General features: G+C 41.8%; 7 protein-coding genes across 7 annotated transcripts; 1 reads left to right on the top strand and 6 right to left on the bottom strand.

Moving 5' to 3' along the window:
- Positions 1-3876: 3876 nt before the first annotated feature.
- On the bottom strand, positions 3877-6316 carry LOC116264171 (trihelix transcription factor ASR3-like). Its single transcript, XM_031644241.2, has 2 exons — positions 4544-6316; positions 3877-4406 (listed from the first exon to the last, which is right to left on the bottom strand). Exons 1-2 carry the CDS (start codon positions 5187-5189, stop codon positions 4105-4107), a joined length of 948 nt encoding a protein of 315 aa, XP_031500101.1. The 5' UTR covers positions 5190-6316; the 3' UTR covers positions 3877-4104.
- A 252-nt stretch (positions 6317-6568) lies between these two features.
- Positions 6569-9296, bottom strand: LOC116264172 (iron-sulfur cluster co-chaperone protein HscB homolog). Its single transcript, XM_031644243.2, has 6 exons — positions 8853-9296; positions 8500-8596; positions 8229-8318; positions 7444-7509; positions 7261-7329; positions 6569-7163 (listed from the first exon to the last, which is right to left on the bottom strand). Exons 1-6 carry the CDS (start codon positions 9227-9229, stop codon positions 7026-7028), a joined length of 837 nt encoding a protein of 278 aa, XP_031500103.1. The 5' UTR covers positions 9230-9296; the 3' UTR covers positions 6569-7025.
- A 13118-nt stretch (positions 9297-22414) lies between these two features.
- On the top strand, positions 22415-24561 carry LOC116264584 (stem-specific protein TSJT1-like). Its single transcript, XM_031644890.2, has 5 exons — positions 22415-22700; positions 22830-23070; positions 23375-23495; positions 24033-24142; positions 24295-24561. The coding sequence occupies exons 1-5, from the start codon at positions 22498-22500 to the stop codon at positions 24328-24330; spliced, it is 711 nt and encodes a 236-aa protein (XP_031500750.1). The 5' UTR covers positions 22415-22497; the 3' UTR covers positions 24331-24561.
- A 263-nt stretch (positions 24562-24824) lies between these two features.
- On the bottom strand, positions 24825-29376 carry LOC116264552 (probable pectate lyase 4). Its single transcript, XM_031644849.2, has 3 exons — positions 27361-29376; positions 26126-26970; positions 24825-25613 (listed from the first exon to the last, which is right to left on the bottom strand). Exons 1-3 carry the CDS (start codon positions 27676-27678, stop codon positions 25244-25246), a joined length of 1533 nt encoding a protein of 510 aa, XP_031500709.1. The 5' UTR covers positions 27679-29376; the 3' UTR covers positions 24825-25243.
- Positions 29377-29746: 370 nt separating this feature from the next.
- Positions 29747-35015, bottom strand: LOC116264553 (uncharacterized). The gene is given in 10 exon segments (XM_050080357.1): positions 29747-30308; positions 31540-31601; positions 31976-32088; positions 32391-32446; positions 32581-32620; positions 32623-32659; positions 33786-33877; positions 34509-34590; positions 34796-34844; positions 34940-35015. Coding segments are annotated over 9 exon segments (795 nt in total). The 5' UTR covers positions 34832-34844; positions 34940-35015; the 3' UTR covers positions 29747-30031.
- Positions 35016-36789: 1774 nt separating this feature from the next.
- On the bottom strand, positions 36790-44639 carry LOC116264697 (NEDD8-activating enzyme E1 catalytic subunit). The gene is made up of 9 exons (XM_031645043.2): positions 44410-44639; positions 43819-43982; positions 42560-42762; positions 40939-41171; positions 40793-40855; positions 40662-40718; positions 39657-39778; positions 39057-39174; positions 36790-37467 (listed from the first exon to the last, which is right to left on the bottom strand). The coding sequence occupies exons 1-9, from the start codon at positions 44518-44520 to the stop codon at positions 37177-37179; spliced, it is 1362 nt and encodes a 453-aa protein (XP_031500903.1). The 5' UTR covers positions 44521-44639; the 3' UTR covers positions 36790-37176.
- Positions 44640-47532: 2893 nt separating this feature from the next.
- On the bottom strand, positions 47533-49885 carry LOC116263851 (GATA transcription factor 15-like). Its single transcript, XM_031643646.2, has 2 exons — positions 49204-49885; positions 47533-48072 (listed from the first exon to the last, which is right to left on the bottom strand). Exons 1-2 carry the CDS (start codon positions 49642-49644, stop codon positions 47866-47868), a joined length of 648 nt encoding a protein of 215 aa, XP_031499506.1. The 5' UTR covers positions 49645-49885; the 3' UTR covers positions 47533-47865.
- Positions 49886-70184: the final 20299 nt, after the last annotated feature.

Here is a 70184-nt window from a genome sequence, read left to right as displayed (position 1 = left end):
GAAATTAGCAGTGAACAGCTACCCACTAATACAATTCATTTGTTAAAGAAGCTTGATCGTCGCTTCTGCAAACTCCAGAGAACAGAGAAAGCTCCGGTGAATGATTGTAAACGCAATTCTAATCTTGACAGGGAAAAGTCCTGTCAACGGCAGAACAGTTGCATCACTCCTCACAGGAAAGTGCAAATCTTGTTTTACTACAAAAAAAAAAAAAAAAAAAGGTTGACGTATTCCTGATTCCCTGAGGACCATGTGAATTAATAACACGCAGAGCAGCATTAAAGGACTGACAGACCTCATAGGTTGCAGGGAAGAGACTGTCCCTTTTTGCGACGAACACCAATATTATAATTATATCAATACCCAATTCCCCGAAGCTACAGGGTGGTTTCATCATCAATTCACAGCCCATTCCACGGCCAGCTAATCTAAACCAGTCCAACTGGATAATCTAAACCAGTAAAACTTAGGCCAGTGGTGGTGGACGACCGCTGCCTTACTGCAACGACTGCTCGCCGAAGGAGATGCCTTTTCACCCTTTTGTGGAGAAACGCATCTGCCCAATATCTATTAAATTTAGTTTACATTTTGAAGTCTCCACTGAAAGACTCTCTCTCTCCAAGAAAAAACTGTTGAATGCGAAGGAAATGGTTACTGGAAACATTTTTACGTTTACATCTTCCCTGCAAGTCTCGTCCAAAGGTTGATCGGGACACCAGGTCAGTGAGTAGACTTGTCGACTCGGTCAAGTTAGGAATCAGTCCAATTCAAGGCCCTTTGTTGGGTATAAACCTCAAGAAAGGGTCTACTTCGTCTCTGATAACACGAATTGACTGAAAATAGTCCTGTAAGTTTGTGGTTGGAAAGAGGTGACTGATGAGACTTGTAAAAGCAAACGCATATTGCACTAAGCACGTAACTGATGATGGCAGGCAGAAGTTTTACACTATTGCTGTGAAGTTTGCTGTAGCAATACGAATTTCTTCCATGGTTTTAGTGCTCTTTTTCCCTTTTTCGGTCGATGAAACACAACTTAGAGATGCACCTCTGTTCACATCATAGTCATCTTCATCATCAAAAGGGCATCCATCTTAAATAGTATTACTAGGGTTGTTCAACATGGGTGATCCCCCCATTCTAGTGGCCTACAACTGTCGAAGATAAGGTAGGTTAGTGCCATTGAGAATATATTATGGTGAGCTCATGGTTGCTCACTTTTTCTGAGATTTAAAATGATGAGACAGCAGCAGCATATACAGCCTTCCCCTTTGTTAACATCTGTCGAAGCTAAGCTAGGGTAGTGACCCATTGAGAATATATTATGGTGAGCTCATGGTGGTTCACTTTTTGAGATTTCAAGATGACGAGACAATAGTTGCATATAAGCTTCCCTTGCATTAACATCCATAACGGAGGTCACCTTTTCTTCCCTTGCAGGTCAAGGAAAAAGGAAAAGTAAACCTCCAATTGCAGTGAGAAGTTTTACTGGCAGCTTGGTTTTATTTTTTCTTGACCTTTGACACTCTATTCTCTCCATCTGCAAAAGGTTACTCTAGATTCGCTCGCACATAAAAGAACCATAAATAGGTATACATTTAATTGCTCCGTTCGGTAGGAGCAAATAACTAGTTGCTGCAATGCTCTTCAATGGAGTTCTCACAACTGCCAACTAGAAGAACATGAGATCTGATCTTGCCCGCTGACTGTCGGCAGCATTTTAAATAGAAAGAGCAGGAAGATTTTCTTTTCTAAAGTTATTGCTCCTCAGCATCACCTCCCTGTTTTCCTCTAGACTTTTCTTTCCTCTAAAGCAAATATAACCATGCATCATGCAAAAAACTATTAGGGCCGTCACTTTCATTTCAAGCGAGAGTATAAGACAGGTAGCAATATGTCGTTAGCATGATAACCACAAACACTTGATATTATAAATCTACACAAGATCTGAAATTCCTTTCTGAAGTATAGTGAGATGAAGAAAAGCTGGAGCTCCGTCAGAGGCTGAACGTAGCAATCAAGGAGACGAGGCCCATAAATTTCCAAGCAAGGCACTTTGAGAATACAATAAGCATTTATGACAATTTCATACTACAATATGAAAGCAGCCAAGATGCAGTGGATTATAAAAGAGAAAGCCAGTAAGAAAAGTGAAGAACCAAGAGAAAGCTGAAGTGAGGAAACGCAAAAGGTAAAGAGGAAAAGATGAATCTATAAAGACCTAAAGAAAGTTCTGCGATCATTATACATCTGAGGACAATCCTCATAATTTTTATGTGTGATCCCGTAATTAATCACCTCAAAACTTTCTTAGGCTACTGTTTCCAGAAATAACCATCCCTGTCAATCTGAAAACTAAGATCAAATCTTTATGAAGATCATGCAGCAAGAAAAAGATGACAAGTACTATACAACGTAGAAAAACATGGTATTTCATCTAGGAAGCATAATGTAAACATAGAAACAAGCAGCCAATTATGTCCTGCATATTTTATTGATAAATTGCCCCAAAACATGCTTGCACTGTTTGTGGGCACATTACACAAAAGGGAGTTGCTTCAGGCAACTCTACTCATGTTGTACTTAGAATCTGATGGGAAGAAAATACTGCAGAAAATCCATTATTAGATAATCTACCATGGACACCCCCAAGCTGTTCAGTAGAAATTTCAACAAAACAACACAAAACATAATATATCCAATGACAGTGTAAGAAGAGAAAGTTGGTACTTGAAATAATTTACTTCGACGGACGTTCTCACTCTTAAATTCCAACTTGACCTCTCACAATGTTTTTGCTCAGAAACTTAACAAGCGACCAATTACCAATTAAAAGAATAAAAGTGAATTCTTAATTCAGCAAATCAAAGCATGAAATGCAGAATTATGTAGTAAATTGGGAAGAATATAAAAGAGTCAGCTAAATACAATAATTTCAGTGTAATTACCAGAAAAGCCATATTCTAATATAAAAGTAAAGACCTGTTGATGTACAGGATGCATTTGAAGCTAAGTTTCACCTGAACGGAGCAGCTCCTGCTTTACAATGACAGGAACCCAAAGGCTTCAATTAGATGGTGCAAAAAGGTGTTTTACTGCCTCAGAGACGTTGCGAAGTTATTCCTGGAATCAAACAATGTAAAATAGATTCAAATCAAGATTTTGACTTAACCACACATGTAGTCATCTGCCTGAGCCATGTGATCAGTTACCACCCATGCCACAACCATCGTGTGATTGTGTCAGCATGTTGAGAATAAAGATTGAGGATCTGAAACACTGAATAAGTTTGCAACAACGGGCAGTTAAGGAACACAGAAGTCACACATCAATTACAATTGAAATAGAGAAATGAGTTCAAAGTTCAAACCCTGCCATGCTGCAGCCTCAGCTATCCCATGGTGTTTTGTCGTTGTAAGGCTTGTTGCTCAGGGCTCACCTAGGTTTTTCCTTCTTAAAGGGTTTCTTGCCATCTAAGAAGTTACAATTGAAATGGCCAAACCCTCACTTCAACTAATCAGAAAATAAAAATGATAACCCAGCTCAGAAATTTCAACTACAAAAAGAAAAGCATTCAACAAACTCATGCTTTTTCATCTTCAAGAAGAATTCCACTAGGAAAAAAAAAGCACAAGGCAAGGAAATTTCCAACAGCAGTATGCTGGGAGTTAGGCTCCCTTCCATTTATTAGAATGAATGATATTTACAGGCAAACATTAGATGACCTGCATCACAACTTTGTCTCTACTAGTCAAGCCCCAAAAAACCAGACTGTGGAAGGCCACCCAAGGCAAGGAAATTTATGCATCCGTTGTCACAAAGCATCCTCGAATTCAAAAGATTAACTCGGAAGCAAGGATAAGAAACTAGCATCTAATATGTTAAAAGTGATCGCACTGTAATTCCAGAATACTTGTCATTTGATAGCAGATGCAATAGAGGCAACAGAACTAAAGATGCAGCTCACAGACTCTATATAATGCTCTGTATATCATACAACGAAAGAAAATTCCATACAACAGTATACATCATTTTTTCCTATCCAGTGTAAGCCTGCAAAAGCAAGTTGACCAGCTCCTATCATAATTTTGGAAAAGAAGACAAAGCTCAGGCTAATTTGTCCGCAATTCTACCCAACGTGTCGGCCAATTTGGCCAAGACGCCAATCAAATTCTTCCCCTGTTCAGCTCTCTGGTTTCTATCCAGTTCGCAATTCAAATTATGTGCTGCAATATGAGCACTCAAAGCCATCCCGTTTCTTTCAAGAACCGAAAGAATTTGCTGCTGCCTCGCGTTCCTACCACCATTCTCTTCTGGACTCGAGAGCCTTCTCTTCTTACCTTGAATGTGGGAAGGGGAACCCCTCTCTGCAGTTGAGCATGGCGTTGCCGTCTTATCCGGTTGGATGCCTGAATTTTTAATAACATAGCAACAAAAGCAAATAAAAATTTCACGAATAACCAAATCGATCGAAACATGAAATTCATCTGTAACATATTTTTTGCAGCACTAAGTACACCATAAAACAAAATTGAAGAAGGCTTACCTGGAGTAACAGAGGGGCTATCCACAATTTGTTTCTCCGGGCTTTCAGGGACGGCATCTTCATGGACAGAGTGTTCAGCATCTGAGAACAACCCTTCATCAGGTTTTGCCTGGCTATCATCCAAAACCGCTTCCGGCTCAACCTTCACAGAAAAATGATCGTTTCTTTTGCCACCAAAGCATCTCTCCAGCACTTCATACAGCTCTGGATCAAAAAACCCGGGGAGCTTGTTCTCTCTCCTCAAGTCGGTCCTCAATACCCAAAAAGACGCGTTTCTGTTCGTCGCCTCCCACTCTTTGATTCTCTTGTAATCTCTCGAAAGGGTGCTCCACCTCTTCCTGCACTGGACTGCTTCTCTGTAGACGCCGTGTTTCTTGCAATAGGAAGAGATTGAGGACCACTTAGACTCGACGTTGGCAGTGCTCTCACCATCAATTACCCTATATTTCCTGCCCTTGGATTCCTCTAACCGCTTCCCTTCAATCAAAACTATGATCTCCTGCCTTGTCCAACGAGGGAAGCGAGGTGGGTGTCTTTCCATATCAGCGTCGAAGCCAATTTCGAGGCCTTTCTCAGCGGGAGAGCTTCGTCCTCCAACATGGGGTTCTGTGCACGAATCAGAGTCAGCATCTTTCGAACCTTCCATATCACTCTGACAACACCAGAGATGTAGATTTTCTGAGAGCAAAAAGGCTGCGAACTTGCAGTACACCCTCAAAAGGCGGAGAACAGAAAGTAGGGTAGGAGATAGAGATACAGGAGCGGTTGAGTACGGTTCAGGTTAAAAGGAAATTAGGGGTCAGTCATTAAGATGCCGCAATAGCAAGGGTCATGTCTACTGATCAATAAATAAACTCAAGATTAGGAAATGGTTGGTCGCTGCAACTTGATTGGAGGGTGGTGCATTATTGTTGCCCTGACTTCTTTCTCTATTCAAGACTTTCCTTCTTCCACTCAAAGAAAAAGCAAGTCTTTGCTGGTGACACGATGCTTCGAACCCACAACCTCCTCAGTGATCGTATGACTAACTGCCATGCAATGAGAATAGAATTTGGTAGAAGTTTCAGTCGGAACTTAAGACCTGCTGATTAAGCCATGGTTTTCATGATTGATCAGGCTTCCCTAAATTAACCATCTTAGGTTCACAGAATCGATTGGCCTCATTCATCTTAGGTTTTTGGATTAAGAAGTCTACTCCCAGGTCATGCCAACCAAAAAGCGTTCACCTCGTGAGAGTCTGGATCAAGTGACAGCAGTCACGAGGGATCCTGCTATCTATGGCTGTAGCATATATGGTCAAGGTTTGCGCACGGCCTCGCTTTGGCTCAAAATCGACATAACCCACAAACTGTGACATGCATGACACTTTTCAGAATCGAATACTGAATTCGAAGGGAAAACTCAGATCTGACCCTCTGGAGAGAAATGTCAAAACTTTTCGATGCACCTGTTGTTCCTCTCACCTCTCTGATCCACCCAGAGGTATATGCAGAAAGTATCTCTTGTTGTTTAAATTGCTGACCCTGCAACTGTCCTCCAGGACTGAAGGTACTTTGCTTGATATAGGTGGCGACCTTTTGGGTTTGAGGTAGCTCAGTAAGATTCTTGGTCTGTGTCCTTGGAGTTTAGGGTGTTGCCTGTTGCTTGGCTGATCTGCTTTGTAGTTACAGTTAAGGCACACATTTGAGATGTGCCATCTTGAATCTCTATAAAATTTTAAATGAGGAAAAGAGCCTTTGTTTGCTTGCATGACTGGCAGTATAACTAGCCAAGGTGATCAACGGTCTGATTTCGAAAGGCCAAAGGATATACTTTTGTGGCAAAAGCCCCTCAAAAATCCACAATGTGGCTGATATCAGACAGAAAACAGCGAGCTCAACAACATTCGATACTATCCATGGCACACAAGAACCACCAACCTGAAACAAATTCAGGACGAACATTTTATAATCAATACCTTCAAGCAGAATTCAAACCAAGAGGCAGGAAACCCACTATATGCAGATTCAACTTGAGGGATCAACATGTACACATATTCTCCTTCTTGGATCGCAATGCAGAAATACAATTAGTCAACCAAAAGAGATACAGGAAATCCTTCCCTAATAGTGGTCTAGGTAGGACTCACGTCAGTATGACCCAATGGATAGTGCATAACATGCGCCCAGGAAATTATTAACTGAAGATATTTAATATCAATTACTTTTTCAATACAATTATGTCGTGTTTATCATGCTGGAAGAGGGAATCTTTTCCCCAGTGAAGAGTGAGAATATTAAGTTCCCTGGGTATGATCAAAGCAGATGGCATTTTGTTCGTTTCTCATGGCAGTTTGTGAAAGCGCTCTCCAACACTCCTGTCCTGACCACCAGTACAGTCTTCCATCCTCGACACGGCCTCCCACATACAGGACTGCTGACCTCCTTCAGCGAGACAACCGAAGTAGACAGGTGCCTGAACTCTGTAATCCAAATGAGAAACATCACAGTTTTTTCACTATTTCTTCAACGGCACGCTCGTAGTACGTCATCCTCTGAATTGACTTGACAGCATCTTCAAAATCACGGCTCCTGAATGCAATTCTAAACAAATTACGCCAGTGTTCTAGTTTGCTGTCGATCTGCAAACACAAAAAATCAGGACGTCATCTAAAACTGGGGACCTACGGAAGAATGAAAATGTGAATCGGGCATATGCACTTACATGAAAGAGCATACCTGAGATTTAACATGGTTTAGAGATTTGGCGTCGGTTGCTTCATCTACGGATTCTCTGATCTCCATGGCCTGTCATAGAATTAACAGAGGAGGTATGCTAATGAGGACATTTATGGCTTCAGTTCTCTCCAGATAAAGCCTCAGTAGGCAAAGTCAGGATATCGGGGTTCCTCGATCTGTTACCTCCATGAGTAATTCAGGATCTGAAATTGTTTTTTCTTGGTCGACATGAACACCTTCGAGTTGCAACTACCAAGACAAACACGGCAAGTCTCATTAGCATAATAGCCCAACAATATTAGCCATCTCATTCCTACTTATATAGAACAAAAAAGAGCAACCCTATATTCAAGATTAGAACTGCAAGCGCCATGAATACTAATGTTCCAAATTAGTATCATCTCCCCGTTATAGACCAACCCACAGCATGACTGTGTCAAATGCAAGGAAAGCTAGCGAAAGAGGTAGAGAGAGAGAGAAACCTCAACAAATTCACACACAGCTTCTACTTTAGCACGCAAGTCACCTGCTATTGGGATATACATTTGCCCTTGTCCCTTTGTATGGAGAGAAAGAGAGAGAGCGAGAGAGAGAGTACTTCTAGGAGAAGGAACAAAACCACAGCAAAATTATGTCCTAATGCATTTCAGATATCATTATATAGATGTAAAGATCATAGTCCACAGGTGCCAGACATGCTTCAGACTTATAATCCGCATATCGCAAGGAGAATGCAGGACAGGACATTATATGGATATGTCTGCAGCAAGACATCGGTTGCAAAGATAAGGAAGTGGGAGACGAGACACACACATGACACATACACATCCATACACACATAAAATTGATGAAACATTCAAACATGGTATCCTTTCACCCAAAATGGAAAAAAAAAATTAGACTCCTACTGTTAGAGAAGGCTTTGCTGTAAATACACGCAATAATGTAGATAGGAATCATTCGCTTACCAAGTATGATGCCCTTGTCAATGGCTTAGTCAATGTGCGGTAACCTTCAATTACACGAGCAGATTGTTCAGCAGCATAAGCCTTTTCTTTCTGCGCCATAACCCAAGAGAACCAATCAATAAAACAGAAAGGACAAGCCACTTTGAAATCGTCCACCCTGCACTATACTTCAACGAATCAATCAAACTGACTCCTTGTCACATCTTTGCACGAAAAAACCCATTAAAGAAGAAAAGGGATTAAGTATGTAACCAAGATTAAATGTTCGGACCTCAGATTTGGTATGGACCAAATCAGGATGGAGTTTCTTCTGCCAATCTTTGTACCTAGCCTCTAACCTGTGGCCTTCAACATCGAAGCTCTTCTCCCTATCAATTTCCAATAAAATTTCCTACGTCATCGACAAACTTCCATAGGCCATGAAGAGACCATGAAGAAAAAACAATCTAAAAATCGAAACTATTAATGAATACTTTGCGTTGCCCACATACTATGTTTCCATAACGATTACACAATCAAGGAAGATTCTTTTACCAGAAAATCTGCCGCCACTGTTGATTATGATGGCCAATCTTCCAACCAAGGAAATAAGAGAAGAACAGCACTTCTAGAGGAGAAACTTACATGCCGAATATTTGGAAGTAATCTACGGAAGGATCGACAGGCTGAATACTTCCACAAGAATCACAATAAAGAAACGGAGACGACGCGCCGCAGGCCCAGCAGCTCTCAATGGCTTCAGAGGAGAAAGCTCGCCGATAAAATCTGACATTGGTCGAAAAATGGGAAACAAGTCGGAAATCCTTGTACCCATCACAAGAAAACGGTTCTTTCGATGATGCGTCCCCCAAATCAAGCTTGGGCTCGATCCCTGTGGAAGGGATGAATGGCAAGCGGCACGAACACCGGTGGAACCTCAAGAGGGCAGAAGAGAGAAGCCGTCGACTCGCCATCATGAAGACCGACAGCCGCAGAGGAGAAAAAAATGGTGCGCGGGTCATCAGACATCAGAGTCTTCTCGAGAGATCGAAGACAGAGAGTGAGGGGTAGGCCGGAGGCGCTTAATAGTACAGAACGGGGTTCAGGTATTTTTTTTGGCGGGCGTCGTCCCAAGTCAGCGGTACCCAGATCGAACCGAGACCTTCTTCGTCGAACCAACGCTGCCGCCCTGCCGTTCGAAAGGTTAATTTTTCTTTTCTTGTTTACACAGGAATCCATGTTATTTTGGTTGTAATATAAACTTAAAACTGATATTTAAGGGGATTTTAGTGACAGTAACACATTGTTATTGTTTCATGAAAAGTAGGGCAGATTCATAAAATAGTTAATAGTATTTTATGAATCTACATTATTTGTTGCTCCTAACCTAACACATTGTGATACTAACAACGAAGCCCAAGTAAACTACATTATAGCGTTTTGAGTATTCTACTCCCAATTTACTTTAAAAAAATGGAAAACACTTGAACAGGAAATCTAAAGAAAAATAATTTTGGAAATTTTGTATACTAATAAGTGATATTGCACATGTCAAAATGAAAAAAATTTGAAATGATAACGCATAAGTTATAAAACATTTTGAGTAGTGATATTTCATCTGCAAGTCCCAAGTTTTAGAAGGCATTTGAGAAAGAACTTTGTGTTCTTAGGGCATACGTTCTCTAGTACACGATCAAACAACAGCACTTTTTGTTATTGGAAAGATCAAGATAATAAAGTGACTAAGTATTATTTCTAAATCCAGTAATCATACATCGAATATAACAAAATTGCATGTGTTCAAACATAATATTCTTTTTACCTGTGAGACTATATTATTGGAAATTTGTTGAGCTACTGAGAATCTGTTAACTGGAAATCTGTACATGAGCTCACAAGCGGTGATTTTTTATCACGAGACAGATGAAGGAATTTTAATTGCCAAGCAACATGTTTCAACCATATTTCTGATTTCTTATGCCTGTCACCCATTTCAGTTATCAGCACGAGACAGATGAAGGAATTTTAATTGCCAAGCAACATGTTTCAACCATATTTCTGATTTCTTATGCCTGTCACCCATTTCAGTTATCAGGCATTAATTCCTTTCACTTGTTCTAATCTTGGGATTTTGGTAAAATAATACAAGGATTTGGATTGCAAACGAACTCTAAAAAGTTGAAAGACGATGCCAAGGATTGCCGACCATATTCATTCCTGGAGATGTGTGATATCAGGTGTTCCTTGATGAGCTCCTTTACTGCAAGCAGCTACTTTGCGGATGGCAGAGCAATACAATTTATGCGTTTAGCAACATTGACAAGGAGACTAACCTGACACTGAAGTATTTAAACAAGAAAAAGAATTGCAGTTCTGCTTATTTCTGTCCTGCATTTCTGATGTCTTAGCTCTGTTTTTCGTCTTCTTGTACCTTAGAACGCTATTGCTTGCCACTGCTCCATCCAATCCTGCTAGTTTGATCAATAGGCTTTGATCATGTTGGGAATGGTCCAATTAAGAACATATGATTTTTTTTTAGTCTGTACTTCGGGAAAACTGTATTCCAAGTAAAATCTTTCAGGTCGTATCTTTATGCCTCCAAGGTTCTGGCTTGATTTGAGGCTCCCGTAAACCTACGGTAGATTTTTTGACTCTAGAGTGCGGCAGCAACTACGGGATTTGAACCTTTTGTTGCTTAAATGTGAGCTACTTTACCGCCCGGTTGTGTCACGCCCCTCAAAGCTGTGAAGATCTGATTGCCCTGTTTGAGTCAGGTTTTTGAAAACAAATTGGATGACTACCCACTAAATGATCTGGTGATGAAGCGCTTGCTTCTGATTCAGGAATTGAAGTGTATCTTCCGATCCCAACTTCAGAGCAACCATTTTAGTGTAAGTACATATTCAGATTCAACAAATCAGTATTCTTGTATTCTACATATCTACTTTTGTTGTACTTCCATAATGGGTTTATAAAGTTCGCGTCGATCAAAGGTTGGTAAACTTTATTCATATCAAAATGACAAGAGAGAGTGTTTATGCAGGAAGAGTTCATATAGATCTCAAAGAGGTCGCTGCGCACCAATTGACTCCCTGCTCCTTTTGTTTATGTTGTTAATCGGTTTTAATTCATTAAAATACAAGAAAGTGTGCTACGATGGGATAGGCTGTTCAAGAAATAAAAAATAGGAAGGCTCTGGCCCGGATACTATCACGCGAAACAGTAGGCCCTGCAGTGCAAAGAGGCTAAAAGGCCATTTTTATAAATCTTTTGTCGAAGGCAGCCATTAATTTGATTCTCTATCTTGGCTAGCTACACGAGTAAATAATTTAGATGCAGTTGGTGTTGATTCTCTACTGAGGCAGCTACCAAAATGAGTTAAGGATTGAGACGACTTTGATATATATTACTTCTCTGTTGTGGAATCTTCCAAAATGACCAAGGAATAAAGACGGTTGATATTGATTCTTTTTTGTGGCAGACGCCAAAATGACTAAAGAATTGAAGGGTTATGACTCAATTCTAAAAGAATTAGGGTGAGTTCCACTGCTTGGACAGAATAAGCAGTAAACAACTTGTCTCTCCTCTTCTTATCGATATAAAGGTACAACACTTGCTTCACGGGTGAGATGCAGTTGTTTCTTAAAATCAGTTTTTGAATTAAAGCATTTCTGCATAAAGGTTTTGGAGAAAAGGCCAAATAATTGAATTTGGATTCCTAAAACTAAAAAACTTTTTGCAAATACGTTGCAAAGGATCTCTTCACTTTTATGCAGTGGAGTCCTTCTGCTGCTTGTCTCACCTTTTCCATGAAACCCGAGCTAAGAAAATCAAAAATGTTTTTTTCTCGCTTTATCATAAACCAACTGAAAAAGTAAAGAGATTTAAAAACAAAACTGCAGAGCTGAGCAAGTGGAACTCATAATTTTTCTCCTTTATCTGCAAAAAAAAAAAACGATCACAGGCAAATGTCAAGCTTCTACCCTGAGAAATACTTGTATTAGCGTTAATTTTTAATGGGTTGGGTCATTCCACGATTTTATATTCACTGCCAGCCAATTGAAGCAAATCAATGAAGAACAGTTCTATAATGGAGTTGGACCTAAAGCCTTTTCAAGTGAACGAGTCCATTACAACAATTGGCAAGCATTTTTGGCAGAAACTAATAGAAATGAGCCTAGTTGTTCATAGACATGCAGGTAAATCTCAATCTCTTACAAGGCAGACGGGTCATAAGAAATTAGATACACCTGTTCTCCCCTTGTTGCCAAAGTGATGCCAGGACTTTCACTGAAGTAACCTTGATACACCTGTTCACTGCCAAAATTTTGCTGTTGAGTTGATGATGATTTCCTTCTTTATCCCCTCTTCTGTATGTTGGTAAATTTGTCGTTGTCTTGCGGCACAAGGCTGTTCTCCAAGACGTCGTGCAACCTATTAATCGGATTAACTCTAATCCCGGGAAATGTGAAAAGATGAAACGAGAAAGGATCTCAAGTGCCGAGAGAGAGATAGGAGCTGCTCATGAGTCGGCAATGTGGCGGCCGCCGCAGCCCCTGTCTCAGTCTCACGAACGGCAGCCTCATTTTCTCCAATGGCTGCGGATGGCACGCGAAGAAAGAGAGACAGAGCAACCTGGAATGAAAAGGCTCGGAAGCCGAGTCGGGCGGAGGGTTTGGAGCTGGCGTCAGGCGTCGGCAGAAGGACAGAAAGTGACCGTCGGCAGCGGCGTCGAGCTTAGGTTCCGCTTTATTGGATTTCAGTTGGATATCGAGTTTGAATCCAGATTCAGTTATGAATCTGCGTTTTAGATCCGTACTTAAGTAGAGATCAAACACAATTTTCTTGGCCTAATCCAGGTAAACAAATTCAAAATTGTCAAAAAAAAAATACTAACCCTTTCACATTTTGAAATACCTTGCATCAATGGCCATCTGTTTTTTTTTTTTTTTTAATTCAGGGTTTATGGTTATTTTTGCATAGAGGCCATGGCTCTTCGCCTTTCCCCTCCTTTTTTTTCTGCCTAGTTGGAGTTGTATGGTTCGCCCACTTCTAGTAACACATTGGGACATGACAACGACTATGGTGGTTCACCCACTTTTACACGAGAGTGACTGTGACCACTAGAACCTGATAGCGACCACCATTTTGTAAATGTTCTTTAGAGTTAACTGCCCTGCCCCCCTGCCCTATACCGGAAAAAGAAAAAGAAAAGGGCAGCTACTTCATATTAGGTTAGGTTAATATTAGGTTTGGTTAGGTTAGATTCATTTCATTTCACGTGGAAAAGTTATTTTTCCCATATTCATCCGTATCGACAGTTGAAGCATTTATCTCTGCCTTATGTGAATGGTGAGGCATTTTATGCAGCCTATGAGTTCAAACCCAATAACTCATAACTCATTTTGTATCGTGTACAACCAAAAAAAAAAAAAGTTCTAATGCTCAAGCACTAGTCGAAACAATTACCAATATTTTCAATATATCATGGTATGTTGCAATCCTGAAGTTGGCCAGTCTTTTGTCTTTAGAATATTGCAAATACTTCATGGGACTTCTTTTTTGCATTTCCTTTTGTTGGGTTTAGTCTTTTATGATGCTATCTTCAATTTTTTAGCATCACTGGTTCGAGTTGCCATACACATTTGACATCCATGGTCTAGCAAATATCAATGTATTTGCTATTTATTTGCATTGACACGAAGACATTTTTATGATAATTGCTTGTGTTGACTCCTAGTTCATGAACATGTTTAGTATAGAGTGTCCACTTGCCCATTGAAATGTTTTCCTGCTGGATTTTATTTTCATGATAATTTCTCATGTATGTTCTCTACCCTGTTGTATTTTGGGACAAGTTTCTTCTTGTTTTGTGGGATCAATCTCTAATTTTCAGTGGCAGCCATTTGCGAACATAGATGTTGATATCGGTGTGGCACTCGTTTCCTTCTGAAAATCACATCTAAATCATGCTAGTTCTGCATTGGTCTCATGCATGATTAAGACTAAGTGGCTGGAGTAACTGGTGCAGACTTTTTTCCAAGAGGAAAAAAAGAGAGAGAATTTGTGTTGTCTGACATATGCTCCCCTATAGAGGTGTTAAATGTTCTCTGTTCTTCATGTTCAACTTTCATATAGGAAAAGAAAGAAATTTTTCTGGATCTGATTTGTTGCTCGTGTGCAAGGTGTTATGAGATTTTCCACTTTCCATGTTCAATTTTTCTACAGAAGAAGATAATGGATCAATTCAAACTGGTAAGAAGGAAAAAGGAAATATGATCTCTTTTGAAGCTCAATAAAGTTCAAAGAAAAGAGAAAATCCGTGGCTACACATGAAACCGTCTATCAGTCCCCTTAAGGAATATATGAATCGCAGTCGATTATTGTACTAACTTGTTATCCTGCAGAAAAACAATGCTTCCATAACTAACAAACAAGATGCTGACTGCTGTTTCTATACTGTCAGTTAGAAATGGTTTAAAAGAAATATTACAAGCAGAGATCCAGTATGCTTGCTATGTTGCTGATGTTAATGGGTACAACTATTTTCCATGGTTCAGATGTATCATCCGTTTTAGCATGTCTCACTGCCATGCGTACTAACCATTTATATCTCTTCCCCACTGAATTTTATTGATTTTTGTGCCTTATATATGTAGCTGATCCGGCTGCATGCATGTTTAATTCATGGGATTTGTGTCTTTTAAAGGTCCCTACATGCTGTTGCTCATAGTTACCTGGTTTTTCTTGTTTTTAGCTGCCGAGTACGAGACTGTTCAAAATTCTTTCAATCAGGTACGATTTGCATCTGAAACAGTTGTCTGCTACAAACAAAGTTCCTTCTTTGTTTTCTCTCCAACATCTCAATCTCATGGCAGAAGATGTTTGACCACTCGCTCCTTCTTCCAAGAAGCGCTACGTAAAGTGATCAAATCTGGTCCTTGATGAGAGACACCCGATGCTTTTCTGTGGAGAAAAATCTTTTTCACCAACTAATATGCACGTACGCTTGGTTTTGAATGTCAATGCCTGACTTCATCTCGAATACACTTTAGACATTTTCTTGATGAGGGCCAGAGAGAGGTGTACGTTTGAGTGTTGTTGTCAATGTGCGGCTTGCTGCAGTATCTGAATACAAAATGTGTTGATTGTCTTGAAGATAGTTTAGGAGATAAAATTGAGAATAGTTTGTGTTTTACAGTTTCCATTTCATACTAATGTTCGATCTTCTTATAGATATCTCTGGTACAGCAGTTTCTTCGATAGAGAAAGCAAATTTTTCAAGTCACACCATAAACAAATATCACCTTACTGATCGGAGAAGTTACAAACATTTCGATTGGCAAGAAATTGATCTGGCATCTTCAAGTCTAGTTCCAAGAATAATGCTAAATATGTGGCTTTGCAGTGTTTAGCCAAACTTCTCTTTTTTTACCTGTTGTTCACTTTGTCAACTTCAGTTTGTTTTAATCCCTGAATTCAGGGCTCTGGATAATTCTGTTTTTGGGCATGGAGGATCGTTATTCATATGACCTAAATGTGGCTCTGCAATTAACATATGAGCTGCTGAAAGCCTGCTTAGCTGCTTCTGGCTCTGTTGCCATGTTTTGGGTTCTGTGGCTAGGCCTAGGTCTTTGTTCTCAGTTGATCTCCAAGATGGTATTAGATGTTCGGTTTCAGTACGATACTTTTATCTGAGGATCTTTGTACCACAGCATATAATTCTCGCCCATATCACACAAAGGTTTCTGCAGGTGCAGTTCCACTTATTGATCTGAAAGTGCAGAAAAAGCCTGACACATGATCTTCAAGACATCTCTTTATCAAGTGATTGAATCTCTAATGCATATGTGCAAGGCCGCTGTTTTTACAAAACTCGTGCAATTTCAGTATGCTAAATCCAAGGCCGCTGCAAATTTGCGTTTATCATTGGGTGTGTGTGTGTGTTTGAGAGAGAGAAAGAGAGAGAGAGAGAGAGAGAGAGAGAGAGAGAGAGAGAGAGAGAGTCTCCCTTGTGTTTGTGAAATAAATTTGGATATGCATGACTTTAGGATGGAAAGATGAAAGAAACTGAAGCCACCTTTTATTTGCCCACCTTTTTCCCTCAAAACCATTCTATGCCCACACGTTTCTTCTTTCCTTCCTGTCTTCCGTGTCGTGATCTTTCTTGGGTAGAATAGGTGATTCAAGCATCCCAATTTGTTGAATGTCTTATATCTTTTGCTAAAATCCGTTCATGGGGCACAAACGTAGAGAAGCGTGAAGGATAGGGGTGACAATGAATCTGTCAGATTAATCTGCTTCCTATCCCAAAACTCGACCTAACTGGTCAGAGCCTCTGATCAATGACAAATCAACGCCTACGAAGTCTTTTCCAAATAAAAAGACATCTGAGAATGCGAGTTTGGTAAATAAGCCCCATGAGAAAAGAAAAAGGTTTGTTTCTGAATCTCAAAGTATAGGAGCTTTTCTATTCATCATTTGTTTTGTTTGTTTTGATTTTATCCAAGATCTTACTTAAGCTTCGAGGACGTTGGTGGGTATTCGGTATGTTGTGGTTTTGCCAATTGCTTCTAATATAAATTTAGCAGTTAGTTTTTACTGTTATTTTCCTCTGTTTTTCCATAGTTTCTAGCACAGCCTGACTGCAAGTAGAATAGATTTATCGTCTTCGCTGGAGGTTGCATCAAGCCATGGCTGCTGCAGCTGTTGCTGATACTGGTGGTTTTGCTGATTTCATTGAGTTCATGGAACAAGGATGCTTGCCTTTGTCATGTTTGTTTTTGTTTGGTGTGAGCAGTGACGGCCATTTCTCCAAGGATATTCCTGTTGGTTGCAGTTCTATTATTGATTCTGCTTACAGGAGTGGTGTTTGCGTGTTTGTGTGTGTGCATGCAACTTGTGTGTGTGTGTGTGTGTGTGTGTTTCATGCATGCATAGACACACTCCCACATGCGTGTCGCGATCGAGCACAGTTCTAGCTGAAATTCAATGGACAGCAGTCCCCTTGCCAACTACCCATTGGCTCCCTGCTCCTTTTGTTTACGTTATTCATTGGTTTAAAGTCATTAAAATATAAGAAATTGTGTGCTAGTGCTACCAAGAAATAAAAATAAAGAAGACTCTGGTCTGGACACCCTCATGCTTGGAGCCGCAGGGCCCTGCATTACTAACAGGAGAAAAGACCATTCTTATCAATATGTTGATGAGGGCAGCCATTAGTTTGTTTCTCTATTTTGGCAGCTACCTGCATGAGTGAAGAATTTAGTTGTGGTTGGTGTTGATTCTCTACTGAGTCAGCTACCAAAATGAGCACAGGATTTTGAAGAGTTTCATATATATTAGTTCTCTGTTGTGGAATCTACCAATGTCACAAAGATATTAAGAGGGTTGACATTGATTATCTTGCTACTGTGGCGGATGCCAAAATTACTGAAGAATTGAGATGGGTATGATTCAATTCTAAAGAATCATGATCAGTTCTAATAACAACTACTCTTTCCCTCTTATTATACGATATAAAGAAACATCTGCTTTACAGGTCGTGCAGCGAAATAATTGAATTGAATTCCAGAAAATTAGAAGTTATCTGCAATTGTATTGCAGAGGATGTGTTCAACTTTTGCGCTGTTGATTCCTTCTGCCGTTTGCCTCACCTTTTCCATGAAGGCTGAGCAAAGAAAAAAATAAAAATGTCTTTTCTCGCTTTATCTGAAACCAACTGCAAAAAGAGATAGATTAAAAAAAGGGCATTGCTGAACAAGTGGAGCTCATTATTTTTCTCCTCCCCTCTGGCAAAAAGTGACAGACAAAATAAATTCGAGCCTCTACCCAGAGGACTACTTTTGCTAACATTGAGTTGAGTCGTGCCAGGATTTTATAACTCTCAGCCATTTGAACCAACTCAATGGACAGTTTTATAATGGAGTTGGACCTAAAACCTTTTAGTTGACATGCACTTTTAGCAGAAACTAACACAGCTGCACCTAATCGTTTATATATATAAATAAATATTTACTTATTTATTTATTTATTATTTGTTGAAAGAGAAAAAGAAGGGAGAGAGACAGACTTGATTTACATAACAATCTTATGTTTAAAACCTTGTTAAATCTTTTGCGCACGTTGAAGTTTCATGACTTCTTTGTAAATAAATAGTTTTGAATTCTTTTCATAAAATTATATGGTTAAATTTGTGAAAGCCAATTCAAAAATAGATGAATATATATATATATATATATATATATAATGCAAACAACTCTCTCTACTTTTACTATTTAATGATGAGAAGAGGGATGGAGATACTTGTCCAGTTGTCTAAGTTAAACTTGTATTTAGATTTAAGAAGCATCACATCCAAGCCCAGCTAAATCCAAATCCAGAATTGAGAGGAAATTTGGACATTTGATCCCGGTGCATCAACCGCCGGCATTATTCAATATTTTCCTAACATGGCAAAATATTCTCACTTGCTTCGATGATATATAGATGAGATACCATCATTGGAGAAACACAACTAAACTCCAAAAATCCTACGTGTCTGCGTCATCTTTTGTGGTATTTTAAAGTTTCATGATCGTCATGAACAGTGGCAGAGCCAGGATTTTTTGTGGCTAGAAATACTCAAGTCACCGACCTAAGTCTGGCGTAGTCACTGCATGTGATTTTGAGTCATCATAACGAAATTTTTGATGGGTTGGTGTGGGCAGTGGCCCACCCCTAGCTCTGCTATTGGTTATGAAAAAATGTCAAATTTGTTTTTTAAAAATATTTCTTATATTAAAAAATTATTACTAATATTTTTATCTTCTAGAAGTGAATTATATGGTTGACATGATCCTTGTAGTTAGGTTTCATTTAGCTTGAGAAAAAAACAAAGAAAGGGCAAAAGATTGAATCGCCTGGTTTAGAAGGCCGTTCAAATGTTTTATGTGTTTGCATGTGGATTGGTTTATAGAAATGTTTAGTTTCACATCGCTGCCACCTTGTTAGGCAATTCAGTTTATTACTCTTATGTGGAAAAGGCTGTGAGTTTGTTGCCTCGAAGCCTCAAGGGGCATAGCGTAGCTGGTCGAGTTAAGGGTCTGTATAAAGGCAGGTCTCCAGTTCAATTCTCATAGACACTATGTTCATGTGTCTTAAAGTGGTAGGGTGCGGCATCTAAGCTAAAGGGTACACCGCTGTTATCACTGACACCGACGCAGCTCAGGACCTTGGAGACAAGGAGAATAGGGGGCTTTCGAACGGTAGGATTAATACATGTCTCTCAACTGGAGTTTGCTGCCCGGGAATGTGCCTAACCTTAACTTGCTAATTGATGGAAAAATCAAGAATGAAAGACAGGAAAAACTTGCCGCCGTTACTGATTCTTATGCATCTAATTTTTCAACACCCACCCAAAGGGGACAAAAACCAGGCCCCTTAAATTTTTTGTTAGAATGATATTTTAACAAAATTTGAACATTCTAATGCATTTATAAAGACTAATTTGATGTAAAGCATTTCTCAATAGAGTTGTTTTTGGGAAAATATATATATATTTTTACTATAAAAATTCTAATGTTATAAGAGCCATTCATTTTGTATTATTATAAAAACATGATTGAACTAAAAAAATTATTAACTTAATGTACGTTTCCTGTCAAATTGTTCTTAACATCATATCTATAAGGTTAGATTGCATAATAGAACACTCTAATAAACACATTTTTTGTCTAAAAAGAAAAATTATCCCATTACCAAATTCAGGAGATATACAATACATGATCACAAAATTTGTGTTTTCCATGGATTTAAGATCAGACCACCTCCCATTTGACCTTAAATCTATGGTTTTTAGTATGTATGATGAATTTTAAGTCTATGCTATTGAGATTTATAGTTTGTTTAAACTGAAGATCTCCCAAAAGACACCTTTTTATTATGGATCCAATGCTATCAAATGCAACCTTATGGCCGTAACTCCTTGGATTTGAGATCCAAAGCCCTAAAATGGGATCTTAATTATAGTTGTCTCATGCATCCTAGTGTTTTTTCTGCTTCACTTATTGGATAGCAAGAAGCTCCAATATGCAACTACTCCAACTGCCCAAAATAGATGCATCAAGAAGAAATGTGTGTGCACGCATACATACATACGCATCGCCCACAGAAAGACAATATAATAAAAATCTGGGGGCTGGCCCATCCCATCCCAAGGTTGCTTGTGACACCTTTTTATGCAGCTTCGGATCTAAGATCCAAAGCTATCAAACACAACCGTACTGCCGCAAATCCTTGGATTTGAGATCCAAAGCCCTAAAATGGGATCTTAATTCTAGTTGATCGAAGCTATCAAACGCAACGGATTTGATATCCAAAGCCCTAAAATGGGTTCTTAATTCTAGTTGACTCAAGCATCCTCGGGTTTTTTTCTACTTCACTTACTGGATCACAGGAAGTTTTAATATGCAACTTATCCATGTGCCCAAGAAAAGATGCATGAACAAGAAATTTGTGTGCATGCGCGCACACACACACACATACACATTGCCCACAGAAAGACAATATAATATAAATCTGGGGGCTGGCCCATCCCATCCCAAGATTCCTTGTGCAACTCTATCCAAATGGACAACATAACTCTCAAGTTCCTGTCTTCTCATCATGTCCAAACAAGGTAAGGATATTCCAAAAGACTTTATGTCCACAGGTTTAAGTGGGGAACAACTCCACACAATTTTTTAAACAACAATGAAGGCATAGGATGAGGCGGTGTTCTAATTGCACGTTGTACCTTCTCAGTTGTGTTTGATAGTCTCGGATTTCAAATCTAGAATCGATAGTTTACGGACCTGCTATTCAAACAAGCAGTGGACTTCATATTCGTAGATCTGATATCCAGCTCCTACGTTAGAAGCTTGATATTTGATCTTCTATTTGTCAGCTTACTAGACTCTTCTGAATCGACCTTTAAATCCAATGTAATTAACATCGGATTTGGATCGATTCGGGTCAGAATTGATCGGAATTCATCTTGATTAATCATGTCTTGTATCAAATTAAGAAGGGTTCGATATGATTTGAGTCGTCAAATTCAAGCCAATTTTTAGTAACACTGCCTTGAATCTTAGAAAAGCATTTTTCTTGTTTTTAAAATTTTTGCAGCCACAACTTGTTTGCGTCCGCCATAGATCAAAATTGTAAGGAGGATTTGAATATTAATTTTAAGCAACTGGATTGAAACTACGCACGAAATATAAATTTTAAAACTTTTGCAAGCGTGGAACTGGGACCTCACATTCTTCCTCAATTTCTCATCCTTTTCTCCAAAAAGAAAAAATTCATATTTAAAGATCTCATTAATGAATTAATGACAAGGAAGCGAAAATGACTAAAATACCCCTAGCGGTTCTTGAGAAGTGCTATGTTGCTGTTCTACACTCACATCAAGAAAGTTGAGACGAAAAACTCGTTTTTTTTTTTTTAATTATCAGGGAACGGAAAAAGTTTTTCCGGCGACGGCTTGTTCATAGTCTTGTGAATGGGATTATGCATCGGAAAATATCTTTTGCTGTCAATTTCTTGGGTTTTTTTAGTATGAAGAGTTCATTTACTCTGCTTTAGTTTGGGGAGAAAACGCATCTATGGCAACCAGTGATGATTCTTGATCCTTTGTCTCTAAGAAGTTTTTTTCTTTTGTAGATAATTTTGCCCAGGAAACCCTTTCTCATAGCAATTGATTTAGTTGAGAGAAGATTCAGTTTTCAAAAGATGGTTTGGTACTTGTAATAGATTGTTATGTTCAATGATTCTATCTCAAAATTTAATTAGATTTATGAAACAATATGTTACAAAATCTACTTTATATATTAAGTCAATTTAATTAGACAATAACAATTTGTTATTAGTACCAAACTGCTTCTAACACTCTCTTAAAATAAAAAGATGAGGTTCAATAGCCCACGACAATTTGTCCCCAAGCCACAGACCTGTCTGCAATAAAGCAAAAAGCTCGGTGGCATTTGGGTAATAATCTATGAGGGTAGAGGGATGAGCTTTGGCTATACCACACACTAACAAATCATAATTCGTCAAGTTCCGCTTACGCCGTTCATCGCTTCGATCAACGACAAAGGACGAACGCCGAGTCTTACATATTTCTCGTCTCCTTTGTCGTCTTCTTCATTTATTTTTATATCCAGTGGAGAAGGCCATGCCAATTTTCTCTTGCTATAAGTAGCGAGGGAGCGTGGCTACTTCCTCCTACTTCTTCTTCTCTGTGCGTTTTCGCTCTTCATCATTCGTGACAATGTTGGGTGTTTTCAGCAGCTCGATCGTGACGGCGCCCGACGAATTGGCGGCGGCCGGCAACCGGACTCCGTCGCCGAAGACGACCGCGTCTCTGCTCTTCGACCGCTTCGTCCAAAGCTCCGCCGACGTCGTCTCCTTCCGTCTGCACGGCGATGCCTATTTGGCCTATACCCATCGCGATCAAACTCCTCTTATGCCCAGGTACTGCAAGATCTTCTAGCCCTCATGGCGGGCGGTTCTCATTCTGATGACCTGACCTCTACTGTAATTAACGAAATGGTAAGTACAATGGATCGAAACTCGAGGATGATCTGATGTGATGGAGTGCAGGGTGTTCGCGGCGAAGGACGAGATCTTCTGCCTGTTCAAGGGGACGCTGGACAACTTGGCCAGCCTCCGGCAGCAGTACGGGCTTGCGAAGAGCGCGAACGAGGCGGTGCTGATGATCGAGGCCTATAAGGCGTTGCGCGACCGGGCGCCTTTCCCGCCCAGCCATGTGGTCAGCCACCTCAGCGGCGACTTCGCCTTCGTCGTCTTCGACGACTCTGCGTCTGCCGTCTTCGTGGCCTCGGTAAGTATCAACATAGGAACCAGGCTTTGATCATGCTCAATCTCGAGATCGAGACATATTGATAGAGCAGTCCCATGGACCGAGTTGGGTCTGTGACGAACATGACTACATGAGCCCACTTTTAGCAGGTCTAAGGCTGATTCATGAGCTCGGCTCGAGCTCGGCTCGAGCTCGGCTCGGCTGCACCTCACCTGCTTATATGTGACTCCGCCACTGTCGCTAACCCTGTTATTAGTGTTAGGTTTCATTTTTTTTTTTTTTTTGGATGACAATATTTTTTTGAATCAATCAAGTCTCTATTCAGGATCAAAGTGGGAAGGTGCCCTTGTATTGGGGGATTACGTCTGATGGATACTTGGCCTTCGCCGATGAGTTGGAGTTGCTTAGGGGTTCTTGTGGCAAGTCCATTGCATCTTTTCCTGAAGGTGAGCCCCAATCATCATCTTCTTCTTCTTCCCCAATCATCATCTTCTTCTTCTTCTTCTTCACCTTCATCATCATTGTTATACTGTGTAACTGTTTTTGAATCATTATTATTAGAAAGTTATTCAAGGGAAACTTGGCTGTAGTTACAAAGTTATTCATTAGTGATATTTTCCTTAAGTTGGCTTTTAACAATATAAAAAGTTACATGTATTGGTTTATGACAAAAAAATAGAAACCTATTGTATTTGTACCGATTTACCCATTTTTTTTAAGAAAAATCTCTGATTCGATCCGATGTCTGTATCATCATCGCCATTAAATATGTTTGTCGTCGACATCCACCACCATGGGTATCTACTGCAAATAGTGAGATTGGAAATAATTGCTTCCTACAAGGAGGTATATATATATTATATATATATATATATATATATATATATATATATTCGATTACAATTTATTTATGTATGATTTTTCTAGTTGGGCTTTTTTGTTTTTGTGGGGGGAATTAATTGATATCATACGAACGCAAGCAGGGTGTTTCTTCTCAACGAGATGGGGAGAGCTGAAGAGCTACGAGCACCCGAAGAACAAGGTCACCTGCGTTCCCGCCCCTGAAGAGGACGTCTGGGGCGCCACTTTCCTGGTATAAACAACTTCCTTTCACTCACCATTATTCTTGGAAATAATGGTTTTATCTATATATATATATGTAGAGAGCGAGAGAGAGAGAGAGAGAGAGAGAGAGAGAGAGATTCATTGATATTTCTGTTCTTTTAATTTCTTAAATATTTTCAGGTAGAAAGAGCACCCGTGTTTGCAGCCTTGAAATGAAGGGGTCGGACACAGTTGCACCTGATCGATCGTGCAGAGCATTTTTCGAAACCATTCCGAGGACGCAGGGTTGAGAGAGAGAGGCCATAGGTCATAGACTAGTTGCTACGGAAGGAAATGCATATATGTATATTGTCATCTTTGCGTGGTTCCACCATTCTATACATGTGTAGAATAAGGTGTTGGATGCAACAACTATAATGTGAATATTATAATATTACATTTCTTATTTATCAAATGTTTCATATTATAATTTACTAATTTCTATATAAGAAAATAGCTACTGCAAGTCGGTAGTCGATAATTGTTTCTCTCGGATAATATAGCAGGTTTGAGTCCGGTGTGAATCCTATTAGCATTATGGTCCAAACTATTTTCATATTTAGGAAATCATTTATCTGACTTTATCAACTTTTACTCTCCATCCATTAAATAGAGTTATCTAATTAAACAAACAGGCTGTTTCCAAACAATTAGCAGAGAAGCTGCATCCCTTTTTCCGGAGAAGCATGCAACTTTCTTTCTTTTTTGTCAATTTAAGAAATTACATCCAAATTCAATGAGCTACAAATTAGAGAGAAAAAGAAATTGTAGATAACCGTTGAAAGGTTTTGAAAGAACAAGAAACAGAGGGTTGCCTCCCACCTCAAAACCAGATCAGGTGCAATACAATTACGGATCACACAACTTTTTTTGCTGATCCATTTTCTCCCGAATTTCCAATTAACTTCTGAAATTCATTATAACATAAAATCTCATCTAGACATGTGAATGAAGTGAATTAAGAGCTAATTTTTTGGACAATGAAGTTCACAACCAAACTGCTAGAATTTCGAAAAACACAGTTAGAAATTGATCTCTAGATTATAAATGCACAAAATTTGTGTAATGATATTGCACCTGAGTCCGGAGTTCACGGCAAGTGAAGACATTTTTCCAGAATTTCCCCCCGCAGGGCGCCGGAACACGCCTTCACTAAGTCGACCAGTGCATGAGTGGGTGACATTGGAAGATGGTAATTCAAGAACTTCCTGTTAGGTTCTTCCAAGGTGCGATTGTGCAAGAACTGATGAAAGGTTGCGTTGTTGAGCAGGAGATCGTCAGATGATTGTATGGTTGGTGTTAGGTCATCTTTGAATTGCTCGAACCACGGCGTGACCTCCTGCCGGATTCCGGGCTCGAAGACGTTCGCCTCCGAAAGTATCTTTGCATATTTTCTGCCCCCTATTGCGTAGTAATTCCAGTGTTTGTAGTAATTGTTCGCCACATGACAATATCCCCACCTGCAAAAAACCAAAATCCCATAAAATTGAATTCTTCGGATGGATGATATCAGCATAGTAATGTACCAGGCAGATAAAAACGGGATTTTTCTCATTCCAATGGCTTTCCTATCACTTTCTACTAGGAGCGTTGAATTCGATTTTCGTACTTCATTCTATAAGTTGTTCTTTGGAGATGATACAGTACATTTTGTGTGTTTCTGCATAATACTTCATGGTTTTGTTGAATCATTTTTACGTCATACAATCTATCTGCATGGACGACCCATCTTTCTTGTATTTTCAGAATCATCTGTAAACATCCTCCTCTGTTCTTCAAGTTCGATTGTGAATGGAACTACGCACTAACCTCTAGAAATTCTTCCTTCCTCGTTCGAGTGCAAATAGAACTAAGCAGAGACAGGGAAAGAGAGAGCAGATATACATGATATTCTGTGTTGGCAAGATCGCAGATAATAAATGTGAACTTGAAATTACTGTGGCTAAATACATTATATTGATATTGATCTTGCCTGCAATGTGGCATCCTCTCGCCGGAGCTATCAAACCAGTTCCGGTAGACGGTGACCCTGAGGATTTTATCAGAAGGGTCAAGGTCGGAAGCGCCGAGCAGCATACTAAATTTCCGGTCCTTGAGGTAACAGTTGGATACCGTCACGTCCGTCGACCCCCCCGCCACCGTCACTAGCCCCAGCCCCCCTTCTTCTATCGTCACGTGGTCGATCCACACCCTCCTCGCCCCCTGGAATATGTGAATCGTGTCGCTCGCGCCCGTCGTCACCACCTTGATGTTCACCAGAATCACGTTCTCCAACCCGTACAGCACCAGCCCCTTGTGGACGATCGTCACGTTCGCCTGCCTCCCGTCGATGGTCGTGTTGGAGCCTATCCACACCCTGTCCTCTAGCACCACCGTCATCGCTCGGTCGAATCTGATCCATCCGCCACCGGGGCTCTTTCCCGCCGCCTCGATCGCGTGACGCAGGGTTCCCGGCCTCGGGCTCAGTGGGTCGTCGCTCGGATCGGTCACCGTGAAGTAAGGACCTGCGGCGCCTCCCGTGACGGAGGAAGCGAACCCCACGGCGCAGCGCGGGAGCTTTTTCCACTTGGCGCAGGGGAGGAACTGGCATTTGGTCCCGTCGGCCACGCAGCTGCCAACTTGTTTTAGCTTCTTTCTGGGGAGGAGGGGAGATGAAGAATGGTAGTTCCCTTCTTCGCCGCCGCTGCTCCTGCTGCTTGCCTTATGCGGGTTGCAGTGGACGAGCAGGTTTCTAATGACGGTGAAGGACAGTCGAGCTTGATGGCACGCTTGGTTGAAAGAGTCACTGAGAGCACGTCCTGGTGGTGGTGCACCAATCTGAGGAGATGTTGCAAAAGCAACGGAAACCTGTTAGAAAAAGTCTGCTTTTGTTTTTTTAATCTAGGGAGAGTTCAAGTATGAAGAAAATGGCGGTTTCTTTGTCATTGAGTAGCTCCAGATTGTCTTTCTTTTTCACAATGGCCCTTAATCTGTTCTCTTCTTTTCCTTTGGACATGGCAAATCCATCCCTCCCTCAGGTTGGCTTGTACTGTCAATTTTTTGAGTAGAAAGTTCGGGGTTTTGCCTTTTGCATTTAGATAAAAATGAGATGATATAGATGGTTTTGAAAAGTAATTGCAGATGGTACTCCCGTTTTACGTCACTGACCAACTTATCCTCTCTTGTTTTAGACAAAAACAGAGAGAAAGGGAGAAAGCAATCTCTTACAGAAGCATTTTGCTCAATTTGCAAGCAAACGCAATCCACCAGACGCCCCACACTGCTCAGAACTTCTTCATATCTCGAGGGAAGTGCGAGGCGCTGCGCCTCGCGAGCATGGTCGATGGCAGCAGACAAGCACGTACAACGCCCATCGTGAGCTTCCCTGGCCGAATGTCGAAGAAGAAGAGCTTCTGTGCATCGTAGATTCCTCGCAGCATGATTCTTTATGACCTCCTCTTCACAGCCACCACCATAGACCGGCTGGGAGAATAAGAAGCTAAAAACAGTCACCAGCGCAAGCACGTAATTCGATAATCCCGCCATTGCCGTCGCCTTCTTGAAGAGCAGATAAAATGAGTGAGCTTATAAGAGGATGACAATGAAGAGGGAGGGAAGCCCTCGTGATGACACTGGCATTTGGTGCGTGAGCTGAAGCGGTCGTTGCTCACCATTGTCTCCCCATAGCCTTTTCAGAAGGGTCCTCTGCGTGATAGAGTCTCTTTCCGCTGGTGGGTCACCACCACCTCCTGTCTCCACAAATATTTTCTTCAGCAGATAGCCAAGCTTCAACGGAGTAGCAGAAGCAAAAAGAAGAAACCAACAGATTGCATTAAGGACAGAGCCCTCTAGCTTCGGGGACCATTGGGAGTGTGGAACACATGCTCCATTCACTGGAACTGTTATAACGAACAGAAATCAAAGGCTTAACTTCAGTCACATCTCTGCAGAATACTGCTCGCCAGCATTTAGGATCATCCACCTCTCTATATCACCCGGCTGTTTGAAACCTTTAAGGCTCTGATTCTCGAGCAACCAAGACTTGTGGAGCGATTATCCAGCAGGGTGCAATGTAACTTAGCAAAAATTCTGCAGCTGCTTTGAGATTTACAGTCTAAGATTCAACTGTTGTTGAAGCCTCTTTTCAAAATTTAGCCATGCTGGTGCCATCTCCTCCCTTCAAAAAGTTGCATCCTGGCTTGATTACTTGTACATTTTGATGACTCCCCTTAAGACACTGAAAGAAATTGTCGATTTTTAGTTCTTACGAAATCGACATCTATTCAGTGAGATAAACTCACGCTGAAGCAGATTAATGAGTTCTCAACTACAGAAAGAAGGACAGCTGTTGCCAAATTGACATCTTGTATCCCGACAAATTGATACCTTGTATCATCTCAAGAACAGAAAAAGAAAAAGAAAGAGTGCCGAGCAGCTCTTGCCAAACAGATCGACAACATTAACGACAGAAACCCGACGTCACTGACTGGCACGGTGCATCAAAGACGAATAGAAATCCAAAAGCTTGTGCACTAGAGGACGGTCAGCCAGCATTGTTTAGAGAAAAATCAGGTTACAGTTGCGGTAGACCATGCACTGCAGTGGCTGGATATCTGCTACATAAAATGGTTGCAGATAATGTTCCGCCACCCCTTGGATGAATGGAAGGCAACCGCCCCAAGCCCTGTCCATGTCCATGCCCTTCAAAGATGAGGTACCCTTCCCACCGTTGTCACTATTGGTAGATGGTAATGGAGGACTGAACACCATTGCTTTGCTGCTCTTTTTCTGGCTCGGTTCCCCAATGAACGTTGGACGTTAGTAAACTACAAATAGAATCTGACGAGGCTCCTGTTGCCGCGTGAAATGTGTTCCATCTAAAGAGCCTTTGATTCGCCCTGAAAGGGCAGAACAGGAACACCGCAGTTCCGGAAGGTGTGTTCCAGAACAAATGCCAAATGCGCACCCCCATAAGTTCCCACATCCTGTGGAACGCATTCTGAGTGAGGGAGGCCTCGGAACTCCAAATGAAATGAGAAGAAAGGAAGGAAAAATTGATGGGGTGGGAAAAGAAATGACCTATTAAAAGAATCTGATAGGATAGGAAGGAAAGAAAAAGAAATTATTTAACTTAATTAACAAAAATAGCCTTAACACCCCTTTCACCTGTTATCTATATCTACTTTTTTATGTCATATATATTATGTATTAATCATAATTAAACCCTTTATCTTAATAGCTACTTTTTAAGCATGATTCATTTAATAGCTAAGTTGAAATGAGACCATGTTTGAGAAGTTTTATCCCTTAAGTATTTGCAGCACACGTGAATAGGGCTGTTATCCAAGAAAAATGTTTGCCGTTTTTGCATGTTAATTCAATGTAAATATTTGATAAAATTGGATTTTCTGCCAACGTCTAAGAAAGTGTGCTACAAGATACTAGTGCGCCCACGTCTAAGAAAGTGTGTGTCCAATACAGCAGAAGACGGACGGACGTCTGGACATATGACCACACAAGAGAGAGAGAGAGGACATGAAGGGGCAGATAGGTCATTTTGAGATGCACCCTCCACTTTCCTTCCGAACCTCTCCAGTTTTGGAGGGATTCCAAATAAATATAACTTTCCTTTCCCTTCTTTTCCCTTCATTTTCATTTGCCAAACAACTTTTTTCTGTCTTCCGCCCATTTCCCTCAATCCAAACAACTCCTCTATTAACCTTCTTTTCCTTTCCTTCCCTTCCTTTTCCCCTCTACCAAACAGGTTGTAAGGGAATGACAACTGACACCCTTCAAGAGTCGAACCCGACCACCCGTGTGATAGACGTGACCTCCGCTGCTAACTCTCCACGAGAAAAATATGTGACAACCAGACATACGAACGAATGGAAGGCACAAATCAGCCATCACTATCTTCAAGATATAAATTTGATAAAATGTTCTGTGCAGTTTGTTCTTGTGGTTCCACGGTTTCATCTGTTGCACTGGAACTCCCCAAACTTTGCATGTAAACTTCATCATAAGCATCAACACTCAAACCAGATGCAAGAAAGAGCTCCAGCTCATCAACAAAGCGCTCTGATTTCTCAAAAATGAAAGGCCTGGCAGCCTCACTCACCAGCATCCTGAACTCTCTTTGTTTCTGTTCACCCATGCTTTTTCTTTCTTCTTGAATCCTGTAATACCATAGAAAGAGATGATGCCGGACAAAATCAGCAGAAGTTTTATCTTAACTGTTCAACGTTCCTGTAATACCATCAGAAGAAAGAGATGACACAGAACAAAAACAACAGAAATTTTATCTAACTGCTCAACATTCCTTGAAGCAGACTTGTGCACCAGTGGTGCTCAAGAATAAGCTTCCAACTCAAAGAAAGCATCACAAATATTTTGATTCCATCAGTTAGCACAAGAAATTTTCTCTCAAGAAAACTATCAACAGAACAGGAAACATGAGAACTTAATTGTCCTTGCATGAGCAGACCAAGTCATCCAAAACTGGGAAGCCCCGAAAAGTATAAAAGCTAACTTGCATTGCTAAACTGACTACTGAAATTACTGGGGACTCCTACTCGACTAGAAAACAGGCTAGACAACCATCATATGCAGGCACATAAGCCAATAAGCGAAGATAAATCCTAATATTCATCAATTCACATCAAACACTGTGGTGAAGGTTGAACAGTTTATGCACCATCTTATATGAAACATTTAGCTTTACAAGCTCACGAGAAAATTAAAAGCAAAATTAGAGAACAAAATCAAAATTAGTAAAATCTCTTTAGAGTGTCGGCCCTTCTTTCAAGTTTGATTTTTATATAACTAAGAATAGTACTGGACATGTTATAGGTCCATACAAGATTTTTCTTGAGTTGATTAAATGCAAGAATTCACATTTGCCTGGTTATTCGAAAAAATTAAAGAATGAGAACCTATTAGTGGGCTGAATTTTTATTACCTAAATTTTTAATGTAACAAAAATTTAAGCCACAAAAGCATTTAAGACATGCCTTAGCGAAACTGGAATTTCACATCTCGCTTAACCTAGCTCAGGGTGTACCCTGAACAGGAGAGTCCTTTCTCTGGTGCCAAGATATGGCCATAGATTTAGAGGAAAAGCCCTTCTACTGCACATCTGACAAAAGAAGGCTAACGAATGCTGGCAAGTTGAAGATTTGAAGAGCTTAGCCTTCTGATTTAGCAACAAAGTCCTAACAGATGGATTAGCCCTTGACAATGAAATGGGCAACACAAGTGCAACCAACCACAGGCTTAACTAGATTTTCATTTATGTTAGGTGTATGGCCTCAACCACAGACTCATTCCTAGTGCAAAACAGACCATTCTAGAATGAACAAATGAGCCTAACGAGACCAGATTCTAGAAGTAAGCAAGGTAAAAGTGCACCTTCTTAAGAAGGATTCCACCACACCAAGAATATGATGAAAAATGACGTCAACATCTTCCACCTGTACAAGAAACATAAGCAATATCAGCTGCTTGAGTTGGTAAAATATGAACGGAACAGACTAGGTGTAAGAAATCTAGAGGGTCCAAAACAGACCAATTTTCAATAGTCATCCTAAGAAAACACCCATTATTATGTGCGGAAGCCCCCAAGGATTATTGCTTGTGTTGCTAAGACAACTCTTTGCCTAAACTTTTTCTCTCTCAACCTACCATGAAGTTGTTAGTTTAAATTCTGCATCAGTTTTACAAGTCAACAACTAAATCGTGAAACTTACAAAGAATTATCTCCCTTCACAAACTCCCTTGACAGCACTAAACCAAGTCACCACTTCAAATATCATATTTAGATCCAAAATATGTGAGCCATACATACCTGAACAAGAGACTGAAGTTCCCTCTTTAACCAAACATGCAGCCACTGATTATGTTTCAGATAACTATAATGTTTCCAGTACCTGAGAAGATCAAATCGTTGATAAATGGCACCTGCTAGAGACAAACAGAAAAAGGAGAATGTTATATAAATTCAAGTTAGGACCTACATTTCATCATGCTACCGCCTTTTAAGAGGGACCAACTACGGTTTTTCTTAAAACATTATACTATAGTCACATAGTGAACTAACAACACCATCTGTCAAAATTCCAAAAATGGATCAAAAACGGGAATATGCTACATGAATAGTTGCATACATATAGACAGTGCAAGCTGATATAGGGGATATATTTAGACATATTTGAACAAGGTATAAAAAATGTAGTTGTGCATGTACTAGTGGTATAACATGCCTGGATCACTGCCATAGCACCGCAATCTAAACTTGTGCGAATCTGATAGACTGAAACTGCCAAAAAGAAATAAACGAAGCCATACATCATCTATCTGAAATTAGTCAATGCATGTTACATGCATTTCTTCAATATATTGAAATGCATATTTTCATGTACATAAAGCCAGCGAAATTAATTTGAACCAAACCTTCTCTCAGGATCATTGCCAATGTAATGTCGTTGAAAAAATCTCCCACAAAGCTATGGATTATGGACGAATTCTCAGTCTGCAAATGATCGTAAATCAAGTCATTTACAGCTCAGCTCTACTTCTTCTCAAAACCATGATAAAATTGTTAAATCTCATTCAGCAAACCAGTAGAATAAATTAATGTATCAGACACCAAAAAACAGCTGGTTCTAAATACTGGCAGGAATAGTAGAAACTATTGCTGAGCCTTCGTATATGATAAATTACTGGATAGTCTTAAACCTGTCCAGCTTTATGCAAGCATGCGCATGCACCATCTTTTTTCTTCAAAATTGTAGCACCCCTGATCTTAGAAAAGATCAAAAACCTTTGTGCCTGTGTAGTTACTCAAGCCGAATCACATCAAGCACCAATAGTCTCTGCTTGATGCTCCAAATCAAGCCAAGTCCAATGCAAATTCATCACATGATAACAGCACAGGAGAAGTCAAGGGAAAGAGGATACACTGAGAAATTTAATCTCTCATTGATTATTTCCTCACTTGTAGACCATTAGTCAACAATTCATGCATTTGAATCAGTTCTATCAGATGCAACTAACCAGCCCACCTAATATAAAAGATCATACCTCAAATAAAAAGGGTTCTGACTCTGTCACAGTGGCACTGTATGTGAAAGATTGTATATCCAGTTACATTCTAAAGGTATGAGACTGTTTCTCCAAGCATTGTCCTCACAAAGCCCTTTAACACAACACATTTTGGTCAACTTCAGGAAATCCATGAAGGCAAGTAATCTAGAAGCATTGAAGGCCAATATAGAACAATTTTGATGGAACAATTATTTCAAAATACTAGAATGAGGCTGCTCAAATTTATGTTTTATCTTCTATGCTAAGTCCCCTTGACTTTCTTTCTTTTAATTTTTCTAATTTTCAAATATAGGCAGAATTCCGTGAGTTGAGCTGAGTTGATAATAACCTGTGACTTCATTAGCCAACTCTGACCAGAGTTACAAGTAATTTAGATGTCTGTCATTGTCATCCCACGACAATTAAAATGACAAATTGTTGACTGGGTCATTATGAATGTACTGATAACATTCAATACTAAAGCAAAGACAAAACTCAAATATCGGAGAAGGCAAGAAAAGCTAAACACTTCATCCACCATAAGCTAGATGTTCAAATGAGCAGAGTGGCACCTTGCATAGAGGACAATGTAGGGGCTTGCTTGTGCCACTTCGGTTGGTAGAAGCCTCTACCCAACGAATTATGCACTGGTAGCAAAATTTGTCTGCAACGGTGAGAATAGCAGAAAATAAATGCACATATCAAAGCAACTCTTTCTATAAGGTCAAAATTGATGAAGTCATGAAGTTTCAGGGATCATAACAAATGGTTCAACTGAATAAGTAAAAAGATAACTAAGGAAAATCACTAAGCGATCTTATCATAGCATGTAGGTATTGAATCTATCGATGCATGCGTTCATGAATGTGCAAAATTAAGCAATCATTCATTTTCGGTGACCATAAACAGATGATAAGTTCACCAATCTGTGTATTTGGGAAAATTCAAGATGACGTTTCATGCATTAATCCTAACCATAAATCGGCATAGCCAAAGACGCCTGGGTGTGCACGCGCTCACTGATAAAATAAGCTGCACTAAGCAGTACTGTTCGAATTGCTTTATAACTGTTTAAAAAAAACACACATACTCGATAATCAAAAGAAAGATAATATAAATTTCACGCATATACAATCGCTTGAGTAGATGTCATGAAAAGAGAAAACCAGAAGATCTAAACTATTTTATCAGCATTTTTGTGGGCAAAAGCCGCAAAACAATTCCATAAATGCATGAATTCACTCTAATGTGTATGTGTGTCAGAGAGAAGAGCGAGAGAGAGAGAGAGAGATTACGGAAACAGTGATCCAGGTATGCTTCTTGTTTGATACCATCAAGGCAAATTGGGCAAGTAGAGACCTCAGAGTTCATCACGTCCTGTAAAATCATCGAATAGCATTACAAACCCAAAAAAAAAAAGCAGTGCAGCAATGACCAGCACGCTCACTGTGCAACACTAGTAAAGAACGAACCGAACCTAAATAACAAGAAATGCGACCATACATTCAACACACCAATAAGGTACGCAACCCATGCAAGCCGCAATATTCAGGCCTAATCATGCCAGAGTCAATAAACATACCATGAAATTCCGTGACGCCTGTGCTTCCATTACCATGCGAGACAAAAACCTATGTGGATGCGAGAATCGGTTAAATTTTAAGATAGATAAGAGGGTAGGAGAAAATCATAGTGAAGCATCAATTGAAACTAATCAACAACGAACCAGAAAGGATATTAGCAGATCTGTCAAACCTCCTGCTCCCCTTCTTCTTCCTCAAACGGGTTCCAAACGAACTTGTGTGTAAGAAGTGGAAATAAACTTCTCATTTAAGGGCCTATGTCTTTTATAGTAAACCCAAAATTGCACCTCATCTTTCCCAATTTTTAATAAGGGCTTGATGATTTCCATGCAGTGGAATAAGGTTTTACCTTTATCTTTGTCTCTTAACTTAGTTAAAATCTTAAGTAGTCTTATTGACATTGATAGTATTCTTTTTTTTTTTTCTCTGGAGACAATAGTGTCAAACTAAAAGAGCGATGTAGGAAATTACATAACTTTACAATGCTATAAGTTGGCACTCGACAGACTTCAACCTTAAGATCAAGAAATTCACAGGTTTGGTGCCCATTTTGAGCTTACAGACTGGAAAATGCAATTTTCCACAGCCAGGTCTCTTGATATTTGTTCGGATCGTAACTCGATCCATATCTGACCAAAAAAGGGAACCGAAATGCTTATTGCCACCAAATATAACCACAGTGGATTAAGGTCGTTAAGGCAGATAGATTTTTTAATGCGAACATCCTGCTTCTTGCATCATGTTGTACGAACTTTTAAAGAAAATGGATATAGTACAAAGTTTTCTCCGAGAATGTGTTGATCCAAAAAGATTTGCCAGCAACAATTTAATCCATATGGTTCCTTTGGCATGACGCAACCTTGAATAGTAAGACAAATGCAATTTTTTTTTAGCATTCTTAAAATAGCTGGTGGTGAAATGGATTTTAGAAACTTGGCATCGAGAATCTAAGAGGTAGTGTTGTATACATGAGCAGTTACTGGATCTCCACTGCTGTCTAGCTCCATTAGAAGGTGCGATCCAGATTTAGTTTCCATCCAATGCATTGTCAGAAAAAAACCTGCTGGTATGATGGTATCTGGTCAAAAGTAGGCAAATCATATCCGACTCATGTATGATAAAACCCAGTATTTGTTTTGTCGTTTATATTGAAATTTGAAAATTCTTGATCCAAACTCATGTTAGACCTCTCAGGTATGAAATTTCTTAAACCAAAACTTTATGTCTGGTTTCAAATGCTATGATCAGATCTACTTGTTTCAAAGCAAGCCCAGGTCCTATCAGATTGGACACAGGTTGGTAGTCTTTTTACTGCTACACCCACTTGGGTTTAAGCAAAGTTTTTCCAATGCTTTTTATAATATGAAAAAAAAAAAATCTGTGCTTGCTAGAAACTTTTCCACAAGAGCTTGAATCGTCATGAATCATGCAATAAACTTCTCGATCATTTCCGGATGTGTATTTGTATATGAGAACATGCCAACAAAAGCTAATGCCCACTTAACCAATCAGGCATGTATGTAAACCAATATCCATTTGCCAAAAGAAGCCCCACCCACAAAGCTATGTATTCAACTTGGGATTCCAAGCGAAAGAAGAAAAAAGCTAATAGCCAAGGTTCTCTCTGCTAGCATAATCTAGATTTGGAAAAGACTTGAAAAATATACATTCTAGTGTAACAGCCTGCCTTTTCTATACTGTCAAAACCATGCATTTTACTGGGCAACACTAGTTATGAGTAAAAAATTATAAAAATAAAGATCAACCTAAAACAAGACTGAAAGATGACAGTCGAGCACTAGTTATTTACCCATGGCCAAGCACAACAGTTTGGAGCAATATTTTCTCTTACATTTAGCTTAAAGCTTTGAACAGGCTCATGACTGGGTAAGATCTAAATGTAATCATACTCGAAATGGTTTCTGATTCAGGATATTCACTTAAACAGTACCAGAAAGACAAAGTGTGTGGGTCTCCCCCATGTCGAACTCTCTAATTTGTCATCACTCATCTGTATCATTGCTTAATTTTGAATCTCGTTCGAAGAATGCCAAAAATGAAGGGTTTAACCCATGAAAGGTATATGTATATCTCGAAAAAAAAAATGGAGAAAAACAATGTTCCTCAAGCTTTTACAAATCCGAATAGATTCCTTCTTTTGCTAAGGGTCTATAACTTTGCCTTTTCAGACTGCTCGTGCTCTGAACCTTAATGTCATCTGGCCATCAGCAAGTTGGGAAATCACCAACGCAAGGCTTGTGATCAACCAAGTGAAGATTCTGTTATATTCAATCCTCACATTTTCCTGAAGCTGCGATAAAGTTGCTACTTTCCAAATTTTGTATCGACAACCCAAATTGAAGGCAACTTGGATGGTTATTCACACAGTTGATGAAGTATCCATATCTGTAATCCCATCTCTGATCCCCTTGAAGATAACTCGCAATTTTCTAACGCACGATGTCTTCCTGTCATTGACTTTTGTCATACCAGTGACATGGACAACATCCTTTGGGACTGTGTCCATCAGTTCAAAAAGAGGGAGCTGCAGGTTTGATCTTGTCATTTCTTCCAATACAGGCGGCGCCTGCATGTATAGATTTTTGCCTCGATATGCCACACTTGGTTTTTGTAGGAACAGTCTTGGATGTTCTCCAAGGAGATCAATAAACTGCATCACAATGAAAAAATGCTGTTAGCATACAAAAAGACACCCTTAAACTTGTGAAAGTTTCTACTGCACAATAGCTAAGCCACAATACAGACTGAAAAACAACCGCCTTATGCAAACAAGCATTCTCAATTCAAAAGTCATTGTGTCATAGAAAGAAGTTACGACATATTATTTATAATTCAAAGCAAAACAATCCTTCATAATCTTTCTAGTTGGATCTTTCTTGTTAGCACTTTGAACAAAAATAGCAGAGACAATCTTGTCAAATCATAGAACGCTTGAGAAAAATGTTCAAAAAGGCTGCCTTGCATTTTCTTTTTCTGGAATTCAAATAAGAGTACCTTTTTTTATGAACTTCATAGAATAATCCAATCACAACCATGTTACTGAGACCAAAAGAGAATTTGCCAAGGATCCCAAATTTACATCAAAGTACTCAGGGCAGTTTCACCCCTGCTAAAATCAACATCAAGTTATAGATAGTTTGCACAGGTGCAAAATAATATGATAGATTCTAAGAATTTCAGTTGCTAAAAAAAATAGTCCACATACATTTTTATTCTCACTGAAAATTCATGGGCAACTCAGAAAAGACACGAAGGAGAATCAGAACTAACCTACCTGAATCAATGCAGGTCAAAATGCAGTTTTTTTTTTTTTGTGCCACTTTGAAAGGGCTCTCTCTCTCTCTCTCTCTCTCTCTCTCACACACACACACACACACACACATATTCGGGGGCATCCAACACACTCCAAAACCGAAGCTTCGCTGAGATTTTTTCACACCTCAATGTCTGCATTACTTCTTGCTACCTATATTCAGTCCTGCCAGTGCACGAGTTTCTTGTATCCATGAATATGTTTGCTATCAATGACTCAGCTCATTTTTTACATTAACCAAAGGTGAAACCTTAGGCTTGGACCACTAGCCCAAGACCAAACTGGCTCGAACCAAAAGAACAGCATGGCATAGCCAACGTGAACGGCCACCGAACATGCAAATCATTATAGCCATTATAATTTAGTGAAGACTTGGTTACATTATGTATGCTTCAAAACCAGCAATGTGAGAATCCTACCAACCTAAGTAAAGCTTTTGCATGGGAGAAGGTTACTGAGAGGAGAGGCTAAGAGACAGTGAAATCAATGCTATTTAACAAAGCTGACATGACAAGATAACCACAAATAGGTGACTAACCTTCAATTAGTAGTGCATGAAAGTATAAACAACAAAAGAAACAAACATAAACAACCTAAACATCTGTTTGCAGATCAAAAATCAAGAAGCAAATATGATAAAAAAACATGCCTATGAAGCATGCCTCGGGGGCCAGGAAGCAGGCATCTGACGATGGAAAAAGAAGCAAAGGGACTGGGAAACAATGCCAGTAAACATAGAACTGTGACAGATTAAAGGATATAACTGTATAGTACAAGGTTACAGCTCTCAGTAACATATAATATAAAAAGATATTTCAGAATTAGAAAAGTCAAGATATATGCCTTATTACGTATAAGTTACAATGATTTGCATATCAAGCAACAACATAACAAAGACAATTTAAGTGGAGATTCGGAATAGATACCATCTGTAGAGTGGTTGAAGGGTCCAACTCAATAGGAATACCAGGGCCACAGACGAGGCAATCTTTGTCTTTGACAAACTCAGTTACTTTTGTATGAAGTCCTTCAACGCCATTATACCTACAAAACTAGATCTACTTAAATGGCTCAGGCTGCTGGAAAAATGCAAATTAGAGACCATGTAATATCAGTCAAAGCCACATGGACATGCATGTGCCCCATGTTGGGACATACAAAATTGGAACGCCAACGACCACATGGCACTTCCTTGGACACATTTAGTCCTGTGGTTGCCGTAATCACCATGATCCCATTAACTTTACATTTTTTTTATCTTTATCTTTAGCTGGATAGTTTTATTGTATTAGTATACATTAAGTTCTTGAACTTTTTGCAGTTTTTTTTCAGGTGTTTGTTTATGTTAATCAAAATAACGCAAATGTCAAGCTCTTTAATGTAGGTTGCAAATACTTCTTATAACTTTTAGAATTTACATTCAAGACGAAACTTTCCTTTACAGGTGCAGATGCATTGCTCATGGTGTACAGGGCCTCCCTAATTGTACATCTTCTCATGAACAAAATATAAGGAGAATTACATACGTTAGATAGTTGGACAGTGTTTTGCTGCATCCTGTTGCCATTTTCAAGGCTTCAAGTGCACAGGCCGCAGATATAATAGCATTTGTAGATGCAATTGCTGGGATAATGTTCTTCACAACACCCTGAAAAAGCACAGAGCAAACATATGATATGTTTCTTCTAACGTAAGAAGAACCATAAATTAACCAAAGTGTTAACCAATTGTACAATAAAGCAATCCTAGCCAAGACATTTCCAGTAAAAAGATCCAGAATAAATGATATATATATATATATATATATATATATAGAGAGAGAGAGAGAGAGAGAGAAAGAGAGGGAGAGGGAGCACATAATAAGATGTAATAAAGATTGTTAAATATTAAGAAACATGAAATGAGAAAACAGCAATGATGAAATCTGATAACTACCATGGCTGGCTATCTGTGTCACATAGGTACGAGTACGGGTGCCGGTGCGGGTACGGGTACTGAACATTTTCAAAAAACTCGGGTGCGGGGGTACGGCCGTATATATATATAAACAATAATAAATACTTAGAAAATATGTATCAAAATAAAGAATATACATCAACATAAACAAATAAATAACATAGAAAATATATATCAACGGCTCTTGCAGCAGTGTGTTTAAGAAAGCTATAAAAAACTTTAAACATATGGACAACCAAAGAGCCCCCTAGTCAAATATAAACATCAATCGAATTTTCACGTCTAAAGAATAGAATAAAAAGTAAGGTGGAAAAAATTAAATCAAAATAAAATTAAGCAGTTTGGATCTATAAGTACCCAAGTGTCAAAGTACCCATTTTGGGTACGGGTACGGCGACACGGGTACGTGGACCTGACTGAAGTACCCATGTGACTTAGCTGGCTATATCCTTAATAAATTTTCCCTTAGTTGTTTCCAAAGGATAAAGGAGAAGTTATAAACGACCAAAAAATCTAAATGGACATGCTAGAAGTATCAAGGATCAGAAAACAGTAAAAAATAACAATTCTTTTACCTGTGTGAAGGAATATGTAACACCACTAATACCAAAGAGTTCAGCTCTCTTGAGGGCCTGCATGGTTAGAGTAACTTAGCAAGCAATTGGGCAATATTGTAATTGAGAAAAGGAAAAAGGAAAAACTGGACCTGCAAGTAAACCCATTGCATATGTTCTGGATTATCTGCATCAAAAGGCTTTCCACTGTGTTCCTACAAAAAATGATGAATTAACGAAAGTCATTGATGGATTCTGTGAAAGACAGCAGAGGGCCCTCCAGATGTTTATAGCGTACCTCGTTCCACTTAATCAAGTGAGCATACTCAATACAATGGGCAGCAGTTCTTGGGGTTTCAGCCAGCGTGCATAATGGAAATTTCACTTGAGGAGGAAAAAGCCAAATTGTGCACTCAAAACACGGCGTAATTCCTGGCAAGATAACTCGAGCATGACCTTTGAAGCCTTCGGTTCCACCATCCACCATGGGTTTTATAGTTTCTTCACATGGTTTGTCCTCAGAATCATACTCTAAATTTCCAACAATATTTATAACACAAAATTAGCAACATGTGTTTGTTCAGAACCTTCAAAACATAACAAGCAGGCCATCAAGAATTAGAGAACCAACACAGATGCGTCAAAACTCTAATGCAAGTAAACAATGTTCTCCCAGAAATGATGCACCTGCAGTAATTGTATTATTACATATGAAGGAGGAACAAGAAATCCGATAACTTTAAGCAGATTTAGAGCTAAACAACAAGGAAAATTTTGTAATCTAGGAAAGTTTGCTTCTGTCAAACAAAAGTTTATTTATTTTCCATACTTTTCGGTGGGAGCCATGCTTTCTTCTAGAAGCAAAAATCTTCTGCTGGACGATAATGACCATTGACAGAGCTCAGCCACAAGGAAAATTTTGTAATCCAGGAATAATTATTTTTATCAAACAAAAGTTTACTCATTTTCCATACTGTTCTGTAAGAAACCATGTTTTCTTTCTTGAATCAAAAATTTTCTTAGTCAAGTTCTTTTGCGGCACTTTCCTAAATTAAACTTTTTTCTTTGAGAACCATGGCCATACGGGACTATGACAGAAGGATAATCATGACAAACTTGCCAACTAGCATCTCCAGAAGGTTGACAGCCAGACCACTATGTCAAAGCATTTAAGAGGAACAAAAGGGAACATCCACAAAAATAGTTGTGGATAATCGCTTCTACAAAGTCTCCAGTGCAAGTGGCTATGTGATCAGCAGTTCTAAATTATACCATTTGAGAGGAATGGAAGGGAATCCACAAAAATAGTTGTGAATAATCGCTTCTACAAAACACTCCAGTGCAAATGAGTCTCTATGATCAGCAGCTCTAAATTGTTTGTTGATTCCTAACTGGCCGCTGGCAGGTAGTGTGGGAGATATAGGAAGACAATAGTGATATTTCGGTGCAGGCTCAAACCTGGCTGGTTAAAGCTTTTGTTTCCTTAATTTCTGCTGGATATAACAGTATAACAGATATATGGATCATCTGATCATGGTACGAAGCTAACAAGGTCAACAGTGGGCCTTCTGCATAGCAGTAAAAAACTTTTATAGTTTCTACACTATAAGCAAGAACACTTTCACTTCGCAGATGTGTCGCAACCCATGCAGATAACATATGCGATGATAAAAATTTTTATTTTTACAGCACTATAAAGTACCTCAGAACAACATACCACATGGCAACACATCCAACCCCATAAAATAACTGGGAAATGTGAATAGACAAAGATGTTATATTGGATAATAACTGAACGAATGTCTATGCAATCCAACAAACACCCAATTCAAAAAGGTATATGGGATAAAAATGTCATCAAGGCACAAAGAAAAACAGGATGCATGTGTAAAATGGTTACTGCGTAAGCAACGACATACCAAGGAAACTACAGGCCACAGCATTAATGTAACTTCGTGCCTCAACAGAGTCAAGACCAAGTGCAATGATATTAAAATCACTATAGAATTCTATATCTTTATCTTCGATCCGACAAAAATGGGGAACTATGTTCACCCCACTTACACGCTCCATAACACGCAATGCAGCCACCTCAGCCTTTGGCTTTCCAACGTCCTCGAGCCTACAACACAAAGCCCCTTATTGAGGAAAGATCCTTCAAGAAATGGCATCACATATCACATAGGAGAAACACAAATTAATGAAAACACGCAAGAGGAATTTCATGACAGTAAACAACGAACAGAGCCCCAAAAAAATGTCATTTTAATTTTTGACCAAAATGCCATCAAAACTATATCAATCTCAGGACATTAACATAAGAATTCTGATGGCCAAAAAGTGTCATTTCTTTTAACTGGTCACGAATTCAGGACATAAAAAGGAGATTGAATAGATTATGCCCTCCAAACTCCAGATAAATAGCTGAAGTATTGAAAACTAGAAGGTAACAAGGACAGTAGATCCAATTCGATGATGAAGGAAACAAATAACAAGACAGACAAGTACAACAAGACACACCAAGAAAAATATCAGTTGAAGGCACACTTGCAATATCTTTCTTCTTTATTCCGTAGGTATCAGTTGAAGCTACATTCATCATAACTTTCTTCTTTAATACAAACCATTAAATGCATTCCGTCGTTGCAGTGAAGAGAATAAATCATCATTGATTACCGATTCAGTCATATTCCTTTTATAAGGCAACACAAAAAAATTCCCTGAAGGAAATTTATATTAGGATTCTCAGGAAAAGATTGATGAGTAGATGGATAAACCCATAGAAACCATCATGTTTGTTAACCCAACTGCTTTCAGTTGACAACTTGACATAAAAGATTCATTGGAGGGCGTAATTCTCTTCTGGAAAAGGCAATCAGATTAACAACTTTCTTCTGCAAAGAGGAACAGCTCTCTCATCTCAGCCAAGGGGTGTCTAGATCTGTACCCATGGGGAAGCTAGTTCCAAAGATGATTGTCAAAAAAGAAAAGCTCAATAACTCCTCACGTAAATCCTATAATTTATAAATACAGATAAGCCCAAAGTAACAAGAGCTATTCCCATGCTACAAAACTTCAAAAAGAACTAGAAAAGAGACGATGGCTATAGCAACAGTAACTAAGACGTGCGACGATAAAGAATATGAATAAGAACAAAAAACAAGCTTGGCTCACGAACCTGAAAAGGAATTGCCGGTTCAAATTAGAGACTTCAATTCTGTCCATATCTATAACTTCAAGGTTCCGAAAACCCGAAAGAGCCAAGTCTTTAAGCAATTCGCATCCCAACCCTCCAGCACCCACCACCAAGACCTTCACATACGCCTGAAGATCATCTCTTAACTGCAGATTCCAAAGACCCAAGTCACAATTATTCACAATGCTGTCAACCGCACAATTCCCCCACTTAAAACATCACATAGGTAATAAACCTGCTACGTACGGTAGTGAAAAAGAAGACACCACCTGCCATCAACTAAATTCAACACCAACAGAAAACCCTCTCACTAACCAACATCGGAATTCGCTCATCAAGACTTCCCGTAAGAACCAGAACAAGGCAGAAACGATCACTAGATGCCCATAATGGCGCCCACCATCGTTATGATTCAAAAACCAAAGATGGGGTTCCCGGTTAGGAAAAGGGCAGGGGAAAAAACACAAAAAAAGACTAAAACCAAACGGAAGAAAAAGACAGAAGACAAGAAACATGAGACGAGGCAAGACATCTGAAAATGCGGCGGCGAAGGCAAGAATACTGAAGAATCACCTCGGCCCCTGGTTCGAAGTTCTGACCAACGAGATGCCCTGGACGAAGGAGCAGCTTGTCCAGGTCTCTCCATCTCCCGGCGTCGACGCTACTGGCGTTACCATCCGCCATGGCCGATGGATTGTTCCCCCTTTTCTCTTTTTTTTCTTTTCTCCCCCCTCCTGACGAGAGAGAGAGAGAAGGAGAGGGCCGTGGAAATGCAACACCTACAGCACAACCCCCTGAGCTCAGTATTTACCCCCCTTGTTTCTCATTTTCACTTTTTCTGGACGGATTAACGAAGGTGATTTCAAAATGACAACGACGATGATTTGGGACAGCCGACACGCATAGATCGGCTGATCGTTTTACATTATTTTTTTACTGAATGAAAAAATAAATAAATTAAACTCTTTTTTTTTCCAAGTGCAAAGAGCTAGAATAGTACGCCAACCAGCAGAGATGTTGGAATTTTGGTTTGTCCAGTTGTTCCAATTGATTTTAGAATCTAATCTTATGTAAATTTAGACATGAAAAATCGGATCAGCTCATAAGACCAACATTGGTACTTGTTAACCATATTTTGAAGAGCCAAAGCAAAAAAAGGAAAAATTATGTGCATCATAATTCACCCATATACAAGTCTATAGAGTTTTCTATAAAATTTTGGAAGTTAGCTGTTATTGTGGATACTGCAGCCTAAGAGCTAGAGGCAGTGGGAATGGGGATCTTGGGGAGTCGTCACCCTCTCTAGTATCCGAATAAGATTTTTTTTTTTCACTGATCCTTTTGTTAAAATATAAGAAATCAAATGAAATAAATGAATACTGAAGTGTGATTTTAGATTGCAAATCTAGCCAAACCCAAGAAGCTTATTGAAAAAAATGCAAAAAAAGAACATTTAAACGGCGAGGGTGTTCGATGTATATGAGACATTTTTCACTTCTCGCAAAGAATGTCAGTGATTTGCATATTCTATTCAAACGTACACTGAGCTATCTAGGATGATTTCTCAGTGACAAGGCTTTTTAGAGGTCAAAAAGTGGGACTTGAAGGTGCAAAACTTTTTTATCCTAGATAAGTTATCCAGGTTAAGGGCCCCGTGGATGATCTTTTCTTGTCACAAAAAGGGTCTCAATGTACACCACAAACAAGAGACTGAAATTGAAAAGTAGGGCCTTCTGCGTTCAATTCAAGCAACTGCATGTGAAATATTCTGAACAGCTCCCTCAAAAGACAACTTGTGCTTTTCTAAAATTCAAAAAAAATAAAAGAAATATGTTCGGCTCTTACAGTAATATGTTCGGCTCTTACAGTAGCTATATGCATACTGTATTTTTTTGGGACAGAAAAAATGCATGCTGGTCCTTGGTCCTTGGTTGAATACACCTTTTCCAAGGTTATTTGTTTGATGAGTAAAAGGAGCTTTTCACCTACCATCAAACAAAAGAATTGAAACTCACACCCTTCCTCCATCCCCTTGGGTACTAAGCTTGCTTTTCGTACTTCAAGGTGATGCTCTCGCCATGCTTCAACTTGCACATCAATGTTCTATATTTTGTAAAATAAGAAGTTCACACCCTAAGAGCATAAAAAAAAGAGAGACTAACTATCTACTTTCCTTTGTCCAGTTCATTACATCAACCTTCTCGGGAATAAGCTATGTTTATTTACCTCATATGCCGGGGGCGGAACCAAGGTAGAGCCTTCATGGGCCTTGACTCCACCTCAAAAAAATTCTTTTAAAAATTTTACATGTAAATTTTATAAAAGTTCACTTGTTTTGTATAAAAATTATTAAAAATGATATTTTTGTCCTAGTTAAAATTTAGAAACTTTAATTTGGCCCCATTCATGAAAAATTTCTGGCCTTACCATGCTGAGATGTGAGATATTAGGTTTACTTACAATTTCAAATCCGATTATTTCAAGATTCAAACCCCCCTTCTTCTTCTTCTTTTAACTATTTGTTTAAATAGTGAGTCCTACACAGTGCAGATTTCAAACTTTGAGGTTATTTCATGTACACCAAAGCAGATCACCGCTGATCCCAGCTCCTCTTGTATAATCCCCCTTTATTGTGGATCTCAGCTCTGTGGTTTTTAAATTGTGGATCTCAGCTCTGTGGTTTTTAATTGGGCCTCAAATCCAAGGTTTTTAACAAGCATGTGGATATGAGATCTATGTTGCTGCATGTTCGTAAATTTCATTATGTTTAAATAGTGGATCTATGTTGCTGCATGCTCCTAAAATTTATTTTGTCTCCTTGAACAGTGGATTTCATGGAATGCTGATTTAAGGTCCCCACAATCCGAGGGGAAATAAATGCAGCCTAAGCTTGTGGACCTCAGATTGGGTTTTGATGGCTCACATACATTTTGGGGTTATACAATTATTAAAAGTGTTCGATGAATCTGCCTCAATTTTGAGGACAAATACAAGGAACAGTAACATACTATTTTTGTTACCACCCAGCCCCTTGAGGTCATAACATGTGGCAAAAGCAAGAGGCGGCGGACTTAAACTAGCAACCAGCTGCTTACTTCTCTTAGCACAAAACATTTTAGTTAATCTAGATCAGTTTTTATACAGATATAAATCATAGACTAGTCAGATTATAATTTTTAAAACCGTTCATCTTCAATACCGATATCAACAACGTGGATGTGGAGCCAAACATTTAATCTTCATGCATCCTTATTTGAAAATGATGATGCTTCTTGTAAAATGTTCCGACCCAACTAGTTACCCATTATTTTTCCTCACGTTCAGTTGCAGGTATATCCCTTCTTCTGTTCTTTACTTTAAAGCAAACGTTATTAGTTTTATTTCGATCGATTATTATTTGTCCTCCGCATTGATCAGTATCGGCAGGTTTTTATGATCGGAATGAAAGGATTTGGTCATTCGGTAAGACCTGTCTTAAACAATTTACCAACACATACGCAACATTGTATAATTTGTATTAACATCATCATCATGTCAGAATGAAATCAACACTATACCTTTTTGGTTGTGGATCAAACCAACTTCATCTGTATATGATCACTATAGGAACGAAAGAGATCGATGATTTCATAAAGTCTTCACATTTGGCTGCAGTTTGGTAGAAATGAAAAAAATGCAGAGAGAGAGAGAGAGAGAGAGAGAGAAAGGGGGTTGACATTATTTCACAAGGGGTACAATGCGACAAAAGTTACAAGAAGAGGCATGAGAACATGGGGACCAGGAAAAGGAAAAATATGAGAGATCAACATACAAAAAAGCATGCCTAAAAGAAGAAATGAGGATTCAACGGCTTGCAGTTCAGTTCTTCCCAACTCGCAGTAGCTGCTACATGTATCAGGTTACGCATCTGCTCGAGCAGAACCAAAAAAGAAAAGAACGCAAAAGCTTCACCAGGAGATGGCGGCGTCCCCCATCGCTCGGCCGACTTCAGCCATTCCCCGTGAACTGATGAAAAGAAAAACATCTGAGTCAGTGGGTCCAAAGCGGCTGCCGAGAAGAGAGAGCCATGAGGAGCAGAGCCCCTTCCTCCTCATCCCTCATCCACCTCTTCGCCATCATCTTCTTCTTCCTCTTCTTCTCTATTCCCTCCACCACCGCCTCCGGTGCCGTCGCCGGATTCCCCACCTGGCGCTTTCCCAGCTTCTTGTAACGGATACCACAGGCATTGCACAAGGACTGTAACAATGCATAACAACCGTCAGCCCGTCAAACCAAAACCCATTTGCACGGCAAAACTAAACTCTGCAAATGCAGAGACAGAAACATTATCGAAGGCCACACTTCTTAAAGGAGCGAACCGATTTTTGGGCTCCTTAGAAGTTAGAACCGATTCTTGTTATAACAAACTCGCTTTCATTGGCGGTTCGTTTCAGGATTCGATGGAATCAACTCGCACTTTGGCGATTTCTGTCACTTGAGAATCTGAGATTCGGCAAGATTAACTCAAGTTGGGGTTCTTGGGTGACATGGGTATTACACCAACGGCGACCCACTTGCTTGACAACTACAGAGAGCCCACCGCCATTGTTAGACTCATTGACTAAGGTCTTCCAAACGGAACCAGACCGCCTCTTCAACAACCGGATGTGAACCAAGGCAGAGGCGTGGGATTACAAGTTAAAAACGTTTTGAGTATGACCCTAGTCAACTGCAGAAGAAGAACCCAGCACAGACCCAGACGGAGCCAGGTCGAGACAGCGGTGCTTCTTGACGCAGAGAGATGGCGCTTATCGTGGGTCAGCTCGCTGGTCATGGATGACGAGGCACTTCTGCCATCCCTCACTTGAAACAGCAAAGGACACATGATTTCTGGCGGAAAAGCCCTAGCCAGTAGCAGCACAATACCCTCTCCCTCTGGCTAGGGCTTTTCCGAGCACATCCCCCTTTTCACTCCCATGGAAGAAGAAAATGGAGGTCCTCTTTCTCTGTCCCTCCATCTCTTTCTCTCCGTCTCTCTGTCTCGCTCTCTCTGTCTGTCCAAGCGACGGCTAGAAAAGAAAATACAGGAACAAGAAGAGAAACAAACCAAAAGAAAACAGGCACCGAAAAGAGGTAGAGCTTAAGCAAAGAGGAACAAAGAAGTAGAGCGCGGATTGTTGATCATAACATCAGGCGGAGTTCGCAGAGACGCAGGACGACCGGATCGGGCGCATCTCCGGCCCAACGATATGGAGAAGTGACGACAAACGGCAAAGGAGAAGCCCCTAGGGGGGGCTCGGCCGTCCGACGAGCCCCTCGTCGTAACAGTTATAGCAGGCAAACGGAGATACGGGAAGGACAATAAGAAGAAGAGGCAAGGACACTGACCTTGGGGCCCAGCGGCCCATTCCTCCAGAGTGGAGTCTTCTCCGTCTTGCAGTCAGCACAAGCTGCCGTCGTCGATCTCGGGCTCACGGTCGCCGGATCTCGCCGTCCCTGCGGCTCCGCGTCCCTAGAGCTCTGGACTCTCGCCGACAAGGGCGATCCGGAGGCGCCATCGCCGCAAACGGGTGCCTCCACAGCCGGGGAAGCCTCCGCTACGGCTGCAACGGCGGAGGGAGGCGGAGAACACTTAAGTTGGACGGAGGGGGTGGCGGACATGGAAGGCAAGGATGAGGGCGGCGAAGAAGAGGGGGAGTTGGCGACGAGGAGGACGGACTTGTTGAGCATCTCCTCGGCAGCATCTTCAATCTCCTTCTTCTTCAGCCAGAACTTCTTCAGGTGGTACTGCCCCAAGATCGGCGGCCGCAAAGCCGCTCCCTGAATCATCCCCACCACCGGATCGGTCGACCAAGAGCGAAGCAGAAGCACGGAGCGAGAAGATACCGAGAGTGGCAGAGGAGCAGGAGCTTCTCCGTTCCCCTAGGGCAAGAAAGAGAGAGGGAGAGTTGTGGCGGGCTCTGAGAGAAGCGAGTGTGGCCGTTGAGTGCAACCTCCCCCTTTTTTTTTTCGCTTTTTTGGGAGAGGAGGGAGAGTGCGGGAAGGGAAGGGAAGGGAAGGGCTCAGGGTGAGACGGTTTTCTTTTCTGCGCGTTCGTTCCGCCCTCTTTGTATGTATGCGCTGCTTTGTCCACCGTGACGGATGGACGGCCACCGTTCGCCCGTGCCCTAGATGTGACAACACCGCAGCCGTTGATGTGATGCACGCTTTGGTTCCGCCGGCTTACCGCGCCTTCGCTTTGGGGAAATCGGGTGGACGACGAGCCGGGTCGGGCCGGCTTGATTTTGATCCACCCCTCCTGCTTTTATTCGGGCATTTTCTCTTTTTCTTTTCAATTTCGGATTTGGATCATCTATGCCCCTAGTCCAGCTCAGCTATAACCGTAGTTTCTATATATATATATATATATATATATAAAAAGAAAGAGAGGATCCGTACCCACCTGGTTTGGGACCGGATGGCTTGATATTGTGCACATCTTAGAGCTGAAAAATATGCACATATTTTAAATGGTGTTTTAGATGATAAAAAATGTGACTTCATTGATATTCATATTGTTGAGTGCCAAATGTCCATCTTATTTTCCCTAAATTAGCTACGGGAGGGAGGGTCTTGGAAGCAATGGAAAAAGTGGAGTATTTGCTACTTGGACATTCAATATTGTCCCTACGTCTCTCTTTCTCTTTGAATATATATATCGTTTGGTTTTGTTAAAATTAAAATTAATTGCGCATGTCCTTACTACGTATTTAAAAACAAAAAGCCGCGCTTCTTTTTGACACGTGAATGACTTTCATAAACCAACAAGTTTGGATTGTGGAAATTTTTATATGCTTTAGTTATGATATCCTTTTAATACTGATAACATTTTTTATTCTGATGTTAAAGACAGACTATGCGGTGAAATCAAATATGAAAACATGATATATATATATATATATATATATATGTGTGTGTAGGTATGTGATTTTTAAGTGCAAGACAATAAAGAATCATCTTGAAATGAGAAAAAAATCAATAAGAGAAAAAAGGTAAGAAACTTTAGTTAACAACCCTTTTCTTTTTTATTTTTTCACAACCTTTCATGTTGAAAAGATCAACAGCCAATACTATATTTAATGGTCATGTAACTATCAATTTTTCATTATATATATATAATCTTAGAAAATATGGGCTGCTCAAATATTAGAACCTGTTGGACTCATCACAATTCAAAATCTGTGTCAATCAAAAGTTTATTTTGTCACATTTTATATATGATGCAAAATGCCCAGAAAACCACATAACAAGATTGTTCATCCAAAAGAAAAAGCCTCCATGGGTTGAGCTCTCTCTCCCCTATCCTTTTTCTTCCTTTCATGTAAGCACAATATATAGCATCATTTTTCCCAAAAAAAAAAAAAAGATCTAGGTGTTTTGCATGCAAAGTTTACATCAAAAACATTGTGAATTTTATTATAGATACAAAGAAAGAGAAGGAAACTTAATCATACTAGAACTTTACAGTCCCAAAAATCACTGAAATAAGCCTGTTCATGACATTTCTACACTCTGTACAGGCTTCATGACTCTATTGTTTTTGTTTTTAAATATTTTTTTCATTTAATTTTGTACTTTTTAGTTACTAAAGTTGGTTTTGAGGAAAACTTAGATTCGACAAAATCTGGGACGTAATTTTTATAACTTACTAAAAATTTAGTTTTCATAAAACCAAAGTTTTTACAAAAATTGGGTTAAATATAAATGCCATACAAACTTTCCTTAATTCTTTTTGCTGGCAAATTCAATATTCAGGAACTAATGTTAGAACATCAAGAGAAACTCAGCCCCTCAGCTACGGTAGGCTCAAGCAGTTGAAATATCATATTGCCAATTCATCCCCGTATTGACCGATATTTCAAGAAAACGTTGGACACATTTTCAGAATTTTAAATTTGCCCGACATAAGCTCATGCAAGCCAATGCATGTCAGCCAATACGGCTTCAATTTCTAATTGATAATTTAAAACCATCGTCAACAATATTATCATGTTTCTCTTTAAGTACAAAAATCAATAATTTTTCATAAAGCAACTCCAAGCAACTGGGAGGAAATTCACTACCTGAGTGAGAGGCCGAAATCTCTCTCGTCTCTATCCTTTCAGTTAGATTACTTCCAGAGTCTAGAGCTGTGTCAAAACTCAACAAGAACATAGCAACCAATCTACTGGCGATGAGGTATACATCAACACCATTCCTCCCAGATGCACGATGTCTCAAGGTTTCATGAAAACAACTCAAATTAAATCATGTTTTACATTAAATTAACAACTACAAACATATTACAATATTCACATTGTTTAAAAAAATTGAACAATGTATGAAACATACCGTCATTGAGGGGGTGAAAGATGGTAAGTGGTCAGTAATATGTCATGCAACATCAACTCTACATGCTCTAAGAGAATGAGAACAATGATATACAAGTTGAAACATAACAAAGACATCATTTCGAGACTTCAAAGGTGAACTTGGTATCTGTTACAGACCATACTCCAAGTCCGAACCCAGTAGCAGCAGAGCAGGCCGAACCCAGTTAGCATGGGCTGGTGGAACCCCTCCTAGCGGTTGCACATGTCGCCGGTCGAAGGCAGCTCCACTACCCAAGATCTCGCTCAAGGTCGTTGCGGACGATATTTCTAGACAAAACCAAGAAGACAATGACAGTCGGTCTCGGCTTCAGGCCTGACAGAGAAGGCTTCACTCCAAAATTTGTATCAATTCGTAGAAGGCTCCAAAAATCCTGAAAATGGGTGGAGAACAAGCCAACATCCTCAGGAATGAATGCCCCAAGTCTGTGAAGAATCCGAGCAACAGGGGTGAGACTCGTTGAACTTGAAGTCTGCCGAAATCCTGCGCTCCTTCATAAAAGCGCCGCCTTGTTCTCAACAGTCGTGGATCTTCCGAGCTTCAATCCGCCTCCAAATTATGAAATCTAACAATGAAAGTGATTGCAGCTAGTAGATAATCAAATTAAACACAAGATCAAGTAGATAATTCACTCGGTTAGGCTGTAAAGAAAATTGGGTCGCTGCCGCCTCAGGCGGTTTATCAGATCATTCCGCTGCCGATTTCAACCAGATTCCATTCGTGACCTCTAGGCGCGCCGTCTGTGGTCCGATCCACGCCATATTTGGTGGGAATGTCCGTCAGGATGTGAGGAAGAGAACAAAACCAGAATCCACACAATCCAAGGGACCAATCACTGGAAAAGTCACCAGCAACGGAGCTCGGTCGGCGGTGAAGCCTGATAGGGACGATGTCGCCTTCTTCCGATCGAATCGCACTCGATTTGGCTCCGATTGCCACGATTCCAAAAGAGAAACCGAAAGAAACTCAACAGAGATGTGAATGGGATTGAAATCCCCAAATGTTACCGGTGATTGAAGGGTCGATCGAAGGAAAAACGCACTCTGGCTTACTAAGGCCTGAACGTGTCGTAGTCGCCCGAATGTACCTCCATTCGTCGGATAACGGTGGTCTACGGGCCACTGGTGGAGGAAGAAGTCAAGACATTGCTCTGTCGCCATGACACCTCCCATGTAGCAGAATGCATCTCTCGGTTCAGTTGTGAGCTACAAAAACCTGCACGCCAGACTACTGTTTCATTTAGCGGAAAGAACGAAGGCAGGAGAGGAACCAGTCAGCCCCTTTTTGCCGATTCACCTCATGGTTGAAGAAGAACCAGCGAAGGATTGTAGAGGACTGCCTAAGCAGCCGTTGAAGGACTCAGATGAGCTGAAGCGAGCTCGTGAGGAAGAAAGGTTTCAGACACGGGGAAGAAAAAGACACAGAGGCCAAGACGAAGATTATCAAAAACCATAGTAATTTGTTATTCCAAAGCTTAGGGTTCAACAATGCATTGCGATGATATATATTGTACTATGACTCGGTTCGGTCTAAGTCTCGAACCGGGTCGGTACATAACTAAAACAGAACTTAAAACAAAACCGGTTCCTAACTAAATAGTTGGATCTAAATCGGGTCCTGGACCAGATCCTATCAAAACTGCTCCGAACTGACCAGTATCGCTGTAATCACTTCGTCTCGGCCTGAACTGGCTCCGTCTCAATCTGCTATGGTCGGCTCGGATCTAAAACTCCTACAACTCGATCAGAGTCAACTGGGTGCACGTGGCTAGGTCGGTCAACTGGGCTCGGTTTGAGTTTGACCGGACCTAACTCGGTCAACTCCGTACATGGACCCACCTCGGTCTGGGTCGGGTCGGCTGGGTCCGGTGACTGAGCTCGGACCATCTCCCTCATGTCAACGCCGACAAAGTCTGGGCTGGGCTCGGTTAAACCTGTCTCGTGGCAACGGATAACCTCCCTACACAAAAGTGTCGCTCTCGTTGGAAGGACCTCTGTGTACGATAGCCTCACAACAAGAATCGGCTGCCTGTCCGTGTGCTGCTGCCGCTGGTGCCTGAGGCTCACTAGCGTCACAACGAAAATCACAGCCTCGTCCCTGCACTACGACTGTCGCTGGTGTCTGCTCGCTAGCCTCCCTAGAGCTCTCGGCTGGTGTCGGCTGTGGCCCGATAACCTCCCCAAGGTATCGGCTGCGCTCTCTGCCCACGCTCTCGTCCACGACAACCTCCCTAAGGTGCGAGTGGTCTCCTGTGTCGTGGTCTGCTTGTGCTCGGCACTCGGCTGTCTCCTCTGCCGGGGTAACCTCCCAATGGCCTACGATAGGGCCGCTGACTGTCTCCTCGTCTGCGATAGCCTCCCCTAGCCGCAAGTGACCTCCTATGGCGACGCTCTCCTGTTTGTGACATCTGTCTGCGTCCTCGATGCCTGGTAGCCTACAACGTCCCTCAGCTGTGTGCTTGGCCGTGCCCAGTGGTTGTGTTGTGCCTGTGGCCGACAGTGGCTGCCCTCCACGGGTACCTGGTGCGATGTTTTGCCTGGATCGGTGTCGTCAGTGCTACGGACTACATCGCATACAGTTAACATAGTCTCACTACATCTGTCACACCGTGGCCAAGTCTCTCCCTCACCAAGTCTCTCATGCCCGTCTGGCGACAAATGGCTCGTGTATGCAGATTTAACGTACTCGGCCCTGGGTTGTGGTTGGGATTCGGCTAGTCCTGGCCGAGTCCAAAGTAGGCTCGTATCAGATACCTACGGTTATGATGACGCAAACACTGCAGGGCACTTCAGAGACACCAAATGAGGTTAAGCCAGCATTCGAACAAGTTGCAGTGAGAGGAGCAACAAGGTCTGAGTGCATGCTTCGAACGGATATTCCTCAAGGCAATTCTGAGCTTATTGAAGGACTCACCGAGTTAGACAAGACTGAACCTATTGTGAGTCCAACACCCACGGCCCTTGAGGCGATCTAGGACCATGGATCCTAGGCAAGTTGCTAGGCCACCCTGGTCTAGCCCAGCACCAACTCTGAAGCTTGGGCGGTTACCAGAGCAAGGTCCCCACCTTGGGCTCACAAGGTTCAAGGGCAGTTTAGTTCTAGTTGGGTGCTAGGCCCATTTTGATTTTTCAATTGCTTTAAGTACTTTGCTTTCAAGTTATTTGCTTAAGCATTGATGCAAATACGAGACGTTTTTGGAATCCTAATGGGTTGTTTTCTGGAGTTCTTGCCATAAGGTCGCCGGATGTTTTCCCCGGCGGCAGCCCCTTAATTTCCCATCATTCGCCAGTGAATGTGGGTGACATTTTCTCTCTGTCTCTCTGTTTTCTCCTATGCAACTCTCCACCGTTCCCCCCTTGCTTGAGGCCCTTCCACAACTGGACGCTCATTATCTGTGAAGAAGGACCTCAAGCATCTGCTCCTTCATCGCATTCCGTCTCCCGATCGCCCCCCAACGCACGTTATTTCTCACTGTTCTTCCTCTTCCTGACCGCAACCTCCCTGTCGAGCGAGGCCTCCGCCCACCTGGTTACTGTTCCATTGGTCATCCCCCCCCCGCCCCGCCGAATGAGATATTGGGCGTCAAGAGCCGTGGTCGGCTGCCTCCGGAACTCCTCTCGGTCACCGGCTCTACCAGTTTCGTATCATAGCATCGTTCAGCTAGGCGGATCGAGTTTTGCACAATCGGTGTTGACGGTAGAACAAGAACAGTCTCGTCGACAGAAACCAAGAACTCAGAGCCCCGGCGTTGTTTCTCTTGGGTGATCGAGCTGTCGAGCACCAGACCAACATGATCATTGTGTTTCAGGAGCGCTCAAGAATTATTCTAGGATTTTTGGAGCTCTCCCTATTGAGAGATCGATTTTTGAAGCGACCTTCCTCCTCAGGTGCGGTCCTCTACTTCCGGCGGAGACATCTTCATATTTCAATGCATCGACGGAGAAATTTCTTGTGTTCCAACGGCTGATCAATCCCGAATGATTGATCTTCGTATGGTTAGTGCAATCCTGAAGGATTTCTCTGTTTTAATCGCACTATTTGTCTGTATTTGATTTCTGTTTCTTCGCTTTTCCCTTTTTCGGTGACACCTGAGTACATCAGCATCGATTCCGGCCATCTGTGGATCCAAAACGTGTGGGAGACAATACCTACATATCCCTGATGGATTTCTGAGCTGATCGAGCCCAAGAGCACACAATTTGGCCCAGAAACGGCGACGGAATAGTGATTTGAAGTTCGTCGGAGTTTTCTGTCAGTTTTCCAACGCGGAAGAGGGATTCTGGCGGAATATTTTGCCAGGATTCCGTCGTGTTCTTCGGTCCCCGGTGACGTGTCCCAGTTTCGTGTTCGGATCAGTAACGGTACGCAGCGACACGCGAGTCCCGTCGAGTCCCGCATCACCTGGACTTCGACACTCACCATGTCCCGTCACGAATCCCGCTTCGCATCGACTCCAGACGACATCGTGTCCCGCACAACACTTGTCGGCTCTTCTTCAACGAAGGCGACATCGTGTCCCGGTGTCCCCAGCTTTGTCGCACGTGTCAGCGGCCAGGACACCACCCGAACTCATTTCCTCTTCTCACACGCCTGAAAATCCATAACCTACCCCAACTTCAGTTGGTTGGCGCTGTTTGCTCAGACGTCGGATTTGAGCGAGTCCAGGTGCGTTAAAATCGTCTGGATCTCTATTTTCTGCCCTCCAAATTTGGGAATTTTTGGATCTATATCCAGGGCATTTTGACATGAAACCTTGAGGGTTGCTTTCTTGGAGCTCTCCCTAGAAGGTTGCCGAAACGTTTTCTCCTGTGGCAGCTCCTCAGGTTTCCCATCATTCGCCATTGAGTGTATTGGATGATTTCTCCCTATCTTTTTCTCTCTGTTTCCTCCTCTGCAACTCTCCACCGTCTTCCCCTTGCTTGACGCCCCTTCACTGCTGGTCGCTCTTTCCCTGCGAAGAAGGACCTTATGCATCGGCATCCTCACCCCATTCCGTCTCTCGTTTGCCCGTGCGCATGCTGTTTTCCCCCATGCCTCTCTTCTTCCCGACTACAACCTCCCTGTCCACCAAGACCTCCAGCCGACTGGTTACTGTTCCATTGGTCTTCTCTCCCGCCGAACGAGATCTTGGGCGTAAGGAGCGGTGGTCGGCTGCCTCCGGCACCCCTCTCGGCCACCGGCTCCACCATATTGGTATCCCCGGTGGCCGAGAGGGGTGCCGGAGGCAGCCGACCACCGCTCCTTACGCCCAAGATCACGTTCGGCGGGCGAGCTATCCAATGGAACAGTAACTCTGCGTTGGAGGGCTCAGGTGAGCAGGGAGATGCAACAGAAGGGATGATAGACCATGGGGGGAAAATGGCGCACACGGAAGCGATCGGGAGATGGTGGGAACGAGGTTGCCGGTGCTGGGCGTTGCTGGAGTCTCAGAACTTCACCTCGTGGGGATTTGGCGTCCAACGAAGAGAGGATTCTCTGGTTCCGTCGGTGGAAGAGATGTGATGAGGAAGAAAAGTACATAGAGAAGATTAGGGGGAGAAGAAGTAATCCAATCACCAGAATCACGATTGATTCTCAAATCGAGGGGCTGCCGCCGGGAAGAACTTCCAGCGACCTTCTGGGAACGACTCCAGGAATTATAACCCCTCAGGTCTGATCATCAAAAAACGCCCCCCCCCCCCCCCCCAACAATGGCTGTCTTCCTCCTTTTGAAGAGGAGGAAGACGATGGCCCAACAGCTCATGCGTGCGAGCCGCTGGGTATGGCAGACAACTGACCCGGTTCGACAGATCTGTCGAATCATGTCGGCACAAGACCCGCTCGAGTCCTCCCTCAAACCCGGGTCCTAGAACTGAGTCACAAGAAGAACGGGTCCGGACCCAGTCTGGAAACCTCCAAAAACCCACGCCCGAATCCATAAGGCTGCGCCTGGATCTGGGTCTACAAAAGTAACGGTCCAACCCACTGTACAAACCCGGACCCGTGTCCGGTTATTCCCTTGAGTGTCCTGCCAAGGTATCCTGGCCCGCTCGGCATGTCCTGCTTCACATCCTGGGCAAGTCCCATTAGAAAGACCCGTGTGTCCCGCGTGTCCCGCCTGTCCTCCTACTGGCCGAGCTCGCCCAGCCGCTGGGGTGTCCTCTACCTGGCTGAGTGTGAAGGCATCGGCCAAGATGGCCGATGCCTATGGTGCGGCCTGCCCTGGTGGCAGGCTTCTCTTGCCGCGGACTAAGGAGGTTATACAACCTCCCTTAGCAGTGGTCGGCCCTTCTCCCTCTAACATGAGCATAACCAAGTCATCGGCGATAACCTCCCTTGCCATAGGATGGGCGGTGTAATCACCCCAAATTTTTCTAAAGGACTATGATGTTTTATCCAAATGCGAAATTCAAATTTAGGCACAAGATTTCCAAAATACTACTCTCAGATCCAAATTAAATCCAAAATAGAACTCTCAGATCCAAATTAAATCCAAAATGCTACTTTTAGATCCAAAACCCAAGTTCAGATCCAAATCAATCATTTAAGACCGATTTGCCCCTCCTTTTGACCAAAAAAACCTCTTTTAGAGTGTGATTTTAGTCTTTTTTTAAACAAGACCGATTTGCCCCTCCTTTTGACCAAAAAACCTCCTTTAGAGGGTGATTTTAGTCTTTTTCAAACAAGACCGATTTGCCCCTCCTTTTGACCAAAAAACTTTCTTTTAGAGGGTGATTTTAGTCTTTTTTAAACAAGACCGATTTGCCCCTCCTTTTAGAGGGTGATTTTAGTCTTTTTGGTAAACATGACCAATTTACCCTTCTTTTTTACCAAAAAAACATCCTTTTAGAGGGTAGTTTTAGTCTTTTTGGGTGGATAAGACTCATTTGCCCTTCTTTTTGGCCAAAAAATCTCCTTTTGGAGGGTGATTTTAGTCTTTTTAGGTCAAAAATTCAAATTTTGGGTTTTGGCTCCAAAATCCTCTATAAATACCCCCCCATATCCCCCCTCTTGGGCAAGATTGGTCCTTGGGAGAAACTCTAGTGTATTCTCACTTGAAGACTTAGAGTTTCTCTTGAGCTCTCTCTCTCTCTCCCTCTTCCTCTTTTCATTTCCTTCTCCAACTTAGAGCAAGCACTTTTGGAGCTTCATTCAAAAGGGGATCTTCAAGTGAAGGTGTTCATCTTCCTTAAGTTATTTTCCATTAGAGGTATGTAATCTTCATCTCTCTCATTCCTCTCTTTTTTCTTTTCATTAATGTTCTTATTATTATGTTATTTCTTTCTCTTAAACATAGTGTTGTTGTTGTTTTCATTTTTTTTTATCATCTTCATCTCCCCATGGCCAAAGGAGATAGCACTCAACCTCTTTTTAGAGACAAGAGGCTATGCTCAAATGCACCGGGAGCATGAGAAGATGAGATGATATTTTATTTTATTATTAAATCATGCTCTTTCAAGTATTCTTGTTGTTCTTGTTCTTTCTCTTTCTTCCCTTCAATATATATTCTTGTTGTTGTTATTCTTTTCCTTAATGAATATATTTTTGTTGTTATTGTTATTTCATTTCTTCAATATAGTCTTGTCCTTGTTATTTTCTTTTTTTTCTCTTCTTCCTCTTCCCATGACCAAAGGAAATAACCCTCAATCTCTTTTTAGAGACAAGAGGCTATGCTCAAGTGCATTGGGAGTGTGAAAAGATGAGAGGATCTTTCGTTTCATGATTGAATCATATTTTTTTTCTTTTATTAAATATAACATTGTATCTCTTTTTACATTTTCTTCTCATCTTCATCTCCCCACGGCTAAAAAAAGTAGCTCTCAATCTCTTTTTAGAGACAAGAGGCTATACTCAAAGTGCACCGGGAGCATAGAAAGATGAGATGATCTTTCATTTTAATCATGTTCTTTCTTTTCATGAATACATTCTTATTGTTTTTTTTTGTTTCCTCTTATTTTCCTCTCTTCCTCATTTCTCCATGGCCAAAAGAGATAGCTCTTAATCTTTATTTTAGAGTCAAGAGGCTATACTCAAGTGCACCGGGAACATGAGAAGATGAGGTGGTATATCAATTCATAGTTACATCATGTCTTCCCTCCTAATTGAACTTTGCTTTTTCCATCATTCTCTTTCTTTCTTTCATTCCTTGAATGTTATCTATAAATTATGCACGCATGGTTGCTTGGTTCTTTACTTACATGTGAATGTATGGCGGGAATGAGAGTATGGTTTGGAGACTCTTTATTTTCATATTAATTTTTGAGGTTGGGACTTGTCCAACCCGGGATAAACCCTCACGAAAATGTACATGTTAATATGCATTTTCATGGCATTTTGCGCTAGTTTCCTTCTTAATCATCACATTAGGAACCCTAACGAGTGCTTCGTTATGTTGCTTGTTTTCTTTCATACCCAACGGTGGAAGAAATATATCTCTTACAACAAACTAAATAATAACATTCTATACTTATATAAATCATATTTTCCAAAACATTTTCAAAAAGAACCTTCTAATATGGCCTTAGGGACTTAGCTTAGACTCTTGCATGAGTCCAAGCTCCCCTCCGGCCCACATTAAATTTGAAGTTGGTAATTTTAAGTTGTTCCTTGATTTTTTTTTTTAATCTTGTGAAGGTATAGATGTATACACATGTTATATATACATTTATGCCAACATGATGACCCCCATCTTTCTCTCTCTATGCTTTCACTTTCTATTTTATAAATTTTCATATGTGCATGAATACGTATGTACATGTGTTCCATCTCCTCTTTTTCAAATATTTATTCCTCTTTTCAAGACAAAAATCTTCTCTTATAACATTTCTCATACCCATATATGCGTATGATATTTTTCTTTTCCTCTAAAATCTCTCTTTCTCTTCGAATCAATACATCTTTTTCTCTTTATATGTGATGATATGTACACAAGTATGCATGTCTTTCTCTATATCTCTCTCTTTCCTTTCATAAGAGTGTTTTATCTCTTGTATTCTTCTTAACATTCTCATCTCATGAACTTTCTATTTACCAACTTCAATAAGACCACAAATCAAGTAATGACCCAATATTGGAATCATGCTTGATGGTCTACAATCTCTATCCATTTTCAAAAACTTTTCCTTCTTATATATAATAATTATAACAACGAAATCTTAGATGTATGTTGTGGTAGGAATGATATTAGATGAATGTTGTGGTAGGAATGTTTTATTTTTTTTCAATCATATAGGGTAAATGCATTCATGCATTCTCACCCACTTTATTTCACTTATGATCACAAGCACCTCTCTAAAGGAACTTAAGCAAGAAGGGATGGAGCTCTAGCTAGGTGGTAACCGAATTAGAGCAAAATCTCAAACATACTTAAAGTCTTAAGAGAACACTAAAGTGATTTCAAAATGTTTTCACAAGTTTTTCAAATGATATTTACTAGTTTCACTTTTTCCTCAAAACATTTTACATTTTCAAGCAATTCTTCAAGAACCCTTTCAAAAGTTTGAAACTCCAAACTTTCAATATTTTCTACACCGCATATAGAATCAAAAAGATGTTTTAGTTAAAACGAAATGCATCAATGATAAACATAGTCCTTGGGTTGATTACCCCCGGTAAAGGCGCCGGGAACGGTCGATCCTCGTACCGACGGACGAGTCCCTTTCTTTCCTCTTTCAAAACAAAAACCTTATTTTTCTGGAGCACTCCAAAACCAATGAAAATTTTGGGATGCAAATAGGCGGCTCCCAACTCTAGGCCCTCCTGCTTAGCCTCTCTTGTTGTTCGGCCAGTTTTCTCACCATCGACGTTACCCTCTCTAACGATCTGGCCAAACACTTGGCCAGGTGGATAGCCTCCCTACGTGATGACCTAAGCGATGGGGCTATGCTGAACGGGTAATTAGCCCCCCATCGCACGTTGGGTGCCTCTCCAATATCTCTGATTGGCCCTCTAGTGTTGCCCCTTGTCACGGCCATGGCCCATGTCGCCGCATCCGGGATGGCTGTATCAGATCTACCCCTCTTAGATGGAGCATGCACCCAGGCTCCTTCAAGAACCATTGCCCCTCCTTGGTGCCGACTGGCCCTCAGGGGCAGTTTTATACCACCGGGGTCCCAAGGTAGGTGTCTGATTTCCTCACCCTTTTTAGAAGGCCCTCCACCCCGGTAGGTCCACCGGATATGAACCATGGGGTCCACAATGCCCTCGGCCGGAGTTGTCCTGTTACATGCTTTGTAGTCTCGGTTGTTTCTGCTCTATTGGTGGTCATTTCTCTCGGATTGCACCTGCTTGGGGCTGTGGCAGCAAGGTGGCCACTCGTGGCAGCCCCAAGAGGGATAGAGGATAATGTCTTGGAACTCCCACGCAGCTCCCTATCATGGCAAAGGCTACTATCTCTTCCCTTGCTATCAGCCATTCCACCCCTTCCTGCCAAGAACATGAAAAGTGCGTCAATCTGAAGGGGCGTGAGAGCTATCCCCACGTGTTGCTCAAACCGGGTGGGATTGGGCGCGGTATTACAGCCAGCCGTTACACTAGTATCCCCGTTCTTGGTTGGTTGTCCTCCAACCGTGAGACTCCTTTGTCTTGATTTCACTCCTATTGTTTGGCTGCTGGTTTTCAGGAATATGCAATAGGCCCCTTGAGTTGCAGCTTTTATGGTAGGGTGGCTTTCCCCGACTCGGGAAGTTCTCCCTTATGTGGAAGGACTGAAATCGACAAGTCGCCCCTATCACTAGAGCTTGATGCTTATGCGTGGACCATCCTCGCCATTCATAATATGCTGCAGTTGAAGAGTACCTCCCCTCTATTCGGACTGCCCAAGGATTCTCCTTTGCTCGGTTCACGAAACGATACCCTCGGTTTGTGTTGACTCTTATCCCATTCAGTTCCGTGTAAATCCGGTCCCTTCTTGGTGGAAATAGAGATTGCTCATGGGGCAGCTTGTGGGAAGTCGGGGTTCTTACTTTGGCCCCCTCCGGTCTCACTCTTCCTAGCTCAAAAAATTCCAAGGCAGCACTAGGGGTCTCTTTGCTTGGTTGGATGAAGTCATGACAAGCCTTCCCGCTGGCTCCTGTTGGTGTGTAGCTCCTTGAGGCGAGAGAACATATTGGATTGCCTTCCCCCAAGCTCCCGGTTTCACTTATGTGATCAGGGTGTTTTGTCTCTCCAACCAGGGCCTGGTAGGGCACATTAGTCTGTGGATACCCAAGGGTTATGTCTGTGCAAAACAGGGGAGAACGCTGCAGCCCCTTAGTCCCTTCGTCTGGTTTCTGTGGCTGGAACGGGAGGACTCTCGGCTGTAAATATGCTGCCTAACAAAGGATCCTAGCATCATTCCCGGTTGGGAGGTGATAGGCTACTTTCTGATCAACAGAATAGACCGTTCTGGAAGGTCCCTTTCCTAAGATGCCGACATGTTTATGCCAAGGTGAAAGGGCTAATGGGCTGGTGAGTGGAGTGTTGGCCCATAATTTATTTTCACCTCCACGCTCCTTGCTTGATAAGGGCTTCCCAGGGCTAGCCGGTTTCATGCAATTATAAGTCTTGCCCTCACCCTCCATGGTTTTGGGTGCAATCGTCCCTCCCCACTTGGCTAATTTCATCCATTCCGGTCTGAAATAGACTTGGCTGAGTGCATCCGACTCACCCATTTGTTTTAGTTGTTCAACATTGCGTGGGAGAGGTCGTGACTCACATCCTTGGTTGATAACTGGTGCCTTGTCATCCTCCTTGGCTAAAGCACTAGCTGGCTCAACGTTACTTGATGTGGGGGCTGGAGTTTGGCTTTTAGCAACGGCTGAACCTGATTTAGGTGGTGGCCCGTCAAGTGGTAGCACATCAATAGCAGCAAGCAACTTGACTGGGTTCGTTGATGGCTGGAAATCACCCATTCCTTGCCTTGGCTCACAGGTTCCTTTCTCCCTTAAGGTTTCAGCTATTTCTTGCCACTCTAACCCAAGATAGATCTGTTTGTAAGTGGCTAAGTACTCAGTCCCGTTCGTCATGGTATAGGGGATTGGCTCTCCGTTGGGGGGTTCCCCAAGGTGTCCCTCTTGGGATTCAATCCTCATCCGGCTGGGGGTTCTTATTAAACAGGCTATGGAAAGTTTGCAGCGCCTTGTGAGGCGTTTCCTTATAGCTTGGGCCAACAATTTTCTCTTTCCCAAGTTCCCAGCCATGGCTGTAACAATTGCAACATCATCTCTCAAGGTTTGGTCTGACACCGGTGTCTCTTCCCCTTGGGCCGTAGTAGAGAGTTTCGGGAGCCCCTCATCAGCATGATCTTCCTCAAGGTTCATTGCTACATTATGTTGAGTGGGATGAGCAAAATCAAGAGGGGACCAAGGACTACATGCTTGATCTAGGAGCTTGCTCACTGAGCATTGGAACCCTCTAATCGGTGCATTAAGGTCTGGTAGGAGCACTGATATTGGCTGTCGGGTTTGGCTATTGATCTCAGGCTGATAGCCCCCTTCTCGATTTTCATTTCTCCGATAGTTTGAACCAAGGAGGTGGTCTGAACCTTCCCTTAGCAGTGAACCCTTAGGGTCCCATTCTCGCTGGTATCCTCTCATTCGACTGGTACCATCTCTGCTTTCGGTGTGGTTACGGGTATGTCGCTGGTTTCGCACAATCTTAGGTTTGGGTGACCGGTGGTGGTGGATTGGCTCTGCATTAAAGCCCTTGCTCTTGTTCTGTTATTACCAACCAGATAGAGACTGCTCCCCCGGGTTCCCCAAGGTGATCTATGTGTGGCTGAGTGGTGCCCCGAGCTGGCTCGGGTGTTATGGCTACCAATTCAGCCATTTCTATTCACCTTTCTGGAGGGCCGGTTCTCTTCCTTATCACTACTCCCCACATTCCTTCAATCCGTTTGCACATAGTCCACCCACTGCCAATCAACGTCCTCTTGCTCGGTTGGGTATCCATCTCTCTCTCGAGTATAGCTCATTGGGCAGTCTTCTAGGGTAGTATAGAATCTGCCCCCACTGGCTCTCTTGAATGTGATAGCTGGCTGAGTAATGGGACTCAGCCCTCTGCCCGTCTTGGTCTCCCAACCCCTCAAAGTGATATTTGTATTTGTAATCAGAACCTTCATTGTTCTCTAGCTTTCCTCGGTCATGTCTAGGTTCATGATTAAGTAACTCATTGCCCCCTTGGGCAGCATATTCCCCATTATCATCATACACATAATAATCGGCTAAACAATAGGACTCGTCGGGCTCGTATAGTGGTTGTTCCCCATGGCTACCACATCGTCCCTCGTAGTAATCTCCACCATCATCTTCCCTATCACAATAACCTCCCAGGGTGAGTTGTAACTGTATGATGCTTTATCATCTGGATCCCTATCGTCCTAGTCCGCCATGCTTGGAACTCGATTAAGTTGATATTACCCCACACGGCTAGTTGAATCTAAAATCAATTTTTCCACCAACTTCCAACTGAACACCACTTAAATCTGAAAACGAGCTAATGTCTGAAGTTGTCCAGCCCCAAGGCATATGTCGTGATTCAGCCTATCTCACAAGGTGGGCTAATACAAGGCTCCCGGCCTGTACAAAGACCCTAACTGATCCCCAAGGGTGGTGAGTACAAACAGTTCCCAACCCAAGCTCACAACAATAGCTCTCAAGTATTAACAGGGAAAAAACAATAATGCTTACAAGAACTCAGCAATACAAGGCATAAATCGCTCCCAACTCACTCATCAAACCATGCCTAGATCGCAACAAACCATGCCCCGTCGATCCCTAGGTGAGTCCTTCCCACTGCAGGGCTGTGTCCTCTGCGATGTGCAAGAAGAGGAGCCCAAACAGTGGGTGCCGGTGGCGGGTTAGAACAAAAATCAGCACCCTTCCCCTCGCAACTATAGGGTGGTTCAAGATATACCTCACCGGAGCTATGCCTGGCGTTATCACCGAGAACGAAAACCTGATTAGTCCTCGGTATTCAGCAGGTCCTCAGCAGTTTCCAGCTCATGAACGACTATTGTACTAGTCCCCGCAGCTGAGTTCTCCACAAACGCACCTCAGCTAATAACAACACACAGAGGATTGTGATCCTTCTAAAAGAGTAAGTGCAGGAAAACAGGGAGGTTCTGCACTTCACCGAGTCACAATGGAGCCCCTATTTCAAAGATGATGTAGGGGGAGAAATCGCCGGTTTGGCACCGACGAACGCCTCTTCAAGCAGCTGCCAAGTTGCCTCAGAATTCTAGCAGCTCCAGGACAACTCCTATGATCCTCCGTGCTCAGCTCCTCACCAAACGATCTAGCTCGCAACAATGGATAGAATCAAACTTCCAGAAAAGCTATAGAAATGAATCCACATGGCTACGATCGTCACCGCGTTCAAAGGATAACCCAAATTGATATACAAATTTGGGGCACTAGCAAGGATTCCCCTTGCAGGTCTAGTTCCAGCAACAGGCAGGAAGAAGCTCCTCCTTGCAGATTTTCAGAAAATCACAGAGAGCTCTAAAATTCCTCCAACCTTCGCAGTAGGTAGCTGACACACCCAGGAGTGGATGCCCAGAAGCTCAGCTCTCAACGAACAACCAGAAAGGATTGCGTGAGTGTTTTCGGCTGCACCATGTTCAAGTTGTTGCTCCGCAGCAGCTCGGTTCAGCTCAGCAGAGTAAGAGGTAACAACAATTAACGAGTGAAATTATCAGAATGTAAAGATGGAGAGATGCTTGAAAATGTCACTAGAGAATCGAGTAAACCCCAGGAGAAGATGTGATGGGGTGAGGCAGTCGCCGGAAGCGCCGACGAACGCATAAGCCCCCTTGAAGCTCTGGTGTATCAGGAATCAGGTTGATTGTTGCTCCAGAAACCTTTACTCCTTCAAAATTCGATATCTCCGCGCTCAAAATTCCAAAATTGCTGAAACTGAAAAATTCTAGACATCTGAGGCTTTCCAGAGATACCAAGATCGCTAACTAACTCCAATCACAAAGAAATTCAGAGCCAGAGAAAGTGACACCTCAGCTTAGCTTTTCAGTCTGACGACAGGTTCAGAACAGGTTACCGGCAACGTCTCAGACCCATGTCTATTCAAAATCTCATACCTTCCTGCACAGTTGTCCAAAATTGCTGAAATTTGGACTGAAAAATTCTCGACGTCTGAGGCTTTCCAACGCACCCAGGCTTGCTGTCAGATTCAATCTGTACTGCAGACTCTTTGAGCTCAAAGTCACGCCTCAATCGTGTTTCCAGACGGGGTGCAGGCTGCTCACAGTCACATAAAGTGCTCCCGACCAATCCTCACTCAAAAATCCACCATGCCCTGGGTATAGCTCCAAAAATTTCCAAATTTGGAGGGCAGAAAATAGAGATCCAGACAATTCAACCAACCTGGGCTCGCTCAAATCCGACATCTGAGCAAATAGCACCGACCAACTGAATTTGGGGCAGGTTCTGGAACATTAGGCGTCTGAGAAAGAGGAACAGGATGAGTTCGGGTGGTGTCCAGGGCCTTGACACGTGCAACAAAAGCTCAGGACACGGGGACACGCCGTCACCTCCATTGAAGAAGAGAGGGCACGTGTTGTACGGGACACCGTGTCAACTGAAGATGATGTGAGGCGGGATTCGTGACGGGACACGGAGAGCGTCGACGTCCAGGTGATGCGGGACTCACGTGTCGCTGCGTACCGCTGCTGATCCGGACACGAAACCAGGACACGTCGTCGAGGACCGAAGAACACGACGGAATCCTGGCGGAATATTCCGCCGGAATTGTCGGGGTCGCCGGAATCCCTCTTTCGCGTCGGAAAACTGACAGAAAACTCCGACAAACTTCAAATTGCTATTCCATCACCGTTTCTGGGCCAAATCGGACGATCTTGGGCTCGATCTGCTCGGAAATCCGTCAAGAATCTGTAGGTATTGTCTTACACATGTTTTGGATCCATCAACGCCGGAGTACTCAGGTGTCACTGAAAAAGGGGAAAGCGAAGAAACAGAAATCAAATGCAGACAAATGGTACGATTAAAACAGAGAAATCCTTCAGGAATGCAATAACCATACGAGGATCAATCATTCGGGGTTGATCGACCATTGGAACACAAGAAATTTCTCTGTCGGTGCATTGAAATCGGAAGATGTCTCCACTGAAAGTAGAGGACCGCGCCTGAGGAGGAAGGTCGCTTCAAAAATCGATCTCTCAACAGGGAGGACTCCAAAAATCCCGAAAAAATTCCTAAGCGCTCCTGAGACACAATCGATCCTATTGGTCTGGTGCTCGACAGCTCGATCATGTAAGAGAAACAACGTCGGGGCTCTGAGTTCTTGGTTTCTGCCGGCGAGACTGTTCTTGTTCTACCGTCAACACTAATTGTGCAAAACTCGATCCGCCTGACCGAACGATGGTCTGATACCAAATCTGGTAGAGCCGGTGGCCGAGAGGGGTGCCGGAGGCAGCCGACCATGGCTCTTTTCGCCCAAGAACAGGGTCACTCGCCCATGTATATAAGCTTTGGGCGCTCCTTGTAAACTATGCAAATTTTTAGAATTGAAGTCATTTGTTCGTTTCCACTCTCTCTCCTCTCGTGCTCTCCCTCACACACTCCCCCTCTCCTGCGGTGGTGTATCTCCCTTCTCCCCCTTGCGTCCCCTACCTTGTGGCCCCTTCTCCTCTACCGAAACCCCTTGGTGAAACCGGCGTCCTCCTCGGCATCGGCGGCATCAACCTTTCCAACCGAAGGTTTCTCCTCCTCCCTCCTCGGATTCTCCTTCTTTCCTCAACCCAATCGGCCTAAGGGCTTATGGTAAGGTTCTCCTCGGAAGCTCCGGTGACTAGTGACAGCCCTTGACCATGGACATCCCCCAGGGAATAGCAAGAAGAACTTGGTGCCTTCACCCGAACCACACAGGCGTTGAGAGACCAAACTTTGACTGGGAAGATTGAAGAAGTCATCTCGAGCATCTTCAATATCGACTCCTTGAGGTTATTACTTGAGCAGGATAGAACGATCGTAAGTATCTTGTTGTTTGGCTCTTTGGTGAGTTTTAACCTAAACGTTCTAGATCTATCCCTCGGTGACATCCCGAAAGTTAGGGCTGCGATCCGCGGGTGAAACCAGCCTTAGTTCCTTTCTTACAAGACTTAATATCGCCTAGACATCTCTCGGCTTGATCCTTTGGAAAATCCAACAAGTTTGTACGGTGAAGAAGCTTCAAAATCATCAAGGAAGCTCTCGGGTTTCTTCACCATTGATCACGGGTCTAGCAGCCTCAAGTTCATCAAAAGAAGAATCTCTAGGCGTATTTTGAACAAACAAGTTATCTCGAAAGAATCGCCACAAAGAAAGCATCATCATATTCAAATTCGGGCTCAATCAGACCTCTAGAAGTGAAGTTCAGCCGTTGGTCGGAATTTCAGGTTTTTCGGTGGCCGTTGCACTATTTCCGGACACCGCTACACGTCCCGACGAAAAAGACATCGGTCCCATTCAGTTCCGTGAAGGGCAAAGTGGTCAACTTCGAACCTAGGGTTAACCCTAGCCGTCGGTGCACAAGAGGAAGCTTCCTTGGCCGCCGACTCCAAATCCGATAAGTCCAATTCCTTCCTAGCTCGCATCCATCTTAGTCATCCCATCCTCCACGTGTCAGCCATCCGTGTGAACCCTATCTCCACGTCATCACATTCCTATTCAGCCCAGCTCGCTAGCCCCCGTCCAAATCCACCCTTTCCTATATTGTTGGAAGCCCTAGACACCGCTCCTCACTTTCCTTTCTCATCCCCTTTCCACGTGTGTCAACCCTAAACCGCAGCATACCCTCCACCCTTGATTTCTCCACGTGTCCAACATCCATCCACCCTCGTGCCACCTCAACTGCCACGTCACCAGGTCGGTCCCACACCAAGATGCATCAATCCCACGCGGTATCATCTTGGTCCCACGCGTTTTCCACTTGGCACTAAGAGTGGAAACCCTTCATCGCTCCCTTCCTAATCCGTCGCCCCTATCCCC

This window comes from Nymphaea colorata, chromosome 11 (assembly GCF_008831285.2).
Source record: "Nymphaea colorata isolate Beijing-Zhang1983 chromosome 11, ASM883128v2, whole genome shotgun sequence".
NCBI classification, from domain to species: Eukaryota; Viridiplantae; Streptophyta; class Magnoliopsida; order Nymphaeales; family Nymphaeaceae; genus Nymphaea; species Nymphaea colorata.
The sequence above is the reverse complement of the archived record's forward strand: the minus strand, read 5'-3'. Positions and strand labels throughout refer to the sequence as shown.

Coding starts and splice junctions, on each gene's coding strand:
- LOC116264584 (XM_031644890.2), top strand. CDS start 22,498: ATGTTGGGTGTTTTCAGCAGCTCGATCGTGACGGCGCCCGACGAATTG. Junction 23,071..23,374: donor CTGCCGTCTTCGTGGCCTCG/GTAAGTATCAAC, acceptor GTCTCTATTCAG/GATCAAAGTGGGAAGGTGCC. Junction 24,143..24,294: donor TCTGGGGCGCCACTTTCCTG/GTATAAACAACT, acceptor AAATATTTTCAG/GTAGAAAGAGCACCCGTGTT.
- LOC116264697 (XM_031645043.2), bottom strand. CDS start 44,520: ATGGCGGATGGTAACGCCAGTAGCGTCGACGCCGGGAGATGGAGAGAC. Junction 43,983..44,409: donor ACTTCGAACCAGGGGCCGAG/GTGATTCTTCAG, acceptor TGGAATCTGCAG/TTAAGAGATGATCTTCAGGC. Junction 39,175..39,656: donor ACACTGTCCAACTATCTAAC/GTATGTAATTCT, acceptor CTAGTTTTGTAG/GTATAATGGCGTTGAAGGAC.
- LOC116264552 (XM_031644849.2), bottom strand. CDS start 27,678: ATGGCGGGATTATCGAATTACGTGCTTGCGCTGGTGACTGTTTTTAGC. Junction 26,971..27,360: donor AAATTGAGCAAAATGCTTCT/GTAAGAGATTGC, acceptor ACATCTCCTCAG/ATTGGTGCACCACCACCAGG. Junction 25,614..26,125: donor GAGAGGATGCCACATTGCAG/GCAAGATCAATA, acceptor GGTTTTTTGCAG/GTGGGGATATTGTCATGTGG.
- LOC116264172 (XM_031644243.2), bottom strand. CDS start 9,229: ATGACCCGCGCACCATTTTTTTCTCCTCTGCGGCTGTCGGTCTTCATG. Junction 8,319..8,499: donor TGGTCCATACCAAATCTGAG/GTCCGAACATTT, acceptor GTTATGGCGCAG/AAAGAAAAGGCTTATGCTGC. Junction 7,164..7,260: donor TAAACCATGTTAAATCTCAG/GTATGCTCTTTC, acceptor TTGTGTTTGCAG/ATCGACAGCAAACTAGAACA.
- LOC116263851 (XM_031643646.2), bottom strand. CDS start 49,644: ATGATTCAGGGAGCGGCTTTGCGGCCGCCGATCTTGGGGCAGTACCAC. Junction 48,073..49,203: donor ATGGGCCGCTGGGCCCCAAG/GTCAGTGTCCTT, acceptor GCATTGTTACAG/TCCTTGTGCAATGCCTGTGG.
- LOC116264171 (XM_031644241.2), bottom strand. CDS start 5,189: ATGGAAGGTTCGAAAGATGCTGACTCTGATTCGTGCACAGAACCCCAT. Junction 4,407..4,543: donor TAGCCCCTCTGTTACTCCAG/GTAAGCCTTCTT, acceptor TTAAAAATTCAG/GCATCCAACCGGATAAGACG.